Source organism: Medicago sativa, chromosome 8 (genome assembly GCF_051527215.1).
Source record: "Medicago sativa cultivar Bolivia chromosome 8, Bolivia_mono, whole genome shotgun sequence".
Classification (NCBI taxonomy): domain Eukaryota; kingdom Viridiplantae; phylum Streptophyta; class Magnoliopsida; order Fabales; family Fabaceae; genus Medicago; species Medicago sativa.
The window spans coordinates 5,163,763-5,224,001 of record NC_140756.1 but is presented as its reverse complement, the minus strand read 5'-3'; the positions used below and the strand labels follow the sequence as shown (position 1 = coordinate 5,224,001).

Genomic DNA, 60,239 nt, shown 5'->3' with positions numbered 1-60,239 from the left:
GCGTATTGAATAAATAAATTCGATAAGTACACAACATTAATTCTTAGACAATTTTATTTAGATATAATTTCATCTACGTTACATTACATTGTGGTATCATTACATTACATTACGTAAAAGACATGTACGTCAACTATCATTACATTACATTCGGAAATGTACCTTCCAACTACAACAATTATCTTACCTCTGAATGGGGTCAATTCAAACTAGCTAAAAAGCAGGACTCCGGCATTCGTCCAAAAGTGTTATTGTTCCATTCCAAATGTTAAATTCTTGTTGGTCTTGGTTTTAAATGATAGTATCTAAGTGCCAACGGAATGAGATCCAGACCTTGACACTTCGATACCATCATTTAAACGAAGCCAACAAGAAATTAACATTTAGAATGGAACAAAAATACTCCCGGGCGAATGCCGGTGTCCTGCCATTTAACTAGTTTGAATTATCCCATCCAGAGGAAGACAATTGTTGTAGTTAGAATGTACATTCCAACTACAACAATTGTCTTACCTCTGAAATGGGGTAAATTCAAACTTGCCAAACAACAGGACTCAAGCATTTCGCTCGACATTCATGCTTTCCTTTGAAAAGAATAAATTTTTGTTAGGCTTGATTTAGATTAAGGTATTCAAGTGCCACCGAAATGAGGTCCATTCCTTGACACCTAATACCTTCATCTAAACCAGCCTAACAAGAATTTAATCTTTTCAAAGGAAAAACATGAATGCTGAGCGAAATGCTTGAGTCCTCGCCGTTTGGCAAATTTGAATTACCCCATTTCAGAGGTAAGACAAATGTTGTAGTTGGAATGCACCTTACCCTAACTAATGACGATCTTTTGGCGGAATCAAGCTGTTGATGATATCTTTAGTTGATCTCAGCAACGTCACCCGCATATCGATCCATTGGAACTTGGTGTGCTCCCAAAACATGCTCGTCACATTTTCGTCGTTCTTTAACTCCACCCAAGTGAATGATACTCTCCCCTCGTCGAGCTTTGGACGTTTATACAGAATATTTTGCACCCTCCTTGTGTCTCTGGGGTTGACTCCTTGGTAGAATTCATTCAGTTGATCCTTGAGACCTCTTAACGTTACATCAAGGCACCGAACCTTCAACCTCTGAGTTTCTCCGCCGTTGAGTTTTGCATGAACGTCGATCCACCCGGCCATTGCTTCAAATCTACACAATTACAAATTAAACACAATCAATGAAAAACTCATTCAAACATTTCATCAAACACTTGGAGTGCAAATTATACATAAACACTAAAAATGATAACTGCATCATAAACATGCAAAGATCAAAATAATTAAGCAATATTACTCATTTGCATGTAACATTGTATCATTTATTGCAAAAAACAAAATAACCAAAAATTAAACAAACCCTAAATCTAAAAAAATCTAACATAATCATGCAAACATCTAAACATCATAAGAATTAAGCACTATAAGTCATTTGCATGTAGCATTCTATCATTTCTTGCAAAAAAATTAAAAATTTTAACAAAACAATAAACCTAAAAAATCCTAGATTAAGTGAAAAATTTATCATACCAACATAGTTTAAGTGAAAGCTTACTTGTTGTTGTTGTTGTAGTGTTATTTGATTTGAAGTTGAAGGAATTTTGGAGTTTGGTAATTTGAAAGAAAATTGAGATTTGTGTGTGTTGTTTGATGAAAATGAGGCAGAATGTGGTTCTGCCTGGCTAATAACAGCACGCTACGTGACTTAAGTCACGCTGCACAATTTAAGTCACGTTAACCTTACAACTAGCGTAAGTTAACTTACGTAACGCATGTTAACATGCGTAGGGGTATATTTGTATTTTACTTTGGGAGTGAGCAAAACTGTTTGGGTAAAGAGCAGAATTCTTGGGCTTATTCCATGTCCTTGGCCTATGTCCCATCAGAAATATTCGCAATTTTATCATTAATTATTTTATAAATTCACATTTTAAATATAAAGGGTATAAATATTGAGTATAATAGGTGTGCACTAACAAAGTAAAATAGTTTTAGACTTTTCATCCAGCAAAAAATCAAAAATATTTTTATGATTTGACGAATATAAGATGCCCATTGAATCTCTTTTAAATGTTTTTTTTTCTAGAGTGGTGAGGAAATTAGGAAAATAAATTGGATTAAATATGACAGTTTGTTTGGATAAGGAGGTTGGTGGGTTGGAGATGCGGAGAATGTGAGAGTTTAATATAACTTTGTTAGACAAATGGTTTAAGGTGTTAAGGGACAAATATGGTATGGTGAGGGTAGAGTGAGAGAAGGAGGGCACATGGATTCCTCGTGGTAGAATTAGGTGAGGAAATGAGTTTTGAATGAGTAGTTGGTTTGATGAAAATTTGATGATAGTGGTTGAAGATGAGACTAAAATGTTTTTATGATCGAATATGTGGTTGGAAGGAGGGCTACTATGTCACAGGTTGCGTCACCTTTTTGATTTGGAGGAGAACCGGTTAGGGTCAGTTGCTGATATGGGTAGTTTAGGTTGGGAAGTAGGAAAAGATGTTTGGTCTTAGCGTCAAAGGTAACTAGCAAAGGAGGAGGAGGGAGGTGAGTGAGTATTGTGGGTTGTCGTAAAATATTTTTTTGCAGGAGTAAGTGGATAACAAATGGGATTGGCAGCTAAACCCTAATAAAGGATAAATAGTTTGCGGGGTATACAATATGTTGACGAATGTTGATGAGCTGTCTCGGTATAAATTCACAAACATATTAGGGTAAAAGGCAGCTCCCTTAAAGGTGACATTGTTTGGTTGATGGATGTTACAAAACAAGATTCCTACTGAAGATAACTTGCAACAACGATGAGCATTAGTGCTAAATAATATTATTTGTCTGGGTTGGTGTGATTAAGGAGATTATTAATAATTTTTTTCTTATTTGTCCGTTCTAAAGTGGTGAACTTTTTTGTTTTATGTTTTGTTCTTGCTTCTCAAGTTGTTGTACTTTGATACTTTAATGTCGTTTCCAAGCACGTCTTGAGCTGGTTTTGACACTTTGCCAATTTAATATATTTTATTTTAGTGTTTTTGAAAGAAAAAAAAAATTATAGCTCGTAATCTTTTGTTTTCATTTTGCCACACTGCAAAAAAAAAATAAAAATGGAGTTCTATCTTTAATTGACTCGGGTGGAATTCATCGAGTTGGAGGACAAGGAGGTGGACAGCTTTTTGTCATTCAACTATCTTTTGAAAGGGAACAAAAAACACCTGATATTTCGTCTCTTGATTTACACAAATCGTAATCCCTCATAACATGTCAAAAAATTTAGGTCAAAAATTGTGATTGGGTTCGAATTCTGACTCCTTCATTTATGTGTGTCAGTTTTTGATGATTATACTTTGATTTCGTCTATCCAAAGGAATAAAAAATCTAAATATTTATAATAAAAATAAAAAAAAAATTAAAAGAAAAACCGAAATACACCACAAAATACACCAAATATACTGTGAACACAAAAAGGAACACAAACTGTACTTGCGAAAATCCTCAAAATTGGTTTTGTGTGTTCCATTCTATCCGACCAAATTCAAAACATGCAAACTTCATCATTCTCTCTCACCAAAACCTTCCTCCACACACTCTCTTCAACCCACAATCCCTTTTCCTTTCTATCTCTCTCCCCAACCCTCCCAAAACCATCTTCCACAACAAGAATCATCACAGCCCAGAAACCCAATCACAACAACAATGGAAGTATAAGAGTGAAAGGAAACAAGGAGAATGTGTGGAGTGTTGATAATGAACTTGCTAAGAAAGAGAAGAAGGGAAGAGGGAGAAGTAAGAAGCTGGTTAAGAGGAATAAGGGTAAGAAGAGTGGTAGAGTTGTTGTTACTGGTGCTATGTTGATGGAAGTTGAAACTGTTCTTCAGACTCAGGTAATGTTTTTTTTTTTCATCTGGGTTTGTTTTAAATTTGTAGAATTTATGTAAAGTTTTTGTCTTTTGCTTTGGGATGAGAATTAACTAGGGTTAAATTGATTAGGGTTTAATGTTAGTAGTTTTTTTAATGAAAGTTGAACCTTTTTTTTATGAAATTGTGTTTAAATTTGTGAATTGAATGTGAATGCACATGAATGCTAATATTGTGCTGTATACACAGCCGGTGTAAATATTTTTTAACACTAGTAATCAATCATAACAGTTAGATTATTAAAAATATTTGATTTTAATCGTAGTTATTTCTGAGTTTCATGTATGATTGGTTATGATGTTTTTTGAATGGCTGATTGATTGCGATGTATTGACAGTGTAAAACTTTTACAGCGTATGCATCATAATTAGGAATAGGTAGGTAGTGTATAACTCTGAACATGGAATCATGAAGAATTCTTGGTGTCATACTGATATTCCCATGCCTTCTGAGTGAGCCTACTGGTTTAAGGTGGTGGATATTGTGCTAGTGGATAATCATTGCCTCATTGGTCATTTGTTTTCATGGATTAGGATAGCGACTAGGGATTGCTTTCTCTACTCTTACTTTGTACTCGTACATTTGTTTTACTTTGTCCAAAGACAGCAACCTTTTATGGAATAGTTAGTTGAAGATGTTGAAATTGATAAAATTGGTTTAAAATAAATGTATAGTGTGGTTGGGTTTATAGAAAGTTTATTTCAAATGGCTCCGATTGTGTAAGTAATGGAACACAAACAATGCCATGGACAGATTATTACCGATGAATGGTGGCCTAAAACATATATAAGCTGATCTGAGAAATGAATTGAGTTTATTGTGTTGGAACCTGAACTTTGTTTAACTGAGTGGAAGTTAGTGTGTCTCTCCAGAAACTTCTCCATTCAAATTTTATTTGAAGATCTTGACTGAGAGTCTATGTACAGAAGTTTGGACTCTTGCTTTTGAAAGTAATTTAGTGTTGTTAAATAGCGCCACTATAGCGTGAATGGAATTTGAACAAGTCCTTATTGTTCCGCAATAAGCTATTTAGAACTAAATGTTGTCAAATAGCAGCTGTAGCGACGCTATAGCACTGTTGCGTAGTACTGTAGCGGAATTTGAAGAAACCATTAATTTCCATAGTTTACGATTGACAACACTGAAGTAAATGATGCATATAAGACTTCTGTAGTTTCTTCCGTTTTCCAAACTTACTCGTTGGAATTAAGAATTGTGAAAATAATTAAAAAAATCCATCCATTATTTTTGTGGATAACATTCAACTTCAAGTACGGCATTACCAAAATTCATTTGGGTATTTGTTAGAAATGAACTCTGCCCCTTCTTTTTGTTTTATTTCTACTTGTTTTGTATGTATTTGTTACTGATACCTGCACTAAACTGTAGAAAATGATTAGTTCAAATTGCGACGAACATTATACTGATTTGAGTGGACACTCTTTCAGGAACCAGTAATAAAACCAGCATGGAACACATTTGCTAGCAGTCTCAGTGGAATTTGGAAAGGTGTAGGTGCTGTTTTTTCTCCAATCACTGCTGAAATGGAGCCAATGGAAATAAGTGTCAAGAATGAAAACCTTTACGACTGCTATACTCTTTCCCGTATAGAGGCAGTGCCGTCGCATTCGGATGAACGTACATCTCAAATCCAAAGGAAGGTTAATTGGGTGACTTTGAATCCTTATGGTGAAATGCCGCAACAAGTTGAAGACAATGGCATAGCTAAGAATGGTTCCGGTGATCTTAAAGCTCCTATAGCCGGGCTGCGAAAATCCAGTGAAAAAATAACAAATCGTGTTTTGCCTACATTTGAATCCTTTGACTTCAAGAAAAGTGATGTGATGGAAGAAGATGTCATGGGCTGTGAACCTGGCCTTGTTTACTTTGAAGTAAGTATATGCTATAAGTTTTTCCTAATGTATTTATTTTGTAGCTTTTTGTTAGTGACTGAAGAATTGGATTGAAAAAAAAAAGAATAATTTTATTGAATGAATTGAAGAGAGAGAGCATTTGTTTAGTATTCAAGTGACCAGCATAAACTACCGTTGATTGTTTCTTTCTCTTTTTTTCCTTTTATCATTTGTAAATAACTACATTTGATAAATTGCAGGATGGATCTTATTCTAGGGGCCCTATGGATATTTCAGTGGGTGCAGATGATGATTCAAAGTACTATATCACACCAACTTTCAAGTTTGAACAAGTAAGTCGTCGCATGCTACTTACAGAATCTTAGATTTGTTGATCCTTCCCTATGAAACGATGACACAGACTTGATACTAACTCGTTGATACCGGTAATATAAACATATTTGTTGGTGTTGGACCTCGGACACGGATCCTTCTGTGGTGTCAGTAGCAACATAGACCATGCATTTGTTATTTTAAAACATCCCCCTCCCCAGTTTTCTCCCGCATGCCATAAAATTAAAATTTGCTTCTACGGAACAAATGAAAATCGATTGGCTGTGCACTAGAAATTTCCAGTTTAGATAAAAGTACTCACTATAAAATTTATGTTTTCTGTTGGTCTTAAAACTAAGCTCATTAAAATTTGAATTCCTTGTTCAAGCATGGAATTTGTAACACACAAGAGAAGATATGTTAGATTAATGTTTCGCTTTCATCAATAAGAGTTGCAATACTTTTTCTTTCATTTTGCAACTTCTCTTTTTCCAGTGTTTGGTTAAAGGCTGCCACAAAAGGATCCGCATTGTCCATACTATAGAATTCATAAATGGCGGTTCAGAAATACAGATAATGAGAGTTGCTGTGTATGAAGAGGAATGGGCCAGTCCTACTTGTGTTGATGACATGAGGTATTTGTGCCTTATTTACATTTTGTGCTAAATTTGCTACTATGAAGAACTTATTTACATTTTTATAAACTCAATAATACCTTCAAGTATTTATTGCAGAGAGAAAAATATGTAGAATGAAATGATAAATAGTGAAGGGTATTATAGAAAAGAAAACAAATAATTTTATCAAAAGTAACAAAGCCTATTGATTTTCTTGCTATGTGTAAATAACTTTAAAACGATAACTAAAAAGAGATAGAGAGAATAGCTAACATAGTACTAAATGTAGTATGGCATGGACCTTTGGTGTGTGCATGTTCTTATTGCTTCTTTTATTACACTTCATCAATTCCTTTACTGTGGTATTTTCCTTCATCATCTTAGTGTCATTCCTAATAATTAACAATAAGATATTAAGACGTCTTTTGATTCACCTAGTATGAAAAGATTTACGTTTTTCTTCTATTTTCGTTCCTCCATTGATTTCAATAAAGTTATTGTTGCTTTGTACATTTAAAACAGTGATATGGACTTTGATTTAAAGCCATTTTCTCAAAGAAAAAGAACCAATCCATCAGAGTTGACAGGGTCATGGAAAGTCTTTGAAATCAGCGCTACTCCGGTCTATGGGGAGGAGACTAAAGCGGAAGAAGAAGGCAATACCGCTCCGTATGTCTACCTTTGTACAGAAACTCTGAAGAAGAGGAGCTCGCCGGATAGTGCCAACTACTTTGGCGAGGAGGAGAGGCTTGACATGCAGGATATGACCATTCTATGGCTTCCGGGAGGTGTGACATGTTATGTTGATATCAATAAGGATGGTATTCTATGCATCGGAGTTGGCTGGTACTCTGATGAAGGAATCAACCTTGTGATGGAAAGAGATTATGGGTTGGATGGAAAACTTAAAGATGTGAGATGGAAATCAGAGATGAAGAGAAGGTGGTCTAATCCACCTAATGTATAAATTATGTGGATTAACAGCATGTAAATTGTTTAGTATGATCGTTATTACAAAGAGTATTCAATATTATACGTAATTCACAAGTACATTGAAGTTCAAAAGTTAATGCATGTAAAAAAGATTATTGCCATTATCATTTTGATCATTTTTTGCTGATGCTTTATTGCAAAGACTTAGCTATGGTATTTGGATACTGAATTGCAATAGTTTGGATTGAGTCCAGTATGATACTTAGGTTGATTTGTAATGTTTTGGCATTTACTGGTTATGCAATGCACCTAGGTGGTCGCAGCTTGTAAGTGATGATGACAACCATAAAAGTAACCATAATAACGGAATTTACATTAGAGAACAGGAAAGTATTGAAGGTTTACTTGTTATTCAAATGAAGGCGGTGAGTAAATTGATTGCCAAGTAACCATTCAGAACCTTACGATTTCTATTTTTATGTAATTTTAAAATCTGTAATTTAGAATATTTTATTGGCTTTCAAGTTTCAACCTTCTACACCTCAAAAAAAAAAATGTTTCAACCATCTAAGGAAAAAGTAACTTAATAATTATTCATTTTACGGATGTTAATAAATCTGCACCACGAATACTTGCTCTTCAATTTGCAATGAGTACATAAAAATACATAGATGTCTCAACTACATGTTAGTTAAAAATATGGAGGGGTATTCAATTGTATTTGTACTTGTGGATATCCATACTCACTCGTTAATAAAATAATAAAATTACAAAAATACATTATAAATTAAATACACATGTTATTTTGGAGAATATAATGCTATTTTTAAAGAGATAAAAATTCTACACAATTAAAATGTTTTTTTTTTTACCTTCGGATACTGGAATATCCACTAAATACCTGCATTGCAAACATTTGTGCAACTATGAAAATCACGTATCATTTGAATTCAACAGGACTAGTAGCAGACGAGTACTATCCATGCCATGGATACCAGTTGACATATACTTAATGAAGAAAGGAGGATGGGAAGGTTTTAATTGTAACAAGGGTGCGTATGTATTAGGACCCGTAATTTTTAGTTTCCTTTTCGATTTGTGATGCCAACATCAGCCACCTACCTGAGTACATTCAGTTATATACTGTTTCATTTTTTTCCACCAGTGTTCTAAAATTCCAGGTTTATTAATCAAGTCTAATAATCTGATCCATAAAAAAATGGTCAGGTTTGTGATTGGTGTGGATGGTATACAAGAGAAGTTGCAACTAGCTGAAATCACAGGTTATGGTGGTCCTGCAAGTTCTTAAAAAAAATAAAAATTTTGAAGAAAATGTTCTAAAAAAAATGTTGAGTTCTAAACTAACCACAGTTTACATTATGTGCCAGTTTCTCTGCAATTAGTCGTATATACATCTATCAATGTATGGAAACACTATTTTTTGTAGACCCTCTTCAGGTCAAACAGTATTGTAACACAACACCTACAGTTCATGAAACTGATATCAGACTGCTCTTGAATCTGCTGCAGTTTCTAAGCCAAGACCTCGTTGAAGCATCCTTGTCTTTCTCATGATCTCATTACACGAGGCAAAAAACTCATGCCTGAGAACATCTTCAACACTAATCCTATTCCTTGGGTTTACTGTTAGGCACTTCTCTATTAAATCAAACAATGATTTCGGGACTTTATCAACAAACTCTGGTCTCTTTGTGTGCAACTTGCACCAGGTTTCTATGTCATATGATTGCAAGTATCGGTCATCAAATAACTCCTGTAATCCAAAGGAGGCAAACATTAGCTTCATTTACCTTGTTCAGAAATAAGAGCTGCTTTTTGTATATTTCTACATCTTATTGAATTCAGAGCCACAACAATTAAAATCATAATTTCTATTGTTGATTGCAAATGGGAGAAAAACTAAGATCAAATCAAATTTGAGCAAGCAACCGCCATCTTCAAACAATAATAGAATCAACCAAGGGACCATCTTTTTCTAGTAAACTAGTGAACTTATTGAAAAAATTCAAGTCTCACATTGATTAGAGATAAAGTCTAGTCAATTCTCACTTCGCAGGTTAATTTTGTGATTATGAGCTGGACTTAAAACTTAAAATGGTTATCCAAGGGATGTATTGTGAAAAATCCAGAACACTAGTAAAAGAATTCAACAGTGCTTGAAATCTCAAAAACAAAACGTAATCATTTATAAATAATTTTGAGTGAAACTTAATAAAATAATACAACAACCAAGCATTATCCCACTAAGTGGGGTCAACTACATGGATCAAATTACGCCATAATGTTCTATCATAAACCATATTTGGAACCATATTTGAGTGAAACTTAATAAAATAATAAAGAACGTTTTAATTCACTCAAGGATATTTTCATTTCCATTTTTTCATGCTATTTAATTATAGGTTCTCAAATAAGGATTAATATTGTAACCAAAAAAAGTAATAAGGATTAATAGGAATGACCAGAGTTGCCAAAAAAAAAAAAAAGGAATTTACCACTGGAAAGGATGTTTCACGGTCATGCAGCTTGGCCACCTCCCAAAGCTCTTCACTGCCCCGCAATTTGGCAATTTCTTTTAAACTCCTGCACCAAAACATAGTCAGCACGGAAAGGCAAAAGAAGATAAAAACACAAATAATCTGAAGTTGATTTTTACTGTTCTGGTTCGCCAGGGAAAGAAGTTTTCCCAATCAGCATGTATAGTAGAGTGACTCCAGCCGACCAAATATCAACCTTAGGGCCCTGAAACTGAGATCTGAACAAAACCTAAAGAAAAAATGAAACCGTGAATTAAAATTATTGAAAAATAAAGACATCCATTAATTGTAGGAAGGTGATTTTGCATCTGTGAAATAAACTTTAAACGATACATTTTGAAGGTATGATGTGATATCCAGCTCAATAATGAACACACAGGTTTCAGCAGTGTTTTTCTTTGAATGACAATAAAGGAAGCCGCCAAAGACCAATTTATAGAAAGATAATACTTTCCTATCATTTGTAATATTTCAAATTTTGAAAAATAAGAATTTTAAATACTATGTAGATCACCAGTTTAGCTTTTATGAAGTTTTCACATCATGAATGCTGTATACAAGACCAATAAATTAAATATTTGACCATACAATGAATATCCCCTTTCTTCCCTGCCCAAGATGAAGGTCAGTTAAAACTTGGAAAACAAAACGCCCAAAAAAGGGGGGAAACAATATACCAGGTCAGTTATCTGGAAATATTAATTACTAGTTGACTGTACAGATTGTGTTTTGATTGGAAAGGGTATCTTGTGATACTCAAACTCTCATAGATAAGTCCAACCAGTCAGCAGGAAACTACAATTTGAAACCCCCACCTGAACCATATCTAAAATAATGGATAGAGTAACCCACTACAATCACGAAACTAACTTATTATATGATTGTAGTAAACCATAGATAGATAAATAGCTAACTTATTCATATATTGATTTCTTTTTCGGCACGGAAGTCCTATATTTGCAACCTCCACAGCACTGTAGAATTTCCAATGGTTATGTTGGATGCTTTTCTACAAGCATCTAAAATTGCACACTTCCTATGTCAGTATTCAGTACTAAATTTTTGATGCGGTCAAAAAATAGATAATATTTGGATCAACAAGATATAGTATCTACAATTGCAAGAAAAAATGCAAGTGAATAGAAGTAAGCGCAAGAATTTACCTCCGGGGCACGGAAACCCTTTGTTCCAACACATGGACCCTCTCTTTTATGTTTTCCGTCCCCTGAATAACACAATAGCAGTTAGTAAGGTACAATCTTAAAGGTAGCAATACCACTCTTCAGAATTCAGAAGCTTTGAATTTAGAATCACACCTTTGCTTCTTAATAACCCCAAAGCAACCGTAGATGAATGTATAGGCATTGGCGTAAGATAAAGCGTCCTGCCATCTACCTTGCCTGAAGGAGCAGTAACCCTTTTCCTCTGAGAAGAAGGACTTTTCATTGAACTATTGTTTGCACATTGCATAGAATTCTGCACGAGGCTGATAAGCTCCTTTCTTCCTTTGAAAGGTATGGGTTCTCGGAGCCTATCGGCAGAAGCAGTCTTAGTGCTAGTAACATCTCTGGCAGAGGTTATACCCGAGCCATCTGCTCCTTGTGCTCTACGTAAATTCGCAACAGCCTTATCGGGACAATTTTTCAGATGACCAGCATCCGCTTTTGCCTTCATATGCTTACGAATTTCATAATATTTCCTACGATCTGCCAGATCTGGCAATTCCCTTTTATTGGATGTTAGAGCCTTGATTCCTCCAAGATTCTTGTCTTGGACCACAGGGGAAGAACCAGACGGGAGAGGAATATTACTGGATGCATCAAGCCTTGGTTTTGATTTACCTGAGTAAATGAACAAATTAACTGATGAAACTAGGCAAATTATATAATGAATTTATGATGACCGCATTGAGGAGTGTTATGGACACTCTCTTTCTAACACTCGCTTTCTTATTTGGTGAGACCCATGTGGGTCTCACACTTTGGAAATGGATTTCACATAAAGTGGTGAGACCCACATGGGTTTCACCCAATAAGAGATGGAGTGTTAGGGAGTTTTAGAAAGAGAGTGTTCCTAGCATTTCTCTAAACGCATTTCATAAAACTTAGCAAAGTGAACTAAGGATTGATTGAATGATGCATGTAAAAGCAAGCAAAATGTGTTTCTTTTTTTCTGGGAGGATATTAGGCTTATTGCCTGAGATTAATATACAACTAAGTAGCCAAATAGGTTAGAATTATGAGGCTTACTTCCGATGTTGTACTTCTGCTTCAAATCCTGAAAAGAAATACAACAATACACCAGATTATATTTGGAAATAATCACAATCAAAACTTATTTAAGAAACAAGAGAAGCAACCTAACCATGGCAAGGTTGAAGTCGATAAGGTAGCCTTTCTTTAGCTTTCGAGAGAAAAGGAAGTTTCCAGGTTTAACATCTCTGTGAACAACTCCCTACATATAAGAGTTTGAACTTCTCAAACAATTGTGTATGTTATCTTGAAGTCAAAGTAACAGAGAATAAGCAAAGGGAAAATTACCTCTTTGTGCAAGCACGCAAGTGCCTTGAACATGCAAAACCCATACCACTGAAGCTCACATATATCAATTTCTTTTTTCAAAACCTACACATTGTGGTATTTTCATTACAAACTACATTACAGTAAAGAATGGCCAAAAGGTAAATCCATTTCCCACAAATATCAATTTTTTTTCCAGAAACTAAAAATTGAGAAGCTAAAATTAGCTTCATCATAGATGAACTCGAGAGAAAGGATGGGGTCTTATGAGCAAATCAGCTTAATATTAAAAGAGGTTGAAAGGTGAAAGTTCTGAAACCAAAAACAGTTATTTTTTCACACGAAGGAAAATTTAAATTACAGACAATTTCAACAGTTACCTCAGGTCTCTCATGCTCAACATGTTCTAAAACAAAGCAGTCACTGTTGCCACTTTTGAAAGAACCTTCAAACTTTATAATACAGTTTTTACCCCTGAATCATGAAAAGTTAAAGGACAATAGGCAGCATGCATCGTAGTTAAAAAAAAATATAGGATCATATGTCAATACTTACCCAAAACGCTCAAGCATATTCCGCTCATTATTTACATGGTTTTTATGAGCATTGCTATGAGGACCTGTCAAATTACATGTACAAATTGTAGCATCAAGATCAGCTTTTTAAAATCAATTACACCGAAATGTTGTCAATTGCAGATAATAGAAAATAGTGGTTTGTTCATATCATGCTATGCAACAGTGCTATACTGTCGCTATAGCCTCTATTTCACAATCTATTGTACTAAATAGCGTATCAAGGAACAATAGCAATTTGTTCAAATTCTGCTACGAAATAGCGGTATAGCGCCGCTATAGCCACTATTTAACAACACTGTTACAAACGAAGAATTGTTTCCAGTTTTATATTTTAAGTAGGAAAAAGGATGCAAGTAACTGGATTCTTGATTACAAATAAGCAGTTTCGTTTTCCAATAGAGTACAAATAAAGGACCCTTGACCCTATTCCTTTCCGTTTTCTTCGCATAACACTTCAGGAACAGTAGATACATGTTTAACATAAAAGATAGGCGTTACTTACATTTTATAGCAAGTCTTTTTCCATCAGTTGTTCTATGAGCACGGTAAACAATGCCATAACCACCTAAAGAAATATCAACGCAATTTTAGTAGGGATTTGTTGTATCAGTTTGGAACTTGATGAAAAACAAAGTTCTAATATTAATACCTGAACCTTCTTCTTCCTCTATTATAAAAGATTCAAAAGATGGAAATGTTTTTTTCTCTACCTGATTCAACAAAATAACCAAAATGGATAACATCACATGTATAATACATCTCAGGCAGATAGCCAAAATGATTTACAGAACATTATAAGTTATATCGAATCAAATCTGTTAACAGAAAGAACTCACCTTAGAAGTCATGAAGTTATCTTCTGTCGCGTTTTCTTTACGACTTTGTTTTATTTTGTTTTTTGAAATAATACTCTGATCATGACCTTGATCAATTTTTTTTGGAACATTATCAGATTTGTTACACGCTAGTGACTCAGTTAGATTTTGAGTCTTTGAGTGTAGATCATGTTTCTGTCCATCCTTCAACATGCGAGAAGATTTCAGAAGCTGCTTTGGATTTGAAGAGGGCTGAGCTACTTTATTGTTAGACTGGGTCACCATGTTCTGATCCTTACCTTCATCACCTTCAATAATGTTCTGATCATTACTTTGATCAATTTTTTTTGGAACATTATCAAATTTGTTACAGGCTAGTGACTCGGTTAGAATTTGAGGCTTAGAGTGTAGATCATTTTTCTGTCCCCCCTTCAATGTGCGAGAAGGTTTCAGAAGCTGCTTTGGATTTGAAGAGGACTGAGCTATTTTATTTGTAGACCGGGTCACCATTTTTCTCACTGTCTTGTTTGTATCCAAATCTAATACATGCATGCCCTTTTTCAATTCCAAAACTTTTGTTGGCTCTTCTCCACATACTACAGGATTCACCCTCAGAGCAACATCTTCCATCTCTTCATTTTTGTCATAGTTAATCATTCCTTCCTTCAAACCTCTTTCCTCTTTATATTTTTCAATAGATTCTCTTATTATACCCTTTTCCAATTCCAAAACATCTGTCGGATCTTCTCCGCATGCTACAGGATCGACCCTTTGAGCAACATCTTCCATCTCTCTATCATTCTCATAATTAACCAATCCTTCCTTTGGACCTCTTTTCTCTTCTTTATTTATTTCATTAGATTCTAGTAGTGAATCTCTGCAAGTATTATTTCGACAAACCTTTTCACCATCCACAGTAGGGGTTATGTTTTGTTCAGGATATTCATTCCCAAATGAGTCAAAGCAATCCATTTTGTCCTCTGATCCAATACCAACAACATCATCATTACACAAAGATTGATCTTGGACACTAGTTGGTGGAGCAAGATTAGCAAAGGGATTATGTCCCACGAATCTATCTAGACCCTCGAGCTTCCTCGAGTCACTTTCACTAATGAAGAAACTCTCATTGGCTTTGATAAGAGAGCCAGATATCTCTCCTTTGACCATGCTTGTTATGCCGTCATTATCAGCTTCCCTGTATTTTAAATTCGGTTCTGAACAACCTGAACATTCTCCAATTGAATCAATACGTATAGGAATCATATAATTCCCACCATTTACAATCCGAGACTCAAATTTCATTGCACAGAAATTTCTTCTCATAACAGCCTCTGCAGTAGTATCAGCAAAACTCTGCAAGCAAAAGAAAATATTCAAAACTTGACACCAAATTCAGCATGAAATACAACAATTGACAAATAAAAGACATAGCATATAACTGCTACCAAGCTTTTGAAGAAAAATAAAAGAGATCAAATTACACTACAAGAAATTGATATTTACAAACAATGATGAGTCTAACTAAATGGTTGCATTTTTTTTATCATTCTAAATGCCAAAATAATGATAACAATACTAAATCAAGTGAACCTTACTGTCACTGTAACATATCAAAGGTAGTGCACAACCCAATCAAACAGTGTTATGAATCGTGGTGCACAAAAAACAGCGGTTTGTTCAAATTCTGCTATACTGCAATGCTATAGTCCTACACTATAGCCATTATCTGACAACACTTTGGACTAAATCGCATACCAATAACAGTTGGTTACCCTATAGAGTCACTGTAAGTCTGTAGTTGCTAGTTGACAACTCTGCAATCGAGTTCATTAACATTCAAAATTAACACCAAAATCCTATGATTCTACGTGCATAATACACAAAATATTAACCTACAAAATCTAAAATTATCAACAAAAAAAAATCTAGAAGTGAAATCAAGTGAACATTACTGTCACTGTCAGTATCAAAGGTAATACACGTTTCAACTTTCAATGCACAAAATATTTAACTCAACACACTATAAAAATTACGACAAAAACAAAGAACGAAATCAAGTTCATAAACGTTCAAATTAACACCAAAACAGTGTGATTCCACTACAAAATATGTACCTAAACACTATTAAAATTATTAAAAAAAAAACTAGAACGAAATCAAGTTCATAAAAGTTAAAATTAACACCGAAAGAGTGAATAAGTAAGAATACCTTAACGAAAATTTCTGGAACTTTATCACCAATTGCAAGCCGTTTCGGATCTCTTCCACCTGTTTCACCAAAATCTCAAATCAATAAACCACCAAAACACACACAAAATTAACATATAATAACACAATTAGATAAACAAAACTGAAAATTCGTGTTACCTTGAGTGATTGAGCAAATTGACTTGCGTTTACGGGAGTGAAACGGAGTTGAATTTTGGAACTGAAATGAGAAAAACCTAGCCATGGCGAAAGCAGCTTCAACGGAAGGAGTTAGAAATCCGTTACTGTTAACGGAGAGAGGAGAATCAGGAAGTGAAGCAACGTAACGGACGAAATCCGGCGAAGCGTTGAAGAAGCGGCAACGAAGGGAAAGATACTCCGCGTCGACGGGATGACCGATCTGGAGGAGGAGAGAGAGGAGGTGCCAGGATTGGTCTTCGAGGAGTGGAGTTGGATCGGCGAGTTGCGGTGGTGGTTCCGGCGGAGACATTTTGGATCGGCGGTGTGAGGGGAGAGAGAGAGAAAGAGAAGTGTGGAAATGGGAAGAGGATGAGAGAGAAAGTGAAAAGGAGTAGGAGCGGAGCGGGAATTGTTTGATGTGTTTGTTTTCCCGCTTCTCTCAATCCCTTCTTCTAGAAACTAGAAGTGAGATTTCATGCTACTATAACTATTATACTCCCTCCATATATGTAACCACCATTTGCCTCTAATAAAAGTGGTTACATATAGGGTTTATTTGGAATATCAAAGAAAGTGAAAGGAAAGATAGTAAGAGGAAAGATTGTGTAAAGAATGAAAGAGAGTAGAAAGTGAATGGAAAGTGAGATGATTATTTAACCGTTTGGTATGAAAGAAAGTGGAAAGAAAGTTAAAGGAAAGATAGATCTAAGTTTAATAAAATGACATAATTATCCTTACATTAAAAATTGATATTATATTATATAGAGTAACATATATTAATTAATAAATAAATAATAACCCCTAAAAAAACAAATAATAAAATAACGGTACTATTATTGCATGATATTAGTATTTAGTAGTAATAAAAATTTAATGCGTGAATCAAGTCACAGGTGAGAAAAAAAAAGCACATGTCATTGAATTCTTTTTATTCAAATAATGGTAATATTGTAATTTTACAATTTTGGAACCTATGCCCAAGCTTTCTTCGCTGCATTGAGGGGGAAAGTTTTATAACGTGGACCCCACCAAACTGACACTTTCTTTCCACATTGACAAAGCAACCAAACAATGGAAGCACGTTTTTCGATAAACTTTCTTTCCTCTATTCTTTCTTTCCTTCTTGTTTCTGCTGTTCCAAACATAGCCATAGGGACAGAGGGAGTGGATTTCTCGCAATCATGTGGTTGAGACATCGGTGACCGTGTAATCTTCATATTTAAAATAAATTAGATTTGATCTCTATTGTATACTTCAAAAAATTCTAAGTTTAAATATGAATCATATGATTTTGATCAAACTAATGCAAGTGCATGATTGCAACAAACTCATGTCCCTTCTTTTATAAATGAGATTTGTTGCGGTCAATATTTGACGTATTAAGTGCATTTGAGGTTGTTGGGTCAAGATTGGACATCATATGTTTTAATACACTTTTTAATTTTATAAAATAGAAAAGTCAAACCTAAAATATAGACCGGTCTTGATTCAACGATCAAGTACGTGTGACTTTGTGAAAGCGTGAAACTTGTGAAGGGGGCATATGTGGTCCCTCCTTGTATACATATGGATAAAAGTTGGACCATGATTGGTTGTCATCAATTCTTTAAGACATTCACTTATTAAGACTAATATGGTCATTGGATTGAGATCAAACGATCTAAATTTTGAATTTGGTATTATTAAATTTAAATAAAAATCAACTTTTTATTGAAATGTTGATCGCTTGATCTGATCAACGATCATCGTTGTCACGAATGCATCGAAAAATTGATAGTTATGAATTTGATTTGATAAATAGTCTTAATAGGGAAATTAGTACTTAAAATTGCAGGCAAGTGCCAAAATAGCTGTTCAACTTTTTGAAATTACAAATACCTCCTTAAATTTGTAAAATATGATTTAAAATGGTCTATGTGTTAATTTTTATCTTTAGAAATAATGTTGTGGCATGTTAAAATTAAAATGTCACTTTTGTCAAAAAAAAAAATTGTAAAATGTCAGTATCGACTCATTTGTCCATTGAATATAAGTCATATTATTTGTGCATACCTTACGCCGAATAAGATTAATAAAATTATGATGATATGATTTACTTAGCCTTTAAAAAAAATTACATTTCCTTTTAAAGAAACAAAAGCTTGAACTCATGATTGGTTTTATTGAATTATCTCCAATACTTTTTGTGATCTGATCGTTCAAATCTTCTCAAGCTTTTGATCTTGGGTCACATATTTTTGAAGCCTGACTCCATTGTAAGCACATGTTCAAGTAACTAACTCTAATCATTCAAAATAAGCAAGCAAGATACATACATGATATTGTAATCAAAGTCAGCTACTAAATTAAAGCCATTATAGCCTAGTTGATGATATCATGACAGAAACAGAATGACTACATCTAAAAGTTATAGGCCATAATGGAAAGGATAAATGGTCTTTTACCATAGCAGAAGTAGAAAACCTCATGTCCCAAAGAGAAGAAACTTCACTTTCTCCTTGGTGATCCTTTTGAACGTCACTGAAACCACTCTCAGATGGAATCATCTTCTTGCGAGGGGAAGTGATGCTACGAAGACTATGAATACTTTGTAAAGGCACGGCATTAATGGAGACTGTCTCAGAAGGACTGTCATTATCCTTGAGTTCAGCCTGCTTGCGTGTCCGAGTTTCTACCCCACCTTGAGGTATTTGTAAACTTCCAATGGGCTCACTTGCCTTCTTCTGTCGAGGCCTTCTTTAGGTATTCCTTAAACTCCTTATCGCTTAAAGGAGGCTTCTTTCCTGTAAAGGCAACAATAAAAAAGAGAATTTGGTTGGTTACTCGGTCATAAAACAACAAAACTTAAATGAAAAACTCGCAAAGCCGGCTTTGAAGGTCATCAACTTTGAAATCATTAGTTATTAAATCTTTTTATCGAGGAAATTTATATCTTCCTACAATAATGATCAATACTTCAGGATGGGAGGGATCACCATGAAATCAGAAAAACCTTTGTCTGAAATTTTTGTAAGAACATAATGCAGTCAAGAGTCCTCACCTTGGTAAATCCCCTACTATTATTATGCAATTGCGTAGGAGCCACATTTGCAGCAGCGTGCATAACATCATATTCAAACTGAGTGAAAGGAAACCAGAGATTAAGATCATACAAGCATATATGTAAGTAAACTTGGAAGTTACTCCAATGGACCCTGAACACAAACAGGTTCTGCCTCCCTACTCGCTACGACATTCTATCAGGATCGGGGAAAACTATCAGAGATGGTTACATCTGTGAACGTCTGAATAACCGGCAAGGACCTTGTATTGGGAAACTGCCAAGTACGGGTAACAAGTTAGCATAAAATAATGTCCTAGCACTCGTTTGGTTTCACAGTGGCAAGATGTGATCGTAAGTCTACTACAATCAGACGTGGTTTGACATAAAAGACCAGTGTAGTTTTGGCTGCAATGAAAGTGAATCAATTCCAATACCAAACTTGAGTTTACTTCAAAGCTTTCACGGTCACCGAAGATCAATTCTAGACATTAGTCGTGGGTGTCACATACCTCTTCTCTTTATTACACATTCAAAAACAATTTAGAGCCAAAGTATCCAAATAACATGCAGTGATAAGAATCAATTTTACTTGAATGCATCCAAACATAAATCAATTTACCTTAACTCACTTTAAAACCATAATTAGTCCGACCAAAATCAATTATATCAAAAAAATGAATTTTGGTCACAGCATAACTAAACACACACTAAGTTACTCATGTTTACCCAAAACAATCAGGCCTTAAGCACAACTCTTGTCTTAAATTTACCAGAGACAAACAAATGAGATTGGTTGTGACTTAGTGTTGCCCTTAATCACTCTTTTTTCCAATAGATTTCCTTTCTTCCATAAAAGAAAATTCTATTTGAGGTGTGTCAAATATTAAATATGAATCCCTCTCTCAATCGAAAATAAAAGATAATTTTATTCGAGGTGTGTCAAATACTAAATATGAATCCCCCACTCAATCGAAATTTAGACATCAATTCGTCACGTTGTGAAATTGAAATTTGGACACTAATTCGTCACGTTGTGAAATTCTAACCTCTTTCACTAGACCTAGCTTCCGTTGGTACCCCTTCATTAGTTAGTACACATTTGTTCGCGGATGTTTTAATATGTACTATCCATATTGTTCAATGAAATGAATAAACTTTGCTCTAGTAAAAAAAAGGAAAAAAGAGAGAGGGCCAATTAAACACTAAGACATTACGATCCACAATTTGTTTCATCCAACAAATACAAAGAAATCAACCGTGAGAAACCACGGAGAAAAGAGTGACAAATACAGGGAAAACACTCAAACCACAATTTATTTATTGATATGCTTAAGTTACATAATGCACACAACTTTGTACTAGCATTGTGCAAGCATATATTATGAACTTGGCATTTATTCGATTACACTCGTCATCCCCTAACTTGTAGTAGCAAAAGGGAATGTGATAGTTTTAAGAAGTGGTCGTCCCAATTTTTCCATGATAAATTTCTTTTTCAGACGAAGCTGCTTCTCTTTGTATAAAGTCTCTGCCAACTTTTCAAGAGCCTCAGCATTTGTACCTTGGTTTGTTTTTTCCTCTGGCACATTGGTATCTAAATTCATTTTCAAAACTGGTTGGCTCAAAAGGCTCACTCCTACCTTTGCAAGATTTTCCAAGTTTGCTTGTGTAGCATTATCCATGGAATCCATGGATGGATTCAAGTTATATTCCTGCACATTAAGATCGATCATTAGAACGTTTTGTACATGGGAATGTAACGAAAAGAAAAAATTGCATTCTTTAGAGTACTAGGAATTTTTTTATCGAAACTTGTTTTATCAAAATAAAATTTGAATTAATTAATAGGTATTTTGATAATGATATGATTAAATATGATGAAATTAGTCTGAATTTGGTTATATTTTAGTCCAACTTATCTCCCAGACTTTTTTTGGGACTTATAATTTAGTGCATAGGAGTACAATGATGTAAGAGAGTCATGAAATATGGACTATGATTCTTCGCAATCATTTTTTTTCTTCACGCATTTACTCAATCAGGACAATAGTGATTAGATTGAGATCGGACAGTTCAGATTTTAAACTTGGTATCTTATATTCTCTTATATATATATATATATATATATATGTGTGTGAATTTGGATTGTTCGATCTTGGTCCACTGACCACAAAGTTGACTGGAGAGAATCCGATTTGATGAAATATTTATAAACATTGTACTATATATGAATTCTAAGGTAGTTATCAGAAGATTGGCGGCCTAGGAACACATTGACCTAGAGGGGTATTTGCATCCTATAAATATATAAGACACAAAGGTGAGAACGCATGTTGTTTAGCCAAACTCATCTTAATTAGAAAAAAGAGATTTCCATGTCTTTTAATTACTGTTACGATGTGTTTTTTATTAATTATTTTTTCTAAACGATTATTCTTTTATGCTTTTTCCACTTATATTTTTTATTATAATCATGATTTGCAACCATGAATACCAACTCAATTGTTGCAGGGTTAGGGAAAAGTGAGGTTAAACAATAGCAGCTGTTTTTATGTTTTTAACTATTTATTTTTTCCTAAGCAATTTGTTTGCTCGTAATCTATAATTTCTTTATTTTTTTTATCATGTTCATGATTTACAGACATGTTATGGCTAAATGTGTTTTACCAAATATTTGTTTTGTCAGTCTTTTGACACGGTTTGCTAAAAAACAAAACAAAGTCTTTTGACATGATATATAACCCAAATATTGTCGTAATTTATAACGTCAAATACTATACTGGGATTATTTTCTGATGGTGAAGATTGTAATAATGCGACTGAAATGTCAAAATATCAAGAGTTACACTCATTTGAAATAGTCATAATGGATGTTGAGATTATCATTAATTTTTTCGTTTTAAGGTTCTTATACGAAATTAAAAGTGTTTCTTGATAAATCTAATTTTGGATTTTGATTTTTTTTGTTCAGGGAAACCGATTCATGAAATAGCTAAAAAAAGTCTCATATACATGGTTGTAAAACAAATGAGAGAATGTGTTGTCTATACTATTAATTTGTTCCATGATGTCAACACGTGAGAATATCGGACTATAGAGACAATTTTAAGATAGATAAAGTGTATGAATTAAATTTACAAGGGTTGGCAATAATGTTTTACCATGAAATTTGTTTCATTTCACTCCACGAGTTGGTATCTTCCAAGATGATTTTGACATAAATTTGTTGGTTGGTGAATTTGTTTATAAAAAACTTCATCTATATTATATATATATATATATATATATATATATATGTATATATATATATGTGTGTGTGTGTGTGTGTGTGTGTATATATATATATATATATATATAAGGTTGACTTGTTCTCTTTCCAAAAATGTCATCAATTTTCAATACAAATAACGCATGTAACAAATAGATAAGAATAAATGTAAATATTAAAATAAAAGTGTAACAAACAAAAATGTCCAATTTTTTCCTTTATCATTTAAAAAGTGCAACAAATTAGATGATTGTATCTAAACATACTTTTTCATTATCCCAATTATACCCTTGAAGAACAACTTTTTCTATAATAAAGATTGTTGTTGGTGTCATTTAAAAAAAAAATTAGATTATATTTTTTTGTTATACTATTGGTTTCATTGAAATAGACAATCATGTTTAGTTTGATTTGCTATAATTTGAAAACAAAAAACATTTATATTTTTACTTTTAATCAAAATTTAAATTTCATAAAAAATTATTGTTCATAATATTCAAACGTTAGTGCAATAAAAAGAGCGGAAAGACGGACACGTGAGCGCCCGTCTATTCGCTAATCATAATAATACAAACTATCACACTATGATGTTATTGTTTATTATATTCAGACATTATTGGTTTGCACTACCAAAAAAAAAAGACATTATTGGTTTAATAACTACAATTGAAAACAAAAGATAGAATATGTTAGAAATAACTTTCAAGGCCGAAATTATTGTCTTTGAAACAATCCATCAACATAGTCAAATCATGAATGTTTCTAGGGTTTGATGATTGAAGATTTTTCTCCAAAGTTGTATTCAAAAAACTAAAGGTTGCATAGAAGATAATATGAAAAAGGTGTGAAATATGTAATTGAATTTAGTTTTTCATCCCTAAAATCCAATCATGTGATTAGTAATTACATAAGTAATGTGTTGCATATATTATCAAATCTCTCTCTCTCTCTCTCTCTCTCTCATATATATATATATATATATATATATATATATATATATATATATATATATATATATATATATATATATTGCTGCATGTATATCACATTGATTTTTGGATCAAGGTTCTTCCATTTTTAATTGTGAACAAACATGTTAGATTATTATTATTTTTAAAAAAATCACGTTTAAACAGTGCCCACTTTAATTTATACCAAACTAAAGATTTTCTATTGCACTCAAATATACAAGGAATAATTTTCAGGTTCCTCTCTGCGAGATATTATTGCTTAATTTGTTCCAGGTATTTTCATTCGTTTTAAATTTCCTCTTAAATTTTGCGTGATTAGGCTTTTTTATTTTATAACGAATTTTGTGTAACTGTGATGTTGTAATTTCAAACAAAACCTATATGACACTTGCTTTTTCCATTCTAGTTATATTCTGAAATTTTGTTTGATTAGGGTTTTCCAACCTTTGTATTGGAGATTTAGCGAATTTTGTGTAATTGTGATGTTGTAATTTCAAACAAAACCCCTACGACACTTGCTTTTTCAATTATAGTTATGTTCTGAAATTTTGCGTGATTAGGGTTTTCCAACCTTTGAATTGGGGCTTTAAAGAATTTTGTGTAATTGTGATGATGTAATTTCGTTGTAGGAGCCTCTGGTAGAAGAAATACTTATTGTTGTATAAGACTTATCTTTGTGTGTTTGTTGTTGTTAACCTTTTAAATATAAACTAGATTTTGATTTGCATTCCTCATTGTTTTTGAATCAAATTAAAAACAATATTTTTTGCTTCATAACAAAGGAATTTGTTGCCTCAACAAAAAAAAAAAACAGAAAAACTCATTTGTTTGTAACAAATTTATATATAATTATAATAGATAATTGTTTTATGGTGAGGCTTAACCAATCTTTACAACCACATTGGCAATTTACCTAAAAAACAACCAAGGATCGCATCTTTGTGAGTACATTTTTCCGCTTAACTTAATCATGTATATTTCAAGAGTTTATACGGTCCCCAAACAAAAGTTATTGGATGTTAAATATCAATAGTTTAAATGATTTTAAACTTATTAAATGATCCAATGAAAGTCTTAATTGATATAAGTTAGACACGTACATTATACGTGAGTTTAACTATGTTGTCTACCCTTGATTTTGATATGCTTGTACAATACTTCATCTTACTTTATTTTTTTTATATTAATAAGTTATGAAATGATGCAAAAAAAGTTCAAAAATATAATTGTGTAAAACACTTGAATTTGTTTTTTTTTTTTTATAAACTTAAGTTTAACTTCTATATACATACAAAACTTTCATTCAAATAATCATAAATTTATCAGAATTTTAATGTTTGACCATATAGTCGTCTCATCTGTAAGATTTGAAACTCACTCAATATTTTGCTGTTAAAATGTATTAACTTCTTACATGTTTCTTGACAAATGTAAAAGTTCGACTCTTAGTGTGATTTTATCTTTTGTACATGTTGTGAGTTGTTTAATTTTCTTTTAGAAGTCATTAAAGTTTAAAATAAGTTTGTATCTTATCTGCCCCTTTTATTGATATTTTATTTATTGTTTTGATGGTAACTCGCTCGTTATTTTGCCTTTGAAATGTCTTAACTTCTTGCATGTTTTTTAACAGATGTAAAACTTTGACACTTATCAGAGTGTGTGTCTCCTCAATGTTCATTCTATATCATAAGAGATTGTTGCGGAGCAGTTGGCCTGGTGGAAGGTGTTGACAGGCAATTTGGAAGCAGTTGCTGCAAACCTATAAAGAATCAAAGCACGGTTGAAAGGCCGAATAGGTTCTTTTACAAAAGCTTATGATTGACTAAAACCTTTGAGAGACCTAATGTCTTATCGCTCACCGCATATCAAGACTACCAAAGAGGGGTACAAAGTTGTCTTCCAAAGAGTGGTCTTTAATGTGATATCTTCACTGACATTTTATTGGTGGTCATAAAGAAGACGAAAACCAAGGTTTCAAAGAAAACACATAAAAGAGCTTTTGAAGGAAAGAAGTCTCAGATGCTACTCTACGATTGTATTGTGAACAATATCATCTTGACTTGCTCTTTTTAGATTAAGGTTTGAAGAAATAAAGAGAATTGAAGGAAGATAAATATCGTGGATTATATGTTATGAGCTATGTTGTTAGCTTGAGAATTGTATTTTGTCTCGTTGTAAGAGCCTTTGGTAGAAGAAAAACTTATTGTTGCATAAGACTTATCTTTGCGTATATGTTGTTGTTAACCTCTTAAATATAAACTAGATTTTGATTTGCATTTCTTATTGTTTTTGAATTAAATTAAAAATAATAGTTTATGCTTCATAACAAAGGAATTCGTTGCAACAACAAAAAAAAAACAAAAAAATTAGTTTGCTTGTAACAAATTTGTATATAACTATAATAGATAAATGTTTTATGGTCAGGCCTAGCCCATCTTTACAAACAACCGAGGATCACATCTTTGTGAGTACATTTTTCCACTTAACTTATCATGTATATTTCAAGAGTTTATACGGTCCCCGAACAAAAGTTATTGGATGTTAAATATCAATAGTTTAAATGATTTTAAACCTATTAAATTAATGATCCAATGAAAGTTGTCTTAATTGAGATAAGTTAGACACGTACATTAGACGTGAGTTTAACAATGTTCTCTACCCTTGATTTTGATATTCTCGTATTATACTTCAAGTTTCTATAACTTTTTTATATAAATAAATTGTGAAATGATTCAAAGAAAATTCAAAAATATAATTGTGTAAAAACACTTGAATTTGTTTGTTTGTTTTTTTATAAACTTAAGTTGAACTTCTATATACATATAAAAATTTCATTCAAAACATCATAAATTTATCACAATTTTCATGTTTGACCATATAGTCGTCTCATCTATAAGATTTGAAACTCACTTAATATTTTGCTGTTAAAATGTATTAACATCTTGCATGTTTCTTGACAAATATAAAACTTCGATTCACAGTGTGATTTTATCTTTTGTACATACTGCAAGTTATTTAATTTTCTTTTAGAAGCCATTAAAGTTTAAAATTAGTTTTTACCTTTTATGCCCTTCTTTGTTGATATTTTGTTTTTTGTTTTGATGGTAACTCACTCGTTATTTTGCTTTTGAAATGTCTTAACTTCTTGCATGTTTCTTGACAGATGTAAAACTTTGACAGTTATCAGAGTGTGTGCCTCCTCAATATTCATTCTACATCATAGGATATTGTTGCGAAGCAGGTGGCGAGGTGGAAGGTGTTGACGGACAAATTTGAAGCAGTTGCCGCAAACTGTAACGCCCTATTTCTATTACAGCGATAAAACACACGAGTAAAAAAATTATTCAAGAAATAGACGCTACGTCTCAACAAAATAAAAAACAACATGCATATATAAAATATCTCAACAGTCGCAGCGGATACGAAATCATATATCTCCAACATATACATGCCATGGTCAAAATACATCAACATATAAAATTATCCAAGTCCCAACAAGTGGACAATTTCAACAAAATAAAACAGAATCCAACAATAACATAAAGACACCGACAACCTAATCGAGCATAAATCTACGACTCCAAACGATAACGGAGATAGCTCCCGCTATCCAAGCACTCACCAAAAGCATAACCACTGGGGGTAAGCTTTACATCAATCATAATCAACATATGAAAACATAAGCATTTAAGGATTCATACATATCACACATACATAACCATCTCTCCTAGAATACTAGCATCACATGATTATTATCCCCCATTACTTGCACTTCAAGCTATCACATTATTATCATAACATAACCGACGTATTTGATCTTTAAACAAGTCATCAACAAGAGTTCATCATTTATCAACATCAATCAATGAAAATGTTTCTCACCTCATTACTCATCTAGCATTCTTAACTCAACAAGTACAATTCATCATTTCAAAGTTATAAGCAAGCAATCATCATTATCAAAGAGTCACCACATCATATATACATATATATATATATATATATATATATACATATACAATTCTCATCTCATCATTATTATCAAAATAGTTATCATCAAATTGATTCACCAAGTGTATAAGCACAAACAAGTAATACATGCAATTAGAGCATAATTCAATTATTCACAACCGTCAACAAAATCCACCAATGTACATATACACCAATCCACATAATCATAACGTTCACCGAATTCCACGAATGCACAAATTCATCAAGTCACATATTCAATTATGACACGACTCGTCAATTACTCAAATGCATGCAATGGTCTAGACTCTTCTAGATGCATGCGGTACCGTCAACAACAACGTCTAGGTCGTCACCCCATGATGCCAACTGCAGATTATATGTAAGAGTACACCTCCTCTTACAATTCAACTATGTAAAAGTACACATCCTTTTAAATTTCAACATATGACTCAATATGATTATGATGCATGGACATACAACAACGACCCGATAATGCACAACTTCAACATAACAACTACCAACGACAATGTAAAAGTACACCTCCAATTACATTGACTAGCTCAACAACATTTGCATTATCAAGTATTCATGTCCACACATTCAACAAATCACAATTCAAATAAGAGTCATCAACATGGATCAACATACATGAACATCAACTACGCAATATATCTCAACAATTCCATATACTTCTCATAAACCAAGTAAGTGGAACAATACAACACTTTATGATAAACATCATATTCAACCATCGACAATCATTCATGTATCCTCAATTAATCATATAAGACTATTCACGAAAGGTTTATAAGGTAATCGGCTCAAAAGAACCATTTTCAACAAAGTTCGTCTATCATTCTCCCATTTCAAAATAATTGAAGCTATTGAACCAAAACCAAGTAAACAAGATCCAATGCCTCAACTAAGTATACCTCTAGGTCACATATAAGTGCATTAGAGAATACTTTGGTGTTTCACCGGCTAATTATAACGGAATCATGAGATTCACCAAGTTCGTCTCTTGGTATCATTTTGCAAAACCATACATTTACAAAACAAAACCAAGTTAGAACCTTCACACCATAAGTTGAATACTCTAACACACCTTATTTGAACTCATAGAACATAAGCTTGAAGTTAGGAAACAATCCATAAGGTTTGGGTCGACTTAGAAATAGTTATGTGGATTTTTCGTAAAATTTCACCAAGACCTTCTTGGAGTATTTTCATCATAACTCAAAAACTAAAAATCATTTTCAAGTCAAACCAAAGCCACTGGAAAGCTAACAAAATTATCTAAAACTTTCATGTTTACACCGAAGGTCAATTCAAAACAAAAACGTGTGAAAAAGACGCAGGAACGCGAAATAGGGGATGCTGCCACTGTGCAGCTAGCCCCAGCGAGTAAATCACTCGCCATGGCGAGTAAGCCCACAGGGAGCACCTCCTGCTCGCCTCCAACTCTCCTCCAGCTCGCTGTAGCAAGTTGTGACAGTCTTGTTACGGGAAAAACCCATTTTTCGCCCCAAAATCCCAATTTTGACTTCCTAATGCTCAAATTTGATCCCAATGTTTGTTTAAACATTTCTAAACATGAAAAGACACTCAAATCCATATAAAACTTGAACCAAAACATCCTTTCAACAAAATTCACCATTTGACCCATTTTCATGAAAACCTTCAAAATCAACACAATTTCATAGCAAGCTCAAAGATTATGATTACCCAAGGTTTCAATCATCAACAACAACGTCTCACAACAACAACATCAACAACCAATCATGAATTCATCAACAATTCATCAACAACAACATCTCATTTCATCAATTTTGAGTGAAAACATAAAGCATACATATATACACATTTTGAGCATGTAATTTCATCATCAACAACTTAATTAACATCAAATTCACATACCTAAACATTGCATCAAAGCATAAGCACGAATTTCACCAATTAATCCCACCATAATCAATTATACAATTAAGCACTTATGTAGAGAATTAGGGTAGAAGCTACAACTAAGTGATTATGATTAAAGTCTAACCCCTTACCTTAATTCTTCACCAAATCAAGCCTAGGCCTCACTTTAACTCCAAAGACTTGAATCCTCTACCTTCCTCTAACTCTCTCTAGCTTTCCTTCTTCAAACCCTTTTCTCCTCTCTTGCCCTTTCTCTCTATACCTCTTCTCAATTGTGAAAAATGAATATGTAAACCCTATTTTCTCTAAACACTAGAGTTTATATAGGCTCTACATAATTGAGCTCAACTCACAATGCCTTAATGGGCCTAACCCATTACTAATTTAATTCGAAATGTTTCTACCCACTTAACGGTAAAATGTAATAATAACGGTCACTTACCGGTTATAAAATAAATTACTACAACCCCCTGGTAACTTAGTAAAATAATAATAGTTCTCACTAAGCACTAAAAATAATCCTCATCAAATTACTAAATTACCCCTACTCTCAAAATGACCAAAATACCCCTGAGTCCAAAATGACTAAAATACCCTTCTAACACCGAATTCTACAATTCCCATCCAAAAATACACACAGAGACAATTAATCACATAAGAGCACATATAAACACACATAAATAAATAATAGAACAAATCCAGCGAATAATCGGGTTGTTACACAAACCTGTAAAGAATCAAAGCATGGATGAACCGGCAGATAGGTTCTTTTACAATAGCTTAGGATTGACTAAAACCTTTTAGTGACCTAATACCATTTCGCTCACCGCATGTCAAGACTACCAAAGAGGGTAGAAGGTCATCTTCCAAAGAGTGGTCTTTGGGGTGGCTTCTTTAGTGACGCTTTATTGGAAGTCATAGAGAAGACGAAAACCAAGGTTTCAAACAAACAACTCGTTGAACACATAACAAAGCTCTTGAAGGAAAAAGTCTCGGATGTTAGTCCAGGATTGTATTGTGATCAAGACCATCTTGATTTGCTATTTCTAGAATAAGGCTTGGAGAAATAAAGAGAATTGGAGGAAGAGAAACATCCTGGATTATATGTTATGCGTAACTTATGTTGCTGCCTTGATAATTGTATTTTGTCTCGTTGTAGGAGCTTTCGGTAAAAGAAAGACTTATTGTTGCATAAGACTTATCTATTCACGCCTATTCACGTTTGTTGTTGTTAGCCTCTTAAATATAAACTATATTTTGATTTGCATTCCTTATTGTTGTTGAATTAAATTAAAAACAATATTTTATGCTTCATAACAAAGGAATTCGCTGCTTCAACAAAAAAGAAAAATTTGTTTGCTTGTAACAAATTTATATATAACTATAATAGATAAATGTTTTATGGTGAGGCCTGACCTTTCTTTACAAATACATGGGCAATTTACCTAAAGACAACTAAAGATCACATCTTTGTGAGTACATTTTTCCGCTTAACTTAATCATATATATTTCAAGAGTTTATACGGTCCCCAAATAAAAGTTATTGGATGTTAAATATCAATAGTTTAAATGATTATATCCTTTATTATTAAAGCCAGACTTGATGTGCTGGCAGTGTTGCCCTAATCACTTCCAAATTTCCCTCCTAATCCCATATTAATTGCTAACGTAAACTGCCAACTACCCCAGTTCATCTCAGCCGTTGCTATCATGATCTTTCATGTACCTAGATAAATCAATATCTTCGCTCACATTAATTGCTCCTCAGCTGCTAAAACCCACTAAACCACGTGCATTAAATTTGACCTTACATATGCCTCTTTCAACTACCTATGGTTTTCAAATGTGTGTTTAACAAGCTTTACACCGCTGATAAATGCATTTCTCTCTCATGCTTTCTTTCTCCTTTCTACACTATCCATTTCTCTTTCAGTCTCTCACTCCCTCTTTCTTCTTCTCTTTCTCAACCTTTGCCGTCTCTCATCAATCAATATCTGATTTCTCTCAACCATCACAAAATTCATCCTTCATTCTCACTCTCTCGCCGCAAAGGTTGAGAAATGGATAGTGTAGATCACAAAATTCATCCTTCATTTCCATCATCTCTCCAATCGTATTAACGGCGTTGTTAACTTTGCTCGGTAATGGTGGTTTTAAGAGGTTTCCTTACAACACGAAGCGGCGGAGGTCGGAGCTTCAATTCACGATGTTCGTTCCGCCGTTGAAAGGTAATAATCTATTTCGCTTCTATTTTATTTTGTTATATTTTCTAGGGTTTATCGATGCCAGAAATTGATTTTATCTGCGGTAATTGGAGTCTGAAACTGAACAAATTTTGATGATGCTATTGGGTTTTGTGTTGTTGTTGTTGTTGTTGTTGTTTCCTTGCTTGCTTGGTGTATTTATGATAACTGGACTGATTTACAATTTTGTTGTTGTAATGGACGGTTTTACACTAATTTTTTCTTTCTCCTTTTTGTTTTTTTAGGTTAACCACCTTCCTCTGCAAATGTTGGAATGGACATTTGCAGAGTTGTCGAAGAAGATCAAGATGAAATAAGGAGTTTCAGGTATGAATTGGAAGTACATAAATATTTTGACTCAAATGAACTACTTGAAGTACGTATAGTTAAAAAAACTTAAAAGATTACTACCCTTCTTTTGATACATCTAGAAATTGTATCTACCGTGTTTAAGCTTGATTAAGATTTTTTTTAGTAGGAAGAATAAGGCCTGCACATTACATTACAAGTCTAATTTTCTTTTGAACTTATTCATTTTGTTTTCAGTTATAATCTATATTGTTTTAAGTTTATTTTTAGTTCCAAAGAACTTATTGAAAGGTAGTGAGATTGTTTCATTTTTTTCATGAAGGTAGTATGATTATTTTTTCATGAGATTGTTTTATTTGCAGGGTTTAGGGTAAATCGTAACATATGAGCTTCATTGGGTGTGATTTTGACAGGTTTGATTGTATTGGAGTAGCTCAAATACATCAAGCATCTATATCGAATTCCAAATCTCACTATCAGGTATAGTGTTTTTCCCTTCCACATATTCTCTATTTTGTGCATTCATTACATATCACAAGATTTGACTGAATTCTGTCCCATTTTCTTCAATTGCAAATGAGACCTTGGTGGAACAAATTAATGTGATTGTCTTATACTTCATTTTCAGAACTAAGTTCAGCAGACATGATTATCTATTGCATTTTGTTTAATTTAACAAGAAATCTAGAAATGTCATTTTTATTTTGCTATGACATTTAACATGAACAAAGTGAAGTTATAGAGATTAACTATACACAATTCAATATGATCAGATGTTTATGTTGCTCTATCAAGAGACATTTGCAGGTCAACTCTGGAATTAGTTGATTTCTTGATAGAGCAACATAAACATCTGATCATATTGAAGATCTGTTGTCAAAATTAAATGAGGCAAACAAACAACTTAAAATTAAATGAGCTTTTTCCAACTTGGAAAAGTGACTATCTTCTCTGTTTGCACTTGCTTATTCCTTTTCATTGTTGACTTTGGCTAAATGAATATTGTTTGAGGTTTCCTTTTAATATATAATATGTATTATTATCTTATTTCTCTATTGTTGAAAGTCCTATATCACGTTGCCATCTGATTATAATGTTCTACTAGATGTATGACAAACATATAGTTGGTATTAGTGATTGTAATATCTCCAAAGTCAATTCTTGATGGTTATATAGAATATTTCATCTGCTAATATGGTTATTGTAGGCGTGTCTCATGATGTTGGGAGTGGTTTAACCCTACTGTCTGTGAGACCAATTCTAATTTGGTTCAGTTTTTATGCCAAGTGTTTTTTGAGCTTTTTGACAGTAGGGGAAGTTTTTATGAGATTGTAGTTATTCTCTACATATGCTGTTTTTCCTGTCATTTGAAGCATCATTTGGCGCGTATGTTAACATTTTTTTCATTAAAGAGTTTTGATTATGTGTTTTTTTTCTTTTCTTTCTACTTTGGCGTTTGCAGATTTGTAGGATTGTTTAGGGGCTTCAGGTGTGGTATGGCAGCCATTTCAGTTACGCGCTCTAGCGGACAGGTTTAGCAGGTTTTTCTGCCAAGTTTTTTACTGCTTTTTACAAGGAAGTGTTTAGTCTATGTTTTCATCATAAGTTGATTTTAGTGATGCTGGTTTTTGTTGTTTGACGTGGTATGTTGTTACTTGCTTTATGTATTGGTAGTTATTTGCTTCATAAATTACTTAGAGCATTGATTTACCTTTCTTAGAGGTAGTTTCCTGTTAAGGTTTATAATTCATGTCCTTACCATTTGTACATTTGTAACGATTATATGTTCATATAAAGATCAGAATCAATTGATAATAATCTTCTTTAAATTTTGCTTGAGCAATTCTTTTTAATTTACTCACTCTTATGCTTTTTGGTGAAAACCCAGATGTCTTAAGGTCAATATTTTTAAAAATAAAATTGATTTAAATAGTGTATCTCTATTATGCTTTTTGGTGGTGTTTTTAAATAGACATGTTACATCTTTGAAAGAAAAGAAAAAGATGATTAAATATTAACAGTGACTTCAAATATTATCTATAGAGAAGTATTTCATGTGTGATAACTAACGTAAAATGTATGGTTATTTTAATGTCATTATGATATGATTAATGTAATACATTTTTATCATATGACATTTTTACTACAATTTTTCATCGCGTTAAAACTTATTCGGGCATGTTTTAGTTGATAGGACCCGTGCGATAGCACGGGTCAAGAGTCTAGTCTTATTAAATGATCCAATGAAAGTTGTCTTAATTGATATAAGTGATCCTTAATATATTTATTTTTATATTTTATTATCTTAATTCATTTATTTTTTATATTTTGATCACTTAAGTTATAAATGTTGGACATTTTAATCTCTTAAATTATTTCATTTAGTTTTTGTCTCCTAAATTTTAAATATTAGATACTTAAATTTTAAAGTGGGTTTTCTTTTAAGTTCGTCGAATGTTTTTGACGTTAGGTTTTGATGAATAGGCACCTTATTAAATAAGAAAAAGGAAACATATGACTGACTCAAATGAACAAAAAAATATATAATACGAAGGACCAAAGTGCCCTAATGTTTGTTACATAAGCAACAAAAATGGAGTGAAAAAACTTAAAAGATCAAAGTGTTTAGCATTTGCAACAAAACTTAGATGTAATGCTATGGGTGTTTATCGTAGGTGTTACTTTCTTAAGGAGACATCTTTTTTAAACTTTTTTTCCTCACACATTTTCAAAATGAATAGAAAATTGTTTCTTTGTGAAAGGAACAACAAAACAACACTTAGAGAACAAAATATTAACTTAAATTTCTATAACGTCACACAAATGTTCCACTTCCGCTATCATTGTAGGGACCACATTGATGGATAAAAAGTTTAGGTGAGCCTCCGAGACCCCAACTCATATAAACTTTTGTTTTTATATATAAAATATATATTAGAGTGTGTGTAGACATAGGAGAATGTCATTGCAAAAAAATCACGCTAGAGAATGTCTCTAATTTTGGTGTCATTTTATCAAATTGTGTTATAGTTATAATTTTACATAACTCGTGTTTAGACAAGCAAATGGGATTGGTTGCAACTTAGTGTTGCCCTTAATCACATTTTTTTTTTCAATAGATTTCCTTTTCTCTATAAAAGATAATTCTATTTGAGATGTGTCGAATATTAAATATGGATCCCTCTCTCAATTAAAATTTCGACATCAATTGTCACTTTGTAAAATTCTAACCTATTTCACTGGTCCTACCTTCTGCTGGTACCCCTAATTACATCATTAGTAGTTCACACTTATTTGCTGATGTTTTAACATGTATTGTCCATATTGGTCAATGATATGATTTAACTTTGCCCTAGTAAAAAAAAGAGAGGACAGACAGAGAGGACCAACTAAACATACATACAATCAACAATTTATTTCTGCCAACAAAAAGATGCTACAACCAACCAATAAATACAAAGAAATCAACCGTGAGAAGTACATGGAAAACACTCAAACCACGTATGTATGCCACTATAGTCCATAAATGCATTGAAATTGCAAACAAACACATTTCAAGTGTGGCTTTTTTGTTAGTAATTTTATGTACCAAATTGAACAACGAAAAAACATAAGTATATGAGTATTGAATCGATGATCTAAAAATAAATTCAAGGATTAAAACTAATAAAAGAGACTCGCGTGAATGTATTTGCAATTTCGATACGACACTTAAGTACACATTCAGGTATCAAAATGTTTAAACGCTCAAAAGTTTGAACCCCCTAACTTAGGGTCCTGGCTACGCCACTGATTTTGCTTATAAAAAAAACCGTTCCAATTGTGTGCGAAGAGTTAGAATATGCTTCCAAGAGACGTCAGTTCAATAATAAAAAACTTGATTTTATATAACCCCGGGTTATAATTCAATCTCACATATGAAACAGTTGTAAAATTATCGTTAGTGTCAGTGATATTAACAATAATTTATCTTCTTCAATTTTAAAAATAAAATAAAAGTTAATTAGAATATATTTTCATATGAGCATTAACCTGAAGAGCCTTTTCCAAGTGGTCAAGAATTATTGCTGGGATAATCCCTCTAATACCACCACCATCAATACTGAGAATGGTGATTACATTTCCATAGGTTGGAGGTGGTAGCTCTTTGTTGAATCCAGCAATAAGCTGACTAGCAAAAACGAACACAAACAAAAGAAAATTAATAGCCATTATATTTGTTTCAAATGAGAACACAATTTGATTGAAGGGCTTGCATTAATCGTTACGAATATGAAGGGTATTTATAGGCAACATGTCGACGATGAAAATATAAAAAATAATTCAAATATGGGCACGTTTTCTATGAGGGACAATGTAATCCTATAGAGTGTCTTTTGAGGGAGCAACTTTATTTTTTCATTTTCTAACGTGGATTCGAGGGGTAACTTTGTAAGATACTTTTTTTTTTTTGTTGAACTTTGTAAGATACTTTAAATCTTTAATAGTAGTAGTATCTATACATGCAATGTTTCTTTGTATTTGGGTTGAGTATACATTTCCTTTAGAATGGGTTGAGTATATGTTGTCTTCAGTCTTCGTCATTCATGAATCATGATATGTTAGAATTTACTATATTCTAAAACGAAATTCTATTGACATATAGCAACGGAAGCGAAATTGAAAGAATGGACATACTTCCAATCATTAATCTTACTTGAATATGTTGAGACTCCTTTAAATCTTCTACAGTCGCACTTTGACGGTGTAAGTTTTTGAATGAGACTTTAAATTTAGGAACCAAAACAAATGAATTGCACTATTGCACTCCCAGTCTGGACCGAGGTCTAACCCAAAATATGTTTCAAGTGACTCTTTGCACAAGGTCCACAGGGACCATTATATGGACCTCACATAGGACCTTATGAGAATAATGACTCCTTGAGGCAATCTAGACCCTTAAGTCCGGTTTCGAAGCCATCTTCTAGCAATCTGCTCATAGTTGTCCCTCGAGGACTACATATCTCCCTTAAAGACAATTGTCTAGGTAAAGATTCAACGTGCTTTGTCCTCACTCACACACTTTCCGAAAAACTTTCCAGAAGGTCACCTATATATTCAAAGACTATTCCAAGTCAAGCACGCTTAACTATGAAATTCTTATAGAATAGGATACTAAAACGAACATGCATTCTGTTGGTATAGGTAATACCAAACAATTCTTATACGCCTTCCTTCAACCATGCAGTCTCATACCTGCACGATCTCAGGATCTCTCTCATTTTGATGTGATTTGGTTGCCTAGAAGCTGCCAGGAGCCGCGCATAGTCATGTCTTGTGCACCGGTGATCACTCCTCGCCCTCGTAAGCCTCAGACATTACAATTTATTATTCTCTCTTCTTTAAATTCTTAAATTTATATTTCTTATGCCATTTGTTAAAGACAAATTTTATAAAACAAATCATAATATCTCTATTTCATTTATTATAGACGGAGAGTGTTATAAAACTAAAATCTTTCTTACACAAAAATTAGATGTAGGAGTCAATTCTCATTCTATCTACACAGTCCGTAAATTTTGATGGTGGTGTGGCTCTAGTCGACGGATTAACAATCATCAATTCAAAATTAATATGCTCAATAACAATTGTTTGATCTCATTAAGACGATCTCTTATCTCGTAGTCTAAATTTGCAGGGCAATGATTCAGTGTTTGCGTTGCTGTTTAGAGCACAAGAATGGAAAGTGAAAAAACAATACTAAAAAGAATTATGGGAATGATACTCCATCGAGAAAGTCGTTTGGTTGTAGACATGGAAGAGAAAATAAACAAATTCAATTTCCCATGACTTTAATGGTTGGTGAAGAATATAGCACTATAAAGAATGAGAGGAACAAGCAAGCTGGCTTGTCGCAAACATTAAGGGTATAACACTGTTGCATAGGAATGATTTTTATTTTTACTTGGTTGTTTCCATTTTATGTTTTTATTTGTTGCCTGCAGAAAAAGAAAAGAAAAATGTCATTGGACGCTTATGTAAATGGGCTCAAATTAATGTGCCACATGAATGTCTCACTTTGATCCCTCTAATTAATGCTTCTTCTTTTTATTATGAAAAGAAAATTGCTCTTTTTCCATTCAATTTTGTTCATTCCCAAGTGAACTGACGAAAATAACTCCAACTTGAGTTAACTTACGTTCGATATACCCCATATAAGTTAACTCACGTTCACGCTGAATATCAACATGAGTTAACGCAAGTCGAACCCGAACGTATTAACTCACGTTAGGTTGCTCCTGTATTTTTCTTCTCCTTTGTTTCTTCCCTGTACCTAGAGTTGTCAAAATGGGCTGAGCCCACTGGGCCGACCCCTCGACCCACTATTTTAGTGCGGGTCAGGCCGTAAAAAAGCATGAAAAAAGTGACCCTATCTTTTTGGGCCATCCCACCGGGCCTATGTTTTTCAAGGGCTGGGTCGGGCCGGCCGACCGGGCTTGTGGGCTGGCCCATTAAAAAAACTAAAATAAATTATAAAATAGTTTTGGTTGACTTTGGTAAGAGATATACCAGAAGTAGAAGATATACTATTGTGTGCAGTACCAAGTGTTCAAGAGACTTAACTCCAAAAGTTGTCAATTTTATAATTTATTTTGTCTTCTATTTTGAGTTGTTGGATTGGTAATTATTTTTTTATGTAAGACATAACTTGTTGTTTCCAATTCCAACATTGCACTTTGTGAGTTGTTATAAATACCATCTTCTTTTGAATGGATGTATTTTGTGGTATTTATCTTTTATGGATATTGATTCAATATATATTTTTGTGGTATTTATACTCTCTACTTTTGCATGGATGTTTTTGTGGTATTTATCTATTATGAATATTGATTTAATTAAGTTTAAGAAGACATGTGATTATTTGATGGATAATAATTTGTGATGTTTCTAAAAGAAATTATGTGATATGTAGCTTTATTGTTCTTAGCATCCCTTTTTAATAAGAAAAATGAAATAATACATTTTGAAATAAGGACCAGGTCGGCCCATCGGGCTGTGTAACCCACTACTAATTGGCCTGAGCTCAATTTTGGAAGCTCATGAATAAAGTGGGCCGACCCCCTCCAAGCCATTTATATGTGCTGGCCTACCATGCCAAGGTGGGCTGGGCCAGACCGACCTATTTGACAGCTCTACTTGTACCGTCTCACATGACCCTCTAACAGTCTTTGTTGCTTCCTTCAAAATACAATTTAAATAAAAAGTTCATAATAATGAGACAAAAAATGGTCACGTCGGGGTTCAGCGTGCATTAACTCACACTGATATCTAGCGTGAGTGTGAGTTAACTCACGTTGGATATACCGAATGTGAGTTAACTCACGTTGGAGTTATTTCGTTCGTTCACTTGAGAATGAGCAAAATTGAATGGGAAAAGAGCAATTTTCTGATCAAAAAGAAAGATAAGGATCTACCATTTATTTGCTTCACGTTTTTTTCATTTGTGTTTAGATGAGTTAGTATGCAGGTTAGAAATCAGTCAAATTGAATTCCCCACAATTCTATTTGGTACGTTAAGAATTTTTAGTTCTTCTCAAAACTCGGACATAAGTTTGATACATACAGTTTTTAAACATGTACTGTTGTACACAATTCATTTTAAGTTCATGAACAATTTGATTCAACTTGTTAGAGCAAACTCGTCTTTTTAAATCACATAATTCAGAAGTCATTTTTTCCAAGTAAAAAAAGTTTATATCTTTAACTTTTATGTTAATATTTTTGCAAAAAGATAGATATTGGATGAAAATAAAAGTTATTTTAAGCGTACAAAGAATATACATACAAATACAAAGTCCAGACTAAAAAAAAAACTAACTAACATAACTGATTTAAATATGTAAAATTATTTTTTTTGTTGAAGAATATGTGTAAAATTAAATAAAATCAATTCTATAATTTTCTTTTAAATATGTAAAATTAAATAAAATCAATTCTATAATTTTCTTTTGTCAAGTGTTATATATAATCAAGTTCTCTAAAAATAATTGAGCAAACCTTTTAAAAAAGCGAGTGAAATTACATATAACTTGAATTCAACTCACTTAGTTAACAAATTTAATGTTTAACTCAAACTCAAATTGAGCTCATTTGGATAATTTACCAACATCCAATAAAAACTAACTGCATGAATATATTTGCATATACTACCTACAAGACAACTTTTACTTTTTTTTTTTTTTAAAAATAGCCTAGTGGCTAAAGAGTTCACACATCTTAAAGTGGAGAAATGAGGTGTCTAAGGTTCAAACCTCAACCCGTACATATAACATGCAATATCTTTATCAACTGAGTTAAACTAACAAATATAACTTTTACTCTAGTTACAAATTTATTTACATGACTAAATTATATCATCTATATTTATTTGAAGATAAATTAAATTAACCTTTTATTTAACTTTTTCAAAAGTAGAACAGGAGGGAAAAAAAGTGTCGTGTCGCTTGTGTGGTTTACGATCTTGCTATCATGATATTGTGGGCAGTAGCCACTATCGAACTTGGAAATTGACCAATGCCACCTGAAAGTGTTGTGTGTGTAGAGTTTTGAGAAGTAAGTTTCAGTGTCATAAAAAAAAAGTCATACAAACTTTTCAAGCTGGTCCTTCATATAGGCTATATGTGTCATCAAAGTAGTTTTGATTTTATCTTCCTTTCAAAATCATCTTTCAGAGCCATAGCTTTTTTAATAGATTATTTTTGGGACATCTACTTATGTACTTAATGAGTACCAAGATATCTACTTATGTAAGATATCTACTTGATGAGTACCAAGATATCTACTTATGTACTTAATTTAATGTAAGTTTGATTATTTTCACCCAATTTTTCATAAATTAGTATAATTTTTTAAAAATTTCATTTGCTATTTTATTTATAAAAATGATGAAGATATGGACATGCAACGCATGCTAATAAAATACAATAATTTTTATTTATCATATTACATTGTCAGAAAGTAAGATTTATTTCATATAAAAAAGAAATAAAAGTACTAAAACCTACATTGAAATCAAAGCCATAACGTGGTGGTGGCAAAACTTAGCATTGAGTTAATGCAGGCACATGTTGCATGCTTCTTTCAAGGAGAAGAGTGGCTGGATAAGGAGAAGATATGGAAGGAGATATATAGAATTTAAATATATTTCTATTTAGTTCGATGAAGAGAGGTAAGAAATTTTAATGAAATAAAAAATGAAAAATTACATTTTCCACAATTATAGTAGTATTTAAAATAAGATGACACTAAATACATGCTTAGTACTTTATTTTGTAAAAAAAAATGACACTAAATAGGTTACTTAAGCCCAAATATGGAACAAATAGTCACTTTCCACCAAATCCCTCCATTTTATTTTACCAAAACATAAAATAATCATTCATTTAAATTGATAAAATGCATTGAAAATAAAACTTAAACATCGTTAAAATTAAAATGATGAATCTGCGAACAAACTCACAATACAAAAGCTAATAGCATAAAATGACAAAATGTCTATAAACGTAACAAAATCAAAGTGACCATAATATCGTCGCCACGTAACGTGTGTTCAACTCTTAGATTGATCAATCTATAATGGATTGAAATCAATGATCTGTCAATCTAAGTCATACAAACATTTGAATAAGACAAAAAAAGTTAAACAACGCTGCACTCAAAACAACATAATCAGGAAAGAGCGTGAAAGGAAAAATCAAATGTATGTGAAAAACACTAAGATAAAAGACAAAAAAATGATGCAAATGAGTGATTTTGAAAGAAGAAAAAAAATATTACCAAGAATCACTACCCTTGTATGGATGAGACAGAATGAATAGAAAAGTTAAGAAAACGAAGTTTTTTTTACTCTCTATTAAATTAGGACCGACTTGTACATTACAAAACCCTTCCAATTTGAAGGGTAGCATTGACTTGGGGACTTTTTTTATAATTTTGTTTTGATAGACTGAGGGAGCCGTGGCTCCTCCCTGTAATTAATATGCCATGCTTTTGACACTGGATTATAATTCTATTTTTTTGGGACGTGTAGGAATCAACTCTTTCTTTATTTATCTTCCCTTAAAAAAAATAAAATCTTTCTTTATTTTGTTTCATGATCCATATAATTTTTTTAGGAATATAGTCATCCACGCGATGCACGAGTTACATTTAAACTGTATATATAAGACACAACACACCAACACACCCACTAGCATTTAGACGGGCATCAAGTTCATTTTCTAATTGCACTAATGGGTATAAATTACGAGCGATAGTTTTTATAAAATTTTGATTAAATTAATTTGATTTTGATTAAAATTATATATATATATATATATATATATATATATATATAGATATAGATATATAAAATAGATATTTTGTACTTTTATATTGTAACACATTATATTTATATTTTGCAATGATACCAACATTATATATAACACATTATACTTATCCTTTTCAATTATATCAACAATATAACAAATATAATATAAATTCTTATATTTTTGAATGACACCAACAAAATAACATTCTTATGGTCAAATTTGCTTAAGGGTATAATTGGAAGGAGAAAAATAAGCCCAAAATAAATAAATAACTATATAAGGACATATACTATGAGAATGACTATTTTATGAGAATTAATGATGAGAATAAATCTCAATCATTTGATTAAAAATGCACGGCTAAGATTAAAACATAACATCAAACCTAACGTGCGCCTCATTCATTCTCATTTTCACTGGTGTTCATCTCCCTCATACGATATTGCAACCTTCATTCACCATTTAATCATTCTATTTATTTTGTATTTCAGAACAAGAAACGTTTACTATCCATGGTTGATTTTCCTGTTCTTCATGCCCATATTTCGCAGATCCGACATTGAACCATGTCAAAATGCACCAATCATTCAATTTATTATAGTTTGTTCATGATGGGATTTTCCTTTCAAAGCTATAATCGATTATTAAAAAACTAATTTTTTTGGCGGTGTCCGGGATTCAAACCTCATACTTTGCATATATTATGAAAAAAGACTTTTTATTTTGACAGGATTGTTGAATTAATTAATTGATGCGAAAATTAAGATTTGAGAGGAGTTTTTGTGTGTTGGCTAGGCCATGAAGAAATTATAGAGTTAGTAGTTTATGAATGAATTCATGTGAACAAATGAAAGCGTGGGTTGGAGAAGATGAATAAGGTTCATGAGAACTGATAGAATAAGGGGAGGCATATGTTTTCTTTAAATTTTACTTTGTAATCTCAACCATCTTTTTTTCTTAATATAATGATTGATAATTATTTTCATCATCATTCTCATAAAATAGTCTTGGTTTTTTTCTCATATAAATAGTCATTCTCATAGTATATATATATGTCCTCTATATATAGATATAGATATGAATTTGTTAACTTAGACCAATCTAAAAACATGAATGCCTAAGTTAGTAAGTGCACATTTTCTTTTGGACAAAAAACTCAACTACCACAATTCTAATTGTTTTTTTTATAGAAAGAAATTTTTGTCAATTGCATTTAATTAATTAAAAAAACTTAAAAGTGGGTCTAAATTAGCAAAGTGGAGCAAATTAACAAATATATTTGTCTTTTTTTTTTGGGTTGTTTAATGTTTGTAATTGTATATTTGAGACATAAATGTGTTCATAACAAAAGTGGATCTAAGTTAACAAAGTTGTGCAAGTTACAAACGCAAATCTCAAGTTATTAATTTTAAATAATAAAGAGGAATGATTTTATGTCCAAATAAAAAGGTTTACACTTGCTAATTAGTTTGACAAGTATATTTTTGTTGAAAGATTAGTTTGACAAGTACATTGTTAGCTTCCTACATATATATATATATATATATATATATATATATATATATTATATAGTTTGACATTTTTTTTAAAATAATAAATTTTTTAAATATGGTCGAGGAATTGAAAACACAAATAAAGCTCTACAAAAATTACTTCAATACTTTCTTTCAAAAAACAAAACCATAATACTTACTAACCGATATTATTATTATTATTATTATTATTATTATTATTATTATTATTATTATTATTATTATTATTATTATTATTATTATTATTATTATTATTATTATTATATTCCCTAAAAAAACTGATGTAATTATTATTGTTTATTTTTAAAATTGAAAAAAAGTATATTTAAATTGTTCAGAATTTTTAAAATTGAAAAATAAGTAAATTTAAATTGGGCAGAAATTTAGATGAATATAAGAAAGACACTTCAAAAGTAACAGATTTTTTTTTTGTGGTGACTGGGGTTTGAACCTCGGACCTTTGCATATTTTATACAAAGATTTAGAATAACTGTATTTTGTCAGTATCATTATAGTAAAAAAAATCTATAATTATACAAAGATGTCAACTCCAAAATTAAACTATTAGAGAACTATTTTTTTGTCGGATCTTTTTCTAGACAAATTAACTTTTAATTAATAACTGTACTTTTGCATGCATGATACCTGTCTTCTTAACTATCTACAAACTTCTTCTACAAGTTTCTTGATCTTTGAATCATGATATCTGATAATTCTAAGAAGTAACTGCATCCATTGTAACAAACTCTAAATACGCTTCTCTTGTTCTCTTCCAATCTGATAGTTATTTGAAATCTGAATGCTTATAAAACTTCAAACATTAAGTCAACCCTAAGATTGATGACAGAATGATATCATAGTCCTATATAGCATAGTATAATACATGCAACAAATGCACATCGTATTTTATCAACACAAATAAACGCATGCACGTTATTGTCTTTCAATGGCTAAGAAAATATAAAAAACACATGCACGTTGTATTTAAATATTATTCACGTGATCCTATACAAGCAATAATTAGCATTTGTCAAAATTTTGGGCCAATTGCTTAATTTTGATATTTTTATCATGGACCTCATGTATGCCTATAAATACTCTTAACATTTGGAAGGAAGAATGCAAGCCCTTCCAATTGTGTTCTCTTGAAGCATTAACTAGTACATAATATATATAATGAGAACTTTTCTTTTATTTGTGTTTGTTTTTGCTAGTCAGATTATTGGTGGATTCAATACAAAGCTACCACCTCCTGCCTATGGAAACTCAATAACCATTCTCAGCATTGATGGAGGTGGTATTAAAGGGATTATTCCCAGTGTAGTTCTTCAACGTTTGGAACAAATTCTTAAGGTCAATGCTACTTATCTATACTTATATGTAAAGATGATGCATGATTATGGTGTGATTTTTTTTCTTTTTTATTTTTATTTTTACTTTTCATCTAAACTATTTTATTCTTTTCATAATATTATTTAAATTATTAATTAAAAAATAGGTTAATTCCATTAAAATAAGAACTAATCTACTACAATAAGAAAAATATTGGACATTATTAAAAAAACTTATTTTAATCTTATTTGTTAAAAATATTTGATCATAATTTATGCAAAATTTGATATCTCTTTTTATATATATACAATTAAGTAATTAAGGACACACAATAGAAAAACAGATAGACAAACACATAAGTGTTTGTATTTCCACTAGTTCATCTAAAACATCAACTCCTTTTTCACATATAACATTGCCTTAATTAATTTTATTTTTTATTTTTGGTTTACCATTTTTTATAAGCATGTGAGGTTCATGATATGAGTGTGTATGCGCGTGTATGGGAGTGTGCCAATCATGTTGCTCGTTTATACAAATTTTAAAATAAGAATAATCATATTACAAATATAAATTAGAGATGGTGCATGTGTACTAATTAAACCGTTAGACTCATATATGTGTGCGCGCGCACACACTTATACACTCTCATGTAATGAAATAATTTTTAGAGTGAGATTCGTGTCACTTAAAATGACATTAGAGTTAGATTAATGATAACAATATAGGGATTGAATTAACCTCTCCTATTTGATAGATTTTTGGATGCACATATGTGCTTGAACCCTCTTATATCTACACTCAACATTGGTCTATTTATTAGCGGTTACCGTATCCTAGAAGAAAGAAATTTCTGAATCATTTTATGAAAAACGAGCTTCCTAAATTATATTAACATTTTCTTCTTTGGCTTATCGTTCAGAATGTGTCAAAAGATGAAAATGCAGCACTGGCAGATTATTTTGATGTGATAGCAGGGACAAGTACTGGAGGACTCATTGCTGCTATGCTTGCTGCTCCTAACGTGAATGATACTTCTCGTCCTGCATTTAATGCTGATCAAATCTTACAATTCTACTTGGACTTTGGTCCTTCCATATTTAACCAAACTTCTGCTATGTAAGCATTTCATAAGAAATAATACAATTGTATTTATATTAGATCATTGTAGTTTTGATGTTTAATTATCTAAATTTTGTAGTGGTTGGGATCATAATTCACGGCGTCCCAAGTTTGATGGCAAGTTCTTACATGATAAAGCACGTGAGATATTGCAAGAAACACGATTGCATGATACATTGACCAATGTTGTAATCCCAACCTTCGACATCCTGAAAGTTCACCCGGTCATTTTCTCAAGCTTTAAGGTCAGTATTATTAGAGACTAGTTAGTTAGTGCCTATATATAGGCTTAAGGTGTTACATTGTAACTAACTTTCTCATTTTGTAATATTACATTTCACTATCAATAGAACAATTCCATAAGCTTTTCTTTCCTTCATCCATGGATACCATGTTTCATAACATGGTATCAGAGCAAGATTGGTATCCACCTTGAATAATATTTACCGCTGCATTTTCTAGAGAAAATCTAATTTTCTCATCTCATTCCTTTCTCATTCATAACTCTGTTTCTCTTTCGTTTTCCAGAGAAAATCCAAAAATAATCTTCTTCAAATTCAGTTCATTTTCTTGTTTTGTTTGATCGATTAGTTTTTTTTTAATCGTACTCCAATTTCTTTCGCGTCATCTTTGTTCGTTCATCCTTCTCAGTTTGTGATTCATCACAATTTCGTTTGTGTTGTCTTTCCAATTTCTAATCTTCAAATTTCTGTTTGATTTCTGCTTCAATTCTTTGTGCGATTCTAGTGTCTTGATTGACCAATATTTCCAGTTTATGAATCTTGCAATTTTGTGATTTAGTTTGTTCTTGTTCTTGTGATCGTAACTCTGATTTAGTTCTACAATTTGGTTTTAATTTTCGACTTCGGTTGATTTCTTCTATGTCCAAGTCTTTTTCGCTGATGTTATGCGATTGCCCTTTCATAATCCTCTTGTGTTTTAGATTCAACTTCATCGTGCATTGAGTTTTTTAGGTTGTGATTTAGTTATTGCAACCTATAACTAGTGTGCTCACAAGGTGTTTGTGGAAATTCCACACTGAAAACATATTGGTGTTTGTTCAGTTTGATAGCAATAGTTCTTGGTTCAACTGACATTGTGGGATTGAGCATAGCCTATTGCTTCCAAAGCTGTTGAAGAAACTCCTCTGCTGAAATCTCTATGTTTGATTTGGCGATACTTTGTTAATGGAATGGCACTGAAGCAAGGATGTTGTGCTCAGAAAACTCTTTATGTGCTAAGTTGTGAATTGTCATGGCTTTGCCTGATATTCGTATTTGGATTGTGTTCATTTCTTCCAGACTTTGGGGTAGATTTTGTTGAAGATGGCTCAAGATCTTGAGATGAAAGTTGCTCGAATTTATTTGTGATGCGTATTCATCTTCACCTTGGGTGCATTATTTAGGAGAGCAAGGATTTATTGTCACTGTCCTCATTTTCAGAGATCTTACATAAGGTTTTGTGGTGAATCTGTTGCTTACTCGTTATCTGTGGTTACATATTATGATAATTTGGAATTGGATAATATTCTATCATGAGAATGAGTGAATGTTGGTTGGTTTTATTCATATATGAAGCATTTCCTTTTAGTTTGTGAATGGTTTGGTGTTTGAAGCATGGGATTGGGTTATTGATTGCTTCTGGATGCATAATTAGGTTGTAATCTACCATGCTGGTTTTGTGGTTGGATCTGCCTATTTTCCAATGGTCTGCAACAGTGCCTACTTCTTGTTATCTTGTGATCTTGATTATGGCATATGGTGAGCTATGAGAATGTTGTTTGTTGCTGCAATGTTGTGTCAGCTTGGTTGTTTGTCCTAGATTTTATTTGGTTATAATTGGTTTTGGCATATTCTTTTCGTTTCCTGAGATTGCACATTCAGATTGGAATTGCTTTTGGTATATACTTCATGCTTCAAGACTTGTCTTGGTTTGGCCTTGATATAGTGGTTTGGTATCGAAGTATGGAATTTGCCTATTGTTTTCTTCTGTTTTGTCCACTCTTGTGACAATTGAAGACCTTTTTCTTTGGATTCTTCCTTAAGCTTTAGTGTTTGAAGCATTGATTTGTTGGCCGATGGCTTGAAGTTGCATCAACATGGATTTGTTTTCTATGGTTTGAAGACATATCACATGGCTATGCATCTCTATTGGCTTGCTTTTGGTTTTTCTTGTCTCGGCTCGGCATCGGAGGGCATCACTTTTATCTTTGGAACCTTGGTCTTGTTGCTTCATGGTACTTTTGGTGTGAAGTTTGTTCAACATATGACCTCCTTCCATTGTTGACTATGACTCTTCCTTGCATTTGTTTTTTTTCTCGTCTCGGCTCGGCATTGAAGGGCATCACTTTTATCTTTGGAACCTTGGTCTTGTATATGACCTCCTTCCATTGTAGACTATGGCCCTTCCTTGCACTTCCTTTTTGGATATCATCATTGATTTTGGATATCCTTGTTCTTCTTGTCTTGTGCTTCTATCTTGAGTTCTTGAGAACTCTTGATGGTTAAGCGTTGTGCCTTAATTGGCTTTGTTGGTATTGGCTTCTACCGGATGGTGGTTAAGCGTTGCTTGGATGCTTATTCCTTCAATTGGTTCAACCTTGAGTTGTGGTTGCTTCTTGTTGGATAAGCACTTGTTTAATGGCTTTGTTTTTTTTAGCCGATGTATTCCCGGCATCTTTCCTTGTATTTTCTCATTTCAAGTTGGAAGTGTTTTGAACAACTTCCAACTTGAGGGGGACTATTAGAGACTAGTTAGTTAGTGCCTATATATAGGCTTAAGGTGTTACATTGTAACTAACTTTCTCATTTTGTAATATTACATTTCACTATCAATAGAACAATTCCATAAGCTTTTCTTTCCTTCATCCATGGATACCATGTTTCATAACATGGTACCATATTAGAAATCGTGGTTGGGCCTAACACAACCCCACAAAACCGGCTTGTGAGGTGAGGATTGCCCCCACTTATAAACAAATTGTCAGGCCAACTCCTAACCGATGTGGGACTCTTAACACACCCCCTCACGCTCAGGATTACACATCTGAAGCGTGAACATAAATGACGGGTGGCCCGATGATAACGGAAACCTGATAACAGGTGGCCCAAAGAATCGTGAAGAGGCTCTGATACCATATTAGAAATCGTGGTTGGGCCTAACACAACCCCACAAAACCGGCTTGTGAGGTGAGGATTGCCCCCACTTATAAACAAATTGTCAGGCCAACTCCTAACCGATGTGGGACTCTTAACAAGTATATTTGCAAAAAGAAATATGTTCTTTTTTTTTTTGAATCGGCAAAATATTATTAACCAACAAGCCCGTGCAAGAAGCACTAATAATCTCGGGTGGGAAAAAAACTTACAAGGGGAAATCGGTTGCCACACAAACTCCGGCTCGAACAAAAACCCCTTAAAAACCACCCAAAAACCAAGGAACAAACCAAAAGAGTAATGACGCAGGCATATACATAAGACAAACCACATGCATACCCCAGCGTCAACACCACTGACAGCCGAAACCTACTAAAGAGCTGCCTAAACACCTGCTAAAAAACCACAGGAACCCAAACCCTTCAACCAAAAACCCACCAAAAAACATCCCAGCAAGCACAAACAATCAGCACGACAGAGAGAGGCCCGCAGAGCTTGAAACAACAGGCTAAAGCGCCTTCCCTGCCATCCTCAAACCAACCCAACAAACAGCGCGCAATGGAGGGAAGAAACAGGACAGCAATCCCAAGACCGGCCAAGACTCACGCAGCCAGAAAGAAGCACAGAATAGCAGCATCAACAGAACTGTCCAGCAAACCAACAGAAGCAAACCTGAAACCTGCAGCAGCAAACAACCGGCCAACAACAACAGCAGACCCCTAAAAATGCAGCAGCCGCAATCCTAACAGCTCCCACCCTGAAAAACAGCACACTACAGCAGCAGAACAGCAGTCAGCCATCCCACCACAGCAGACCTGGACCAGCACAGCAAACAACAAAGGAAAAGAAACCAGGCACCCACAACCAAAGTCAACTAGCGAAGACTGCAGTCTCTAGGATTCCACGACCATTCGTAGAACAAACAGGGATACATATGCACCCTATGCATTGCCCAACGCCAATACAACACCTTAATCTCCTCGGCCAAATCTTCGCTACACCCGATCCCATTATTGAAAATGCTGTTATTCCGAGCCCTCCACAAAACCCAAATCGTTGCATGCCACACCAGCCTCAACACCTTCTTAAGCTTCTTCCTACTCTCCACCCCATTCCAACAGGCCCAGTGGACAAAAAGATTAGGCGGCATCACCATTGGAAAATTCCACCACCTCATCACTCTCCACCACACCCCAACAGCCAGGTCACAATGAAGGAATAAATGCACTGATGTCTCCTCCACTCTCCCGCACCCGACACAAAGAGCAGATGCTTCCACCGGAATCACATTCCTAATCCGAGGGTTGGATTTGGTTGGAATACGATTGAGGAGGGCTTTCCACGAGAACACAATAACCTTCAAAGGAGCCGCACTCTTCCAAATCCCTTCAAACACCATCTTCTCATCCTCCTGCAACCTATCCTCCGCTATGACTAAATCTAACAATTTCTCATAAGTTGATTTCACAGAAAACACCCCATCCTCCGTAAGCTTCCATCGCCACCTATCTTCCTCTCCCGGGTGCCAAACAAAACCCTCCAGCTCTTCTTTCAACATATTAAACAATTGTTCCTCCCATTGAAAGAAATGGCGTCTCCACTCAAACAACCACTCCCCACTACCTCCTACCTCCCTAACACACGCCTCTTGTTGGTTTGAAATGGAATATAATCTAGGATATTTGACTCGAAACAATGATGCCCCTCTCCACGCCACATTCCAAAAACTCGTTGATGAACCATTACCAACCCTCCTAAAAAAACAAATATGTTCTATTTATTTACCATTGTTCATGCAGGTGGAGGAAGTTCCCAGCCTAGATGCAAAATTGTCGGATATAGCCATTGGGACTTCAGCTGCACCAACTCTACTACCACCTCATGGCTTTTGGAATGGTAAAAGGGCATTCAATTTAGTTGATGGAGGTATAGCTGCAGGCAGTCCGGTAAGCACGTATATGTCTTTACCTAATATTTAAGGTCTATATATCCAACACTTATTGTGATCTATGTGAGCTCTAAAATAAGATCGGTATTAATAATATTTTAATTAAATATGCCAGCTAGTATCTTTTTACAAGTACGAGATTTAGAATCACCCACAACTAGTTATGTATTTAATATATCATTAGTCATGTTATGTTACACATGAAGTTTCACGTACGTGATAAAAATTGTATGTAATTCAGGCATTGGTTGCAGTAAGTGAAGTGATACAACAATTGAATGAGAAGAATCCTAATTTCATTCCTGTGAATCCAAACGAACCTACCAGAATCGTGTTGTTGTCATTAGGATGTGGAAGAAACAAGATTCCAGGGACTCTTGCTTCTATTGCAAGTTCCTTCTCGTATAATTATTGGATGCGCAACGTTCTTCCTTTGGATCTTGCTAGTGCTGCTGCAGACATACATGAATATCACCTAGGATCAGTGTTCCCAGACCTCCCTTCTTCACACAACTATTACCTTCGAGTTGAGGTAGATAAATGGTTGCATCTAGAGTTTTTTTTTTTTTTTTTGTTTAAAAAACTGTACTTTTAAAAAAAGATTAGAATTGTTATTTTTTAATTTTTAATTGTTTCATCTAACTTTTTGAGTAATAAGGAATGGTAGCAACACACATTTTAACACACACTCTTTAATTGATTAAAATTCACATGAGTCCCACCAAATTATGTGGGTCCCATATAAATTTTGCAGGTCTCATGTGAATTTTAACTAATCAAAGAGAGTGTGTTGAAAACATTTCTCGCAATGAGGAATTTGTTCTTCACAATTTCTCTTAAAAATTTGAGGAAGAGAAATATCATTATTACTCCCTCCATTTTAAAATGAGAGTTGTTTTAGCAAAAAAAAAAAATTGTTTCAAAATGAATGTCATTTTCAGTTTCTAATACAATAATAACTTTTTATTTACAATTGTACCCTTCAATTAATACTATATACACTACTTCCAAAGTATTGTGTTTTCTTTAACGAAAAACAAGCTAATAGTTGATTAGGATAATTTGGTAAAATAACATCTCTCTTTCTTTTAATTAATGCATTTTTTAATATGTGTGTAAAAACCTTAAACGACATTCATTTTAAAACGAAGGGAGTACTTTAATAATTATAGTAGTACTAACGACCATTTCATAATTGTCCTTTTTGAGGGATTTAAAATATTTTTCTTCATGTTAGAAGAGCAAATCCCTAAAAAATAAAATAAAATAAGAATTAACATCCAAAAAGTATTCTAAAAGTCATTTTCATTTAATTTAAATGATACTTTTATATATATATATATATATATATATATATATATATATAGTACTTTTTATAATTCTAAAATCACTTTTAGTGATGTGAGGATTTTAATGATTATAAGCTGCATTCATTTTGAGAATATAGAGGATACCAAAACAATATAATCAGAAAATCAAGATTATTATTAGTTCTAATAAATTTTTTTTTTTTTATGATTTTATTTTATTTTATCATTTCATTGAATGAAACATGTAACGTCCGGGTATAATGTGCAGGAGTATAACTTGAATCCATTTATTGTCAATGTTACCGAAGAAGGCATGCAAAAACTTGTAAAGGCAGGAGAAGACTTGTTGAAACAACCGGTGAAGATACAAAATGTTACCTCTTTTGTCCCATACGAAAAACCAAGTGAGGGTTCAAACGATGAGGCTCTTAAAAGGTTTGTGCACTCTTGTAACATTTTTATATAGTTATGCATGCTTAATATAGAATTATTCTAGGGTTCGTCATCTCCTAAATAAATATGAAATGCTAATTACGTTATGATTATGATTTATGAAGGTTGGCTGATATTCTTATCAAGGAGAAGGAGCTGCGTTTGAAAATGAAATCGATGGAAAAAAGGGGGCCAACTCCACCCCCTTCCCGTATGGTTGAAATGGAATAATTTCCAAGTGAATATTGCTGCAAAATTAAGTGTTTCTAGTTTGTTTGTTTTCCTGTCAAATGTATTCAGTCTAGATTGTTATTTGTGTGTGGGTGTGATTTTGTACTAGAATAAAGGATTGAGCTGCATTTTGTATTCCTTGTAATACCTTTGCTTATAATAAAGAAGAATTTGGTCCTTTCCGTTATCTTGTGTGCCTTTTATTGAATTGTTCCTTTATTTTTATATTTAAATTAATATTTTTAATAGGCAAATATACATGTGTATCTTCTTATGTGCTTTATGTGCTTTTCGTATGATTCTAAACTAAATTACCCATGAGCATGTCCATTCTTGTTATTGGGAGTCCTACCGAGGAATTGAACATCCAAATGGGTCTAAATAAAGGGGACCCTATATATCCACTTTTGTTTCTTTTGATAGTGGAAGGTTTTAATGGATTGATGTTGAATGTCGTGAATCTTAACTTGTTTAAGGGCTTTGGGGTTGGCCGGGAAGGTTTGGTTATTCAATATGTCTATGAGACTCTTTGTATTGGTGAAGCGATGGTGGAGAATCTTTAGACTTTGAAGGCGTTGCTTAGAGTTTTCGAAATGGTGTTGGGATTCAAGGTTAATTTTTTCAAAAGTTACTTAGATTGAAGAACCCTTCTTGCCATTTTACGAGTGGTGTTGGAACCGTGGTGACTGTTTGTGCCGGAGGTGAGGGATGTAGGGTATATGATCATGTTTTGAATTTCTGGTCGCATAGGATTTCTGGCTACTACTTCTGCTATATATTGTTTTGGTCGCCTTATTGTTTTTTTGTCTTGGGAGGTTTTGTTTGTGTGCGTTTCATGCTATTTGTTTTGTGGGGTTTTTGTGGATTGGGGAGCATAGCAGCAACTTCTTAGCCCGGTTATTTTCTGGTTTTTAGGGTCAATAGTTTTACTTACAATTGAGTAATATGTTTTGGATGTGGGAGGTTTTATGCCTTGCCTTCTTTCTTGTATTGTTGTTGATGTTGTCTCTGTTAACTATTGTTTACATGGTTTAGCGTTTTCAATTGAATGTTGATGATTCGAAGAAAAAAAAAAATTGTGCTGTATAAACACAATTCTTGACATCACAATAAGACACTTGTATACGTAAAACAAAACTTTTTTTATTATGAAAAAACACTTTTTTTTAATAATATATAGGATTGTTTGAGAATTTCTTTTTAGACACCCTCAATATCTTTTGCGCCTCCAAAATTCAATTATTACCCCTATTATATGTGTATGATTGTTGTTTATGACAGAATAACGAGCAAAAAGACCAGTTATGTTATTTTAGTGTTTCAAAGTTTTCAAACACCCTCCCGGATGACTGATTTTTAGGCAAATTTTGCTCAATTTTCAATTAATAAAAATCTAGGTACAAATGGACATCCACTCATCTTCATCCGTTCCTAATTTACGTTTCTTCTCTCAACATCTCATAACCTTTTTTTTCTTCCTAAAACTCTTTTTTCATTTTTTTTGGATTTATAATATTCTCATAGGGCTTATTTATGATCACCACCCTACCTATAATCCACTGTGAAATTGGGGAAAATGAAATTATGGTTTTTTGAATTGTATTTAAGATGGTGAAATTGGAGTTTGATTTTTAACACTACTTATGGGGTTTTCTGGGTTTCTAGACACACAATTCATGCTTAAAAATAAACCCATTTTAATCATCTTCAAACACACAACACACATCAACTTTATTAATTTTTTTTTTGTTGTTGCAGAATTTGATTTTTTTTTGAAAGGATTGTTGCATAATTTGATGTTATTGAGCGATTGTAGGAAATAAAATAGAGTTTGATCAAATCCGTGTGACAACTTTTGATACAACAAAAAATTTACAAAGAAAAGTAGGTATTGACACAAAAACCAAAACAATAGAGAGATAAAGTATAAACATAATGTACATATAAGAGAAAAAGTTGTCACAAAATGATTATACAAATATCATGTTTCATTAGAATTATGATTAAAAAATTCAAGTCTTGGGCGTAGGATCTAGTTAAACACCCCAAGATTTTAATTCGGTCCTCCATGATTCGGAAAGAAGGGGTACCCCTTTCGGCAGTGGTAACTTGTCGGGTAGTGAGATTCGTCTCTTCTCAGCCTTCGTTGATAGTATGGGGTTGTTTGATTTCCCACTTCTTGGTAGACGCTTTACCTGGTGTCAACCAAACGGGGGTGCTTTAAGTAGGCTGGACTGCTTTCTCCTATCTGATGGGTGGTCTAACCTCTAGGGGAGGTGACCCAATGGGCTCTTGCTAGAGATGTTTTAGGTTCAATAATTTCTGGTTAACCCATTGCCAAATTGAGGAGGTTGTTAACCTCAGTTGGTCTCGCTCTAGACCGACAGAGTGGATGGCCGTTAGGCTATCGGCTAAACTCAAGACCCTCAAAGCTGACCTTAAGGGTTGGCATGCTCAGACTTTTGGTAGGTTGGATGATCGGATTGGGGCGCTTGTGGATACCCTGAAGATTCTGGATCTTAAGGCGGAAACAGTTGTGTTGACGCCTAATGAGATGGAGGCACACATTAAAGGTTTCCATGATCTTTGGGATCTCTTGAGAGCTAAAGAGACCCAATTGTTTAAACAATCTAGAACGAAGTGGCTCCGTGAGGGGGATGTGAACTCTGGATTCTTTCATGCTAGTATTAAGATGCGAAAGCGGAGAAATTCTATTCTTGCTCTTAGAGTGGGGGACAGATGGGTGGAGAGTGTCCATGAGATTCGTGCTGAGGTGTTGGATTTCTTTAAGTGTCATTTTTCTGATCTTGAGGTGGACCGTCCTACCCTTGATGGGGTGCCTCTTAATAGTATCTCGGAGGTGGATTCAGCTGGTCTGACTGCCCCGTTTGGGGAAGAGGAGATTAGAGGGGTGGTCCTAACCTCGGATGGGTCGAAATTCCCTGGCCCGGACGTTTTTAACTTTGCTTTCTATAAGAGATTTTGGGACCTTTTGAAGGGGGAAGTCACTATGATGTTCGACCAATTTTATCATTCGGCGACCCTCCCGCGTAGCTTCTCCTCCTACTTAGTCACCCTTATCCCAAAAGTGCATTCCCCTTCTAGTCTTGGTGATTTTCGTCCCATCTCCCTTTTGGGGTCTCTTTATAAGTTGGTGGCTAAGGTGTTGGCGGGTAGGCTCGCTCCTGTTATGGATAAGCTCATCTCTTCGAACCAATCTGCTTTTATTAAAGGTCGCCAATTGGTGGATGAGGTAGTAGCGGTTAATGAGATTATTGACTTTGCGAGGAAGGCGAGAAAAGAGTGTATCATTTTCAAAGTGGATTTTGAAAAGGCCTATGATTCCGTCAGTTGGAGCTTCCTTGATTATATGATGAGAAGGTTAGGTTTTAGTGTTAAGTGGTGTAGTTGGATTCGTGCCTGTGTCTGTTGTGGTAATCTGTCGGTTTTGGCTAATGGGTGTCCGACGGAGGAGGTTAATATTCAGAGAGGGTTGAAGGAAGGGGATCCCCTGGCCCCGTTTCTTTTTTTGTTGGTGGTTGAGGGCCTAAGTGGTTTGGTTCGCTCGGCCGAAGCACGTGGCCTTTATCATGGTTTTAAGGTGGGGAACTCGGGCCTGTCTGTATCTCATCTTCAGTATGTGGATGATACCTTATTCCTAGGGGAAGCCACTATGCCAAATTTGTGGTCTCTTAAAACTATCCTTCGTTGTTTTGAGCTTGCTTCGGGTCTTAAGGTTAATTTCTCCAAGAGTTCTGTGATGGGGGTGAATGTCGGGAATGAGTTCCACGGTTTGGCTGAGCGCTTTCTCTACTGTAGAGTTGGTTGTGTTCCTTTTTTGTATCTCGGGTTACCCGTTGGTGCGAACCCTCAGCTTGAGAAGACCTGGCAACCGCTCCTTCAGCTGCTCACCAATAGGCTGAGATCCTGGGGGAATAAATATGTTAGCCTTGGTGGTAGAGTTATCCTCCTTAATTCAGTCCTTAATGTGATCCCTATCTTTTATATGTCTGTCATGAAGATGCCTGTTACAGTCTGGAAGAAGATTGTTCGCCTTCAGAGGGAGTTCCTTTGGGGAGGGGATAAACGGAGTAGGAGTATCCCTTGGGTTTCTTCAGCGGTTGTGTGCAAGCCTAAGCGTGAGGGGGGTTTGGGTGTTAGGGACCTCCGTCAAGTTAACCTTGCTCTTTTGGGGAAGTGGTGGTGGCGCTACCTTTTAGGGGAGGGTGGTTTGTGGCGTGATATCCTTACTGCCCGCTATGGGGTTTGTTATCCTTCCCCCCATCTTGGTGGAAGGCCCTCTGGCCTCCGTGGTGTGTCATCGTGGTGGTCCAATATTTCCCTTTTGGGTGGTGATAAAGAGGCGACCAGTGATTGGTTCTCTGATGGGGTGGCGAGGGTGGTTGGGGATGGCCTATCGACTCATTTTTGGCACGATCCGTGGTGTGGACCGACTATTCTTAGAGTTAGGTTTAGTATGTATCACCTATCCCTTCAGGTGGATGGGAGAGTTGGGGAGTTAGGGCACTGGGAAGGGGGAGCCTGGGTTTGGGACCTCTCCTAGAGGAGACCTCTTTTCGTCTGGGAATCTGACCTTCTTGCCGAGCTCCTTTTGGTTTCGAATAGGCCTATTAGGTTTGTGAGGGAGGATAGGTGGGCTTGGACCATCAGCCCCGATGGTCGGTACTCTGTGAAGTCGGCCTACTCCAATCTTATCAAGGGCCTGCCGGCTGCAGGCACCCTGAGGGGGTGGTTTTGCAGGCAGCCTCCTCAGTTTGGAATTCTTGGGCTCCGTCAAAAGTGATTGTTTTCTCGTGGCAGCTCCTCCTTGATAGGGTCCCTTCGCGTAGCAATCTTATCAGGCGCGGGGTGCCGCTTCCTACCGATGGAATGAGGTGTGTTTTTTGCGATGGTCCATCTGAGTCCTCGGTGCACTTATTCCTTTCTTGTCATTCCTTCTTTCCGGTTTGGTATCAGGTGTCTAGGTGGCTGGGTTGGGAGTTTGTTATGCCTCTCGGGCTTGCCCAACAGTTCCAGGCTTTTACGGGGTTAGGAGTGGGGAGGAAAGTTAGGCTAGGTTTGCTTCTTGTTTGACATGCTGTTATTTGGACCATTTGGGCGTCCCGGAACGACCTTATCTTTGCAGGTGGTTTACTCCGAGAGGAGCCAGTGGTGGATAGAGTTAAACTCTTAGCTTGGAAGTGGTTCCTGGCTATGTGCCCTGCTAGTCCCTGTTCTCTCTATGAGTGGGAGGTGCAGCTCGTCCTGTGCATGAGTCGGTAGGATTTTGTGGTGGTAGCTTTCCTGGGGCTGCTTACGGGGGTGGGTGGGGTTGTATCTCCCCTTCCTTCCCGGTGTGGCTGTCGGGCTTTTCCTGTTGTTCTTTATGCTTGCAGGTGTTTGCTGGGCTTACTGCAGCGGTTGGGTGTCGGCTCTTTGGTTTGTTTAGATTAATAATTTGTTGAAGCCACGAAAAATTATTGTTTGCCCGTGCGTTGCACGGGTGGAAATACTAGTTTGGCTAAATACATGAAGATGAAAGTAAGAGGTCCCACACTAAACCCACTTGAGTTGTCTTGGTGGTATTGGCTTGAGACCTGGAAGTGTGCTCCTCCTCGAAGTCTCAAGTTCGATTCTCTCCAGTGTCAATTTAAGTGGGCTAATTTAGCTTCTTCAAAAAAAAGAGGTCCCACACTAATCATGTATATTTGGGAAGTGGGCTAATTTAGTTTCTTCAAAAAAAAAGAGGTCCCACACTAATCATGTATATTTGGGAGTCATGACATATATCTTTGGGAGTCATGACATATATCTTCTGAGTAGTTTTTTGGTTACATATATCATAATCTTCCGTCTAAAGTCTAAACTGTAGCAAATTGAATGATAAAGATTGATAAAGACCTAAAACCCATTTATATATTGAAAGAGATATAAATAAAGGAGAATGTTAATGAGTGTTTCAGGTACATTGGTTAAGTATCTAAAACAAATAATTTTGTTATAAAAAAGTGGTGTAATTGAAAAATAGTGTAAGGTGATAAATCTAATATGTTGTGGATATGATAATAAGAAGAGAAAGATAAAAAGAAAACAAAATCTTAGTTGAATGTATAAAATTTAGGGGTGTTCAAAAATAAGAGTTGTAAATTTTGTATTTTTTTTAATTTAAAATATGATTAAATCATATGTTGTAATGATATAATATTGTACTGATGAAATTGTCATCAGTACGTATACAGGCAATTTTAATCATAATCTGTCTGTCAATTAGTCTAAAAAATATTCATGTCACAGAGTGCTTAAATCTGTCGAAAGAAAATAGTATTTTTAAACATTAAGATGCCGGAACAGTAATTTGTCTCCCAGTGCTTTGTTTTTCTGCTTCTTCATTAACATGTTGCTCAATAATAACATAATAAATTTATAAACTTTTATATTTGTCAATAATTTAGTAAACAGATATTTGTCAATAATTTTGATGTACAATATTATCGGCCAATTATTCATGACATAAGATGCCAAAATAGTGTTTTCAAAATAAAAATGAAGCTTTCTTCAAAAAAA

General features: G+C 33.8%; 3 protein-coding genes and 1 long non-coding RNA gene across 4 annotated transcripts; 3 read left to right on the top strand and 1 right to left on the bottom strand.

The window, feature by feature from the left end:
• The first annotated feature begins 3,494 nt into the window (after positions 1-3,494).
• Positions 3,495-7,861, top strand: LOC146896359 (dihydroorotate dehydrogenase (DUF3598)). Its single transcript, XM_085732258.1, has 5 exons — positions 3,495-3,904; positions 5,387-5,830; positions 6,052-6,144; positions 6,620-6,759; positions 7,264-7,861. Exons 1-5 carry the CDS (start codon positions 3,563-3,565, stop codon positions 7,706-7,708), a joined length of 1,464 nt encoding a protein of 487 aa, XP_085588384.1. The 5' UTR covers positions 3,495-3,562; the 3' UTR covers positions 7,709-7,861.
• A 1,081-nt stretch (positions 7,862-8,942) lies between these two features.
• LOC146896358 (Protein kinase superfamily protein) lies at positions 8,943-16,996 on the bottom strand. The gene is made up of 15 exons (XM_085732257.1): positions 16,515-16,996; positions 16,357-16,415; positions 14,166-15,500; positions 13,979-14,039; positions 13,832-13,894; positions 13,307-13,370; positions 13,132-13,225; positions 12,773-12,856; positions 12,597-12,686; positions 12,482-12,509; positions 11,549-12,073; positions 11,396-11,457; positions 10,352-10,461; positions 10,191-10,278; positions 8,943-9,448 (listed from the first exon to the last, which is right to left on the bottom strand). Exons 1-15 carry the CDS (start codon positions 16,843-16,845, stop codon positions 9,179-9,181), a joined length of 3,264 nt encoding a protein of 1,087 aa, XP_085588383.1. The 5' UTR covers positions 16,846-16,996; the 3' UTR covers positions 8,943-9,178.
• Positions 16,997-31,603: 14,607 nt separating this feature from the next.
• On the top strand, positions 31,604-33,805 carry LOC146896357 (uncharacterized). Its single transcript, XR_015021860.1, has 4 exons — positions 31,604-31,940; positions 32,201-32,282; positions 32,627-32,744; positions 33,727-33,805. It is a non-coding gene; the product is annotated as an uncharacterized LOC146896357 (long non-coding RNA).
• Positions 33,806-45,268: 11,463 nt separating this feature from the next.
• Positions 45,269-53,862, top strand: LOC146896356 (patatin-like protein 2). Its single transcript, XM_085732255.1, has 7 exons — positions 45,269-45,498; positions 46,400-46,596; positions 46,679-46,844; positions 51,554-51,700; positions 51,944-52,234; positions 53,281-53,447; positions 53,570-53,862. The coding sequence occupies exons 1-7, from the start codon at positions 45,322-45,324 to the stop codon at positions 53,673-53,675; spliced, it is 1,251 nt and encodes a 416-aa protein (XP_085588381.1). The 5' UTR covers positions 45,269-45,321; the 3' UTR covers positions 53,676-53,862.
• Positions 53,863-60,239: the final 6,377 nt, after the last annotated feature.

Coding starts and splice junctions, on each gene's coding strand:
- LOC146896356 (XM_085732255.1), top strand. CDS start 45,322: ATGAGAACTTTTCTTTTATTTGTGTTTGTTTTTGCTAGTCAGATTATT. Junction 52,235..53,280: donor ACTATTACCTTCGAGTTGAG/GTAGATAAATGG, acceptor TATAATGTGCAG/GAGTATAACTTGAATCCATT. Junction 53,448..53,569: donor AACGATGAGGCTCTTAAAAG/GTTTGTGCACTC, acceptor TGATTTATGAAG/GTTGGCTGATATTCTTATCA.
- LOC146896359 (XM_085732258.1), top strand. CDS start 3,563: ATGCAAACTTCATCATTCTCTCTCACCAAAACCTTCCTCCACACACTC. Junction 6,145..6,619: donor CAACTTTCAAGTTTGAACAA/GTAAGTCGTCGC, acceptor CTCTTTTTCCAG/TGTTTGGTTAAAGGCTGCCA. Junction 6,760..7,263: donor ACTTGTGTTGATGACATGAG/GTATTTGTGCCT, acceptor CATTTAAAACAG/TGATATGGACTTTGATTTAA.
- LOC146896358 (XM_085732257.1), bottom strand. CDS start 16,845: ATGTCTCCGCCGGAACCACCACCGCAACTCGCCGATCCAACTCCACTC. Junction 16,416..16,514: donor AATTTGCTCAATCACTCAAG/GTAACACGAATT, acceptor TTGGTGAAACAG/GTGGAAGAGATCCGAAACGG. Junction 12,074..12,481: donor GCAGAAGTACAACATCGGAA/GTAAGCCTCATA, acceptor TCATTTACTCAG/GTAAATCAAAACCAAGGCTT.